Genomic DNA, 60,948 nt, shown 5'->3' with positions numbered 1-60,948 from the left:
TCCATCATCTTGATCACATAATTCCTCAAAACATATTTTTTTTTAGAGTCATATGTTGATCTTACAGTAATAACAGTAATAACACCTAACTGCAGGAGCATTACGTATTCGTCTTGTGTTGATCTTTACCCTTCTTCTCAAACTTACCATCCTTCTTCGAGAATTTTCCTTTTACACACAATCCTTTACCAATAGATGATTATTTCTGCTCCTTTCTTTTGTTCAAGTTTTCGAGTACAAGGATGATTGAACTTCTTCAAAGGCCAAAGACTCTCTTGCATACAAGAGATTTTCTTTGAAGTGAGCATGAGATATGGGTAAAACACACAATAACAACAATAACAACAACACTTAATCTTCATCACTGATGGTAACATCAATATTCTCCAGATCAAGAATCAGTTTATTGAACATATTCAGCTGCTCTGTCAAGACTTTGTCTTCACTCATCTTGAATGAATACATAACTTGCTTCAGGTAGATACGATTTACCAAGGATTTGGTCATGTATAATCATAATCTTTCAAGTTTGAGCCACACACCTGCGACAGTTTTCTCCTACGAGACCTGCCGGAGAACCTTATCACCGAGGCTCAAAACGATGGCACCGTGGGCTTTATCGATCATCGTCACCTTCTCCTTCTCCCTTAGGGCATCATCCATCTTCTCCGATCCTTTCAACGCTTCTAACAAATCCTGCTGAATCAGAAGAACTTGCATCTTCAAGCGCCATAAACTGAAATCATTCACTCCGGTGAATTTCTCAATCTCACACTTTGTTGACGACATCTTGATCCATGCTCACTGCACCAGTTTGTTGTAACAAAAGAGAGTTTTTCTTGATTGACCAAGAAACAATTCCATTAACAAAGGGGAGAGAAGAGGGAAAAAGAAGAAGAAAATATGATTGGTTAAAACCGTTATTCTTTACTTTCTAGAGTTTATGATTACAAGTATTACATAATAACAACCAACCTCAACCTCTCTCAACAACATAAGAGATTAGCTTATTTATAGACTACTAGATATGTATGTTGTGTATGATGATAATACACACATACATGACATATATGGTTAACTTAGACACTAAGTTAACTTAAACAACAAACTAATTTATACAACTGCATACTAGAATAAACTTCGACTACGACACATATATCTTCAACTACTGCATGCTAAAATAGATTTCGACTACAACATACACTACTTTGTCCAACTATAAAACTAACCTTAATGTAATTAGAGTTCGATCCAAATACTAACACAATAATAATTATACAAATTTTTTATTGCAATAATCAACTTTTCATTGATTATTCCAAAATCAAACTAAAAATAATAATATACAAAGCAATAAGAAATTAATGGAGAGTTCCGAAAAAGCAATGAAATAGAGTGGTTTATAGTGAGTCCGATGTAGTAGCAGTAGGTCTTTTCTATAATTTAATATTAACTGAGTTCAAAATATTATTAATAGTATTTCAAAATATTATCAGAGTGGAGTGGTGGCATGGCATCAGTCATGAAACAGTAATAACGAGTGAGACTTTGATGTAATGGGAGGTTCATGCATCTGTCACGGAACAGTAGGAATGCTAAGAACGCATCAGCTATTCTATAATCTATGGTATAACAATAGAGTGGTGTGTTTTGTTCTATTTATTTCATGGGCTAGGATTAGTTTGATGGGTCTTTATTGATAGAGGAGGTTCTGTTTCCATTTGATTTAATTTTAGTAAATTACCCCTGATTTGGTTAAGTTAATCTATAATATTATTGTGAATTAATGAATTAATTATAAATATTGGTTAACCAAGAAAAACCCATACAATAGGAAAAATTAATATTAAGCCTAAGCAGAACTCTCTTTAGCATGCATAAGAAGAAAAGAAAAAGTATGGCCTCCTCGTTATTTTACTTTTTCTAATCTATCTATCTCTCTTCAAACAAACATACCTGTAAAAAAATGGTGAATACAAAAAGGAAAAATCATGTCGTAGAGACTAGTGAAAGTAATGATAACGATAGCATCAACAATCAATCTTGGATGCCAAGTCCTGATATTCAAACTTCTCAACATCATCCTCTTGGATGGGTTGCAAGAGCTGAGAAATGCTTCAAGGTTGGTTCATTAACTTAATCTCTTCTCTTGTAGTTGTTAAAGTTGTTTTCTATGTTTGTTAGAATGTAATTTCCCTTTGCATTTGTTATTTTTATTATAGAAACAAATGCATGCAAAAACTATTGAACTTGAAAAGCACAAGGGTATACAAAAAAATTTGGAAGTTGAGCTTCAACAACTAAAAACATCACTAAACGTGTTGAAGAACTTTGAAGAAGATGATGATGATGAGGAGGAGGAGGTTGACTCAGAGATTTTCAACAAGGTTAACACTTTGGAGAGTGAACTAAGGGAAAAAGAAGCGTTGATTGAAGAACTTGAAGCATTCAATCAAGTTCTAATAACTAAAGAGCGTGATCTAAATGATGAGTTGCAGAATGCACGAAAAACTTTAATCAATGTAAGTTTTTTTTTTCTATATAGTTTATGTAAAAAAGAACTTAATCTCACTGTGAGTTATGTTTACTCTATGTAGTTATGTTTTGTGGTTCAGAAAGTGGTTTGTGTAAAATAAGTGGAATTTCACTTTCACTTTTTTAGCGGTGAATACAACATATGCTTATTTGGATTCAGCCGACTCACTCTCAATCAAAATATGCACTTTCGCTATGTCAATATTCTCTGCATTTTTGTTGCATTTTCGTTATCGTCTAATGATTGAAGGACTGTTGTACATTTTTGTGGCAAATATTGCTTATGACAGGTTTGATTTAGTGTTTTTATGTTATTCTAGCATCCAGTATGATATCACTGTGATTTTCCGAAGCTGAAATTCCTAACTTTTTTGGATAAGCTCGTTTTTTATATGTACACAGCAAATACAAACTTATGCTTAGAAGATCTAATAACATAATATTTTTTTCCTGCCTTGCAGGGTATTGAGGAATTATCTGTTCCAAATAATATTGCTGTGAAGAGAATGGGCGAACTTGACAGCAAGCCATTCCTCGAAGCAATGAAGAAGAAATATAAAGAGGAGGAAGCTGAAGTGAGGGCTGCGAACTTGTGTTCATTGTGGGAATTCCATATGAAAGATGCAGATTGGCATCCATTCAAATTAGTCACTGTTGATGGCAAAGAAAGGGTACATTTTAGTTTAATTTAACACGCTGTTCTCTTGCTTCATTTGGGTTGGAACAGTTTATTTCTAATGTAATAATGTTTGTACAATAGTTTCAAATTCATTTTACAACATCCAGTGTTCCACTTAGATATCTGGTTTCCTGCATTTTTCATTTCAGGTAATTATTGATGATGCGGATAAAAAGCTAAATGGGCTCAAGAGAAGCGTTGGTAAAGCGGCATATAATGCGGTGGTGGCAGCTCTAACAGAGTTAAATGAATGCAATCCTAGTGGGCAATATGTAACCTCAGAATTATGGAACTATGCTGAGGACAGAAGAGCAACTCTGCAAGAAGGAATACAATGTCTGTTAGACAACTCATCAAACAAACGCGAGAAGGGAAAAGAAACAATGGGAAGGTTTGTATATAAGTTTTAATAATCTATACAATGCATTTATGTGGATCCTGCATTTCCTATCAAGAAGTTACATGTGATTTCTACTTCCAATATATATTTAGAGTCTCTCAAATTTCCTTCAATATGATTACTGCTTCTGTTTTAATTACCAGCCATGCTAATAAAGTTTGAATTAGAGGAAGGGTGATTGATGATTAAGGAAAAGAAGAAACTCAAGAAAGTGTTTAGTTAAGGAAGACCTTTTGTTGCTGGTTAGACCTTTTGTTTATATAGATAGCTTAAGGAATTTGGGAATACGTTGAACTAGTTAATGTCACTGGACCGTTGGGAGAATCCAACTGCAAAACTATTATCAGCTTTTGTAAACATCTATCTGTGTGGGACAATCAAACTGATGTTAACAGCTTTTGTATTAACAACTTTTGTATTAACAGCTTTTGTATTATCTATCTCTAGCTTGGGTAACTACAATTATTAGTAATGAGCATTTTGTTACAAGTGTACTTTTTTTATCTCCATCCATAGCTTCATGCCAAGACTTTGATTCTTGTCAAAGTAGATGTTGAAATATTTTATATCAAATTATATTGCAACTCCAAAGTTGCCTCTGTTGCTGGCGTATTTTCCCATTGAATTGGCACGTGAAGGACCTGAATTGAGCCCTAAAATATGTTCCTCGCATGTAGTAGTAACTTCTCAGGTTGGATTATAGGACCACTGACAGATATGGTTGCATATACCAACATTAGTGTCCTTGAGAGAGTAGGTCTTCCTTGAGAGAGTAATGATGATAAGCAGCTGGTGAAAAGGTGCACTTGTGTCTGAGCTCTTGTAATATTTAGTCCCTTTGAAAGCTTGTCTCAGGTCCAGTAAATGTCCGAAGCAATGTTTTCCATCTCTGGCTTGTATTCAATAGTAAAATCTTAACCTAAGAATATATGCAACCATTCTTGCTGCTCTGGAGTTTGCAGTGACTGGTACAACAAGCTTCCAAGACTCATATAGCTCATCCAATACCTATTGGAAAACCTATAGGTATCAGTTCTGATGCTATGTCTACAGGTAATTCAGCCCACGCATATCAGATATTTCAGGTTGAATTACTTGGATAGTAAAGACTAAAGAGTTAATTAATTGCAGTATTATGTTGCTTTCTCTTTAATGGGTGGAATTGTGCTATTTCCAGTTTACTGTTGTGTTCAGCCTACCCTGGGAGGTGATGAACTTCCGTTGTTATTAATTATTATAGTCATTGCAAGTTTGCAACATAGTTTGCCACATGTGGGCCCAAGGTAACGAGTCAAGACACACCTAAAGCAAGGAATGTGGCCTTCCCTTGCAACTGGTAGCAACTAGCAAATACACGAGTACCTTCAATTCATGACATTGTATCAAAACTGGTAGTTGGTGAGTTACTCCTTCTGCACTCATTTGTTGACAATTTCCAACTAGTACTTTGAAAAGTGGTGCTGGCTCGATTGGAAGTTTCAAAACATGCGTAATGCTAGTTTGTAGGAAATTATCAGAGATTTCATATTTTTATAAAAAAATTATAGGTTTAAATGTTTGTTGATTATGAGTAACAATTCTTTCTATGTTTCTAATGAATTTGTGATTCTTTATAAACTTGATGATTCATTCTATTTTTTTTTTTTCAAGAAGTTTGTTTCATGTTTATTTTTTAAAATTCTATGTTTAAATGTTTGTTGCTAGTAGAAATAAGTCAGGCCGATATCAGAAGCTTACAAGCTAGCATACACAGGTTTAGGTCAGGCCACACATTTTTTTTTAAATAGAAAAGATCTAGGTTTTTTTATAAGCCTATTTAGTTAAAAAGGTCAGACCTCAAACCCCAAAGAAAGCCTTTTAAGCCTTTCAGGCCGACCTATTTAAATAAATATGAATAATTTTTTTATTATTATTATTATGTTATGTTTTGTACTTTAAATTAAAATACATACATAAAACTTGGTTATCTTGAAGAACTTGTGAAAATAAGATGAAAACACCTGATGAACATTGTTTTCATAAGTTCTCTTTAAACAAATAGTCTCACAGAACCTATGTTAATAGGAACAAATTTTTGGTTTTATGGTCTTTTATTTAGTTAGGCTATTTAAACATTATTTTAAATGCTTATTTACATATGTCTAAAATAAACAGACTTTTATGTAGGCTAATAGGCTAACCAGACCTTTGAAAAGACTAGGCTCAGGCCTAAAAATAAGTTTACGACAAACTATAGGTCAGGCTTAGGCTTTGATATTTGTGACAGATCATGCTTAGGTTTTTCCAAGCCTAATTCGACCCACCCTATTTCCATCCCTACTTAGAAATATAATTATTTATAAGTTTCTAATGCATCGTGATTCTTTCTAAACTTGATATTTTATGTTTATTTTTTTAATTTCCCGTTGTTTATGAATATCAGGATCAATGTTTTGCCTAGGGGTGAAAAAATGGGTCGTGGCCCGCGCACCCACTATAAAATGGCGGGTTAGATTGGAATTTTGGGTCTGCCGTCCACTAAAATTCGTCTCGCCAAAACCCGCCGCCTGATCAAAGCCTGTCTCACTTATTCATTCAACTTGTCTCGCCTTAAGCCCGTCTCTTTTTAGTTAATTCTATTAATTTCAATTAGGGGTGTTCAAAACCAAATGAACCCAATAGAAAACCGCAAACCAAATCAAACCGAAATTGCAAAAAAAACGCATTTGTTTTGGATTTGTTTGGGTCATCTTTTAACAAAACTGCACGGTTCGGTTCAGTTTGTGGTTTGTATTTTGTAAACCGAACCAAGCCGAATCAAACCGCATTATGTTACAACCTAACTTTTACTTAACTCACGTCCAACCCAAACTTAAACCTATTATATCTTAGCCTTATGATTACGAACAATTTTCATATCCTTACACATGATTTCAGTCTCGATCTTCTCAAATCTCTAACAGCATTATCGCGCCTTCTTTGCCATATACATCTTTCCTTTTCTTTTCTAATCTTTATTCTCTTATATACTTTCTTTTTCACCTTCTCATTTTTATGCAAATGTTCCATATTTTAGTTTCGTTTTTATCACACATATTCTTCTTCAATCTCTCAACTCTTTTGTTTTTTCTTTTTCATCTTCACTATTCTCTCGTCTCTTCTATTTTTTGTTTCATTATAATAATTTTTATATTGTTTTATGCTATTATTTTATGTTTATTATTCCACTTTGTCTAATTTAATTCTTACATATTAAATGGAAAGTTGCTGTCAAAATATTACGAGTTTTGTTATTAATTGATAGTGTATAAATGTCTAAATACAAAGTTATGTTGCCATCTATATGTGTGTTTATGAATCAAATCAAACTGCATGATTTTTTCTCTTGCGGTTCGGATAATTTTTTCGTCAAACCGCCCAAACCGCACCGCGAACACCCTTAATTCCAATTCTTGATGGATTTATTTTATACATTTATTTATAAATATATGCAACACTTTGTTAAGTAAAATTTGTTTAAAAGATGCTTTATAAAAAATTGTTCTAAAAAATAATTGAAAAAGGTAAATTTTTTTTAATCTATTTAAAAAATGAAAATAAATAAATAAATAGGCGAGCAAGTCCGTCATCTGTCAACCCGTCATTTTGGTGGACGGACTTGATTTTTATGCTCATTTATACTTGGCCGGGCTTGTCCGCCCTGTTCTTTTTTTTATGAACTTAAGGCAGGCGAAGCAGGACGAGATGGGCGGTCCGTTTTGCCACCCCTAATATTTTGCATGAAATTTATTCCAAAACTGTATTTACAATTTCATGGTGTATTTTCATAATTTTTTTGGTGTGAACCAATTAGTAATTTACAAAGTGTTATTCATTACTTGTAGTTTAAGAGCATGATTACTACCGTTTTTATTTGCAGTGAATGTATTTCATTTGCTGATTTTTAGGGCACATTTAGTATATCATTTTTATTTTACTTTTGTAATCATGGCTCGGGCAACATTTTTTTAGATGAGTTTTGCTTTGTTTCTCTCCAAACCAAACCGTTGTTTCACCAGGACTTTGTTTTATCTATATGTCAACTAACATCCTAAAGGAAGAAATATTGAACTAAGACCATTATCACACCATCAATGTTTCAATTGGCGTTGTATTTTTCAATTTTCTCCTAGTCAGCTCTGTCCTTCCTCACATATTATAATGTTATAGATCAAAATGAAAGATTATATGTTTAGTAAGTATTTGTAAAATAAACATTTCACATAATTTATAATAAATTTAGTATATATACCACAACGTTTGGTTAGAAAAGTCATTGTTAAAAGTTTTTTATTAAATAATATCACAATGGTTATTTGGAATAACCGTTGTGATAGGTAGCGAGCTACTTGAAATATAATCACGGTAGAAAACATCATACATACAATCACCCCTTACCTCACAACGGTTGGTCATCCGTTGTGGTATCCTTTTTCCAATCATCATGATATTCCTTTTTTGTAGTAGTGAGATCTTCTTCTCAGATCGAAGTTTAGAAATGTGTTTGGCATCGATTGTGCTATGATCACGACTTAAAACTTCTTGGTCTATAGAGGATCCAGTCATCTTCATCACCATTTCTACAGAACCTAAGGATGAAGATTCTAAATCAGTTTCGCTAAAAGATGAAAAAATATCGCCATAAACTTTCTTAATAATCTGATCAAATTCAGCTTGCCCCAAATGGTCTTTGCATTCTTTCATGCATAAATCCCAAAGCTCTTTCCTCTCTTGGCATTCTAAAAAATTAAGTAAAAAGTAAGGTGAAAGAATGATAATACCTTAAGTGATTTGCAAATCAACTGGTAAAGGCGTATGACTTTAAGAGAAACTTCAAGGAAATGATGATAAAAACTCAGGAATGAAGAAAAAGGAAGGAAGAGTTGAGGTTTTATCTAATTAGGGTTTGGTACTACTAGGTGAAGTTGAAACGATTCATGGTCATAATAACATTAGTTTCCCCATAAAAACTCATCATCGCAAAGAGAGAGAAGAAATATTGTGAGATATTCACAACCATTATTAATCAAACACGCCATCACGCGTCATCAAGTCGGAGCCTATGGGCGGTGTTTGGATGGATCAAGGTCGGGTTAAGACCGCAAACAATTTGTATTATGAGATTCTTTGTCCGAACACTTCATCCTTTTAGGCTTTATGCTCGAGGGGCTTATGTACATCCCAGAATTTCCATCTTCACCGAGATAGTGAAACCGGAAGTGCGGGAATGATCTTAACCAAAAACTGGGTTGACGCCTGTCTGTCATGGTCGTGTAGAAACCAAGATATATTCATTTAGTATAGGTCAGGCGTCAAGATCTCGGAGCCACGCTTATGTAGCTTGTTCCTTGGAAGACGTCGGATATTCGAGTTCGTAGCCCAACATAAATGTTTAGGGGCAGTTCCATGGTTGCATGAAGATTACGAGATTTATGGAGGAGTCATTATATAACATGATTGACAACAGTTATGGTGACAACAAACATTATCTCAAGCATTTAAGCATGAGAAACGAAGAGGCGGCTCATTATGGTCCTAAGGTTACAAACACAGACTTTATAAAGGACACCTTAGCAAATGAGAAGGTAGCCAAAAAATAGAGCACAAAGTACACTGATAACAAACATACTTCCTAACATATGCTACCTCACCTGACTAGCATCGAGGATGTTATTAAAAAGGTGTTTTATATATATATATATATATATATATATATATATATATATATATATATATATATATATATATATATATATATATATATATATATATATATAAAGTACTCTTCGGTATAAGTAAAAATATTTTAGGTAATATTTTTAAAGAAAATCTATTTTAATTTTTAAAAATAATGTATAAGTAAAAAGTGACATGACATTAAATGAATGAATCATAAGTAAGTATTCGATCAAATTTTGAGAATTTTAGAAATGTTTTTTTTTTATTGTGTTGTATTTGTCATAACTTAAATAAACATAAATAAAAAATCAAAACAAAAATTGGAAGAGTGTGATAATTGAAATGATAAATGTTACTCCCTGTGTTTCATTTGAGCTCGGCGTGGTTCTTAAAAAAAAATTAAATGTATTAATTAGTTTTAATAATAATATTAGTTTCATTTATTAAAATATATTTATTATAGGTTGTGGAGTAGTTGAAAAACGTAAAAATTAATAAATAAGAATATAAAAAATAAAATAAATGTAGTATTGATATTTTAAAGAAATATTTATTTTGAAAAATAAAAAAAGTGAAAATGAAACAATTATTATAATAATAATGGAGTAGTAATTAAATTAAATATGTATAAATTAGTAATTACTAATTTATAATTCAATCGCTATAGGTAAAATTTAGTAATATATGTATGAATATATAAATTACAAGTTTTTCTTTAAAAGAATAAATATTTTTGCTGATAATAAATGTTCATCTTTTATTTATTTGGGAGGTACAAAATACAATAGGAACTTAATATTATTTTAAAATTATTTGTAGAAAAAGTTGAACGCAAGTTTTATAAATTTGATGAAAAAGTTGAAAATTTTTATATAATGTTAAAAATAAATAAAAAAAATGGTCATGCTAACTAGAACACATGTTGAGGATACTATAATCAGAAAAAACTAAATATAATTAAATAAAATAAAATCATATTTAAAATTTCGATACGTTAAATACACGCGTATCAAGAAAATATTTCTATAAATATTTTTTTATCTTGTCCTCTTGAGGCAATCTTAGCTTTTCCCAATAAAAAATTAAATGAGAATTAAATGAGAGATACTTTAGAAATTAGAATTATTAGCATTGTACTAAGGCCATCTCCAGCGGCTGGTATTTTCCGTTTCGTACGCCAGGTGGAAGGAAATGGAAAAAATAAAGTTCTGCCACGCATGCATAGGTACAAATGCAGTGCAACGGTTATTTTAATTAAAATATTAATATATATTGAAAAATGTGCTATTCAGGTTCAACGGCTCTCTTGCTTTTTTTTTTTTAATAATGTGCTATCAACGGCTCTTTTGCTGTTTTTATTTTTTTTTATTTTAATAATTTATTTGGTTATAAATAGAAGCAAATGTTAGTCAAATTTTATCACACAAATTTATTCCTTACTCCTAGTATTTTAAATTTTTCTCTCACAATTTCATCTTATTAGCCTTCAATTGATCATATATTTTACCAAATTTTTCATCTTCTTTGTTCAAATTATTATTGTTAAGGTCAAATGGACCCTAATCAATATAATTTTCAACAATGTATGTTCCATCTCATGCAAAATCAGCAAAATTTTAATCCTCAAAATTCTCAATTTCCCTCGCCGTCAACAAACTCTACCGTATTTTTTCCGCCACCAAACAACCCAAATATTTATTTTAGACCACCGATAAATACTCATGGGATGAATTTTTCTCATCATGAACCCGAAACACCAAATGGGTTTATGTCTGAACGCCAAGTTCCACAATTTTCAACTCAAGTTGGTATTGAAAATATTACAGTTGAAAAAGAACAAAGGCGTTCTGTTAAAAAAAACCTCGAGAGGTATTCACAAGGGAAGAGGATACACTTCTTATGCAATCATGGCTCAATATTTCAAAGGATCCAATTGTGGGAGTTGATCAAAAAGTCGATAGCTTTTGGTTAAGAATCACCGATAATTATAACCAATATCGTGGGCAGTCACGAGAAAAGCTACAAGGCCAATTAAAATCTCGATGGCATCGAATAAATGGCCTTGTTCAAAAATTTGTTGGGTGTTACAAACAAGCTGTTCGTGAAAAAAAAAGTGGGGCATCAGAGAAAGATATCTTAGTCAATGCACATGCTTTTTTTGAACAAGATGAAGGTGCACCATTCAATCTTGAGTATGCATGGCGACTTTTAAAAGATGAACCTAAATGGATGGGAGCATCCATTGAAAATTCTTCAAAGAGAACAAAGAATTTTGTTAGCGGTGCATACACGACATCGCCAAACTCAGAGACACCTTCAAGTTATGAGTTTAACTCATCATCTCCAATGGAGCGTCCAATGGGACAAAAGGCGGCAAAACGAAAAGGTAAGGCAAAGAAAAATGCAAATGCAACTGAACCTCCTTCTAGTGTTATTTCTGATACAATGAATAAAAGAATGGAAGTAATGGAAAACCTTGCACGACTTAAGGAGGAAGAAAACAAATTAGTTAAGGAAAAGATGGAGTTTGAAGCAATGCAATTCATAATGTCAGACACTTCTAAGATGAACGATAGTCAACGTGAATTTCATGAAAAACGTTGTAATAACCTAAAAGAAAAATATGGATGGTAATAATATGCAATGTTCTAGTATTTATTATATTTAAATATTATGTAGTATCAACACCTATTGTAATAAGATGAAATGTTCTAGTATTTATTATATTTAAAAATTATGTAGTACTTTGTTATGTATCAACAATTATTGTAATAATATGCAATGTTCTAGTATTTATTATATTTAAATATTATTCAAAACTAGTCGTTATTCAAACTAGCCGTTATTATTCAAACTAGCCGTTATTCAAACTAGCCGTTATAATTAAAACTAGCCGTTATTCAAACTAGCCGTTATTCAAACTAGCCGTTATTCAAACTAGCCGTTATTATTCAAACTAGCCGTTATTATTCAAACTAGCCGTTATTATTCAAACTAGTCGTTATTCAAACTATCCTTATATATACTTGTAGCAACCTGCCTAAAAATTAAGCTTTTAGAGTCGCCACCTATTCTGAAGGGCGAATAGGAAACCTTTAACAATTAAGAGATTTAGGGTAAGACACTATATTCGGGTTAAGGGAAGGTGTTAGGCACCCAAAACCCTTTCCTAAAGGTTAACATGCAAAGATAAGGGTTATGGCAGAAAAGGGTAACAGACAATTATTAGGGTTAAAAGTTTAATTATTGAAAATAATTAAGATTTGGAGGAGGGGGACTCGCCTTGTTGCCAAGTGCCTACGTATCTCCTTAGGGAGAATCAGAGTCAACGTAGTTCGGGAAAGGGTTGTACGCCTTAGGATTAGAATTGAAGGTGTTTGAAATTGTTTGTGCTTTGAAAAGCGTTTTTGAATTGTCTAATTGATAAGGATGAAAATCCATGGTCTAATGTTGTGGTTTTGAAAGGTTTGAAAAGTGTTTTGAGGTTTGGGCGTACAACCCTGATTTGATTTAGCACTATTAATCGCGACGATCAATAGATTCAATCGCCATAGTTAACAGATTTGAAGTTGTATCGTTACCAATTTTAATCAATTGATTTGATTATTACTGATACCGAATTATGGTATTTTTTAATAATTATGAATTGATTAGTTTGTATCGTTACTCCTCGTAATCGCTTGATTCGATTAAAAAGAATAATGAATTGAATAGAAAAAATAGGCTAATCATCGCAACCAATAAGATGGTTGAAACCCTTTAGCCAAATAGAATTATTTATCTTACTTTATATTTCTTTATATTTAATTGTTTAAAGGATTGATTATTACCCATCGCGACCAATAGATTTAGTCAAAACGAATAACAAATTACGTCCTATTATTTTGGCTAAAAAAGACTAATGAGATTGGACAAATCCTAATGCCTTTTCTAGGGTTTTTGTGATTTTATAATTAAAGTTAAATAAATAATTAAAACGAATGATCGAAATAATCGGGGATTAATCCTAAAACCTAATCATAGTCCTAATCCTAATTTAATATTATAACCCTAATTTAAATAATTAATTAAATTAAACAAATGTTAATTAATATTTAATCTAAGTAATTTAAATAAAATAAACTAAAAAAAACATAAAGGAAACCTGATTTTGATTCTGTGTGGTTGCCCTCTGGAGTCCCATGGTACACCATCTTCCTTGCTGCCGTTAGATCTGATAATCCGTTCATCCGGTGGTGGAGCGCCGAGGATGTATGATAACCTCGTATGGAGACGCTGCGCTGAATCTGAATCTGCAAAGAGAATCAAGTAGAAGAAAAACAAAGAAAATATATGGCACAGGTGGGGGTCGAACTGATGACTCTGCACATCAAACCTCAGGACTGACCACTTCGCCACTAGACCAACTTCGCTTGGTGATAATGGATGAACACGGACTATACTTAAACATTCAAATGACGCGAACAATTTTAAAAAAAACAGCGCCCTCACGTTCGTCTTCCTCACGTGGCTGTTTCCTTTTTCTGCAAATACGTGAAAATCCATAGCCCCTGCCATTATCAATCTCAACATACAAGCCAAATAAATTCCATATAAAAACGCAAATTGATTATAAATCGTCCGATAAATCCAATGGGCTCCTTGTTTTTGGCCAATTTATCCTATTTCAAAAAGCCCCAATTCCAAGCTTCAATAACCTAACAATGGTGTTTCTTCATATCTGCAACCAAACTTCGATAAATCTACATGGAAAGCTTCTAAATAACATCCAGAACATAAATATGCAAACAAATTATATTGATCATGCACGAATCATTAAAATCGACTTTGAGAAAAAAAAGAAGAATAAACCGTGACTATGGGGTGCGGTTCTGGGTGTGGTAAGCTTCGATCTTGATCGGGAAACGACCAGCAAACTCCCAGGAACGTGTCTGAATGTCTAGAAGCCTTGGAATCTCCTTCAAATCTCCAAACCGAATTCAAGACTCTCTTTTTTTTTGTTTGTTTGGTATTATCGCTTCTGGGCTGCAAAACCTCCTTTTTCTTTTCATCTGCAATTCTTGTACATATATATGACAGCATCCTAGGTTAACCCAATTAATTCTTGATTGAATCTGATTCAAATCTGATTGAGATTTGTTGTATTTTTAGAATGATTGGATTTGAAGAAGTTGAAGATGCAGGTTTGGATTTTGGCATGTTTGGATCCTTTTCACGTTACTATTTGCCTCTCTTTCATTTTTATTAATAAAAAAACTCTTAATATAATTATAATGGACAAATAAAAAACCATAGTATAATAATGATAATATGAATCTAAAAATAATAACAATAAGGTAAATCTATTCTAAATAAAAGTAGAAATAATAACTATAAAAATAAAAAATAAAAATATTATCAAACTAATAATTACTAAACTTAAAAATAATTTAAAACAAACAATTATATAAATGAATTTGGATTAGTAAAGATAAACTTATTTTAAACTAAACAAATGTCTTAAACAAGCTATTTTAAAAGGCTAATGTTAGTAAAATTAAACCAAACTCTCATAAAATCAAAGTTAAAAAATAAAAAGTTAAATGTTAGGATGGGCAAATTTTGGGGTATGACAATACTTTCATTCTTTTCTCACTTTTCTACCACCATCTATCATTCTTCTATCACCCTTCTCTCATTCTTCTATCATTTTTCTATCACTTTTATCTCACTTCAATGGATTCAAACAATTCAAACAACCTCAACAAACTTTTTTGGGAGGTGATTGAAGAAGAACTTATGGACAACACAGACGAAGAACTATTGTTGTCAATGCTCGAGAAGGAACGTCAATCTGGAAGTTCATCAAAGCGAAAAAAGAAGATCAGTGATAGATCGGAATCGTGAAGAAGGGAATATACGATTATTCAACGACTACTTCTCAGAAAATCCAGTATACACTGATGCCCAATTCCGTAGAAGGTTTAGAATGCATAGGCATTCGTTTCTTCGAATTGTAGAAACCCTTGGAAATCATGATGAATATTTTCAAATGAGGGTCGATGCAACTGGTAAAATGGGTCTTTCACCATTGCAGAAGTGCACTTCTGCTATTCGTATGTTGGCATATGGATCTTCCGCTGACATTGTAGACGAATATGTTCGAATTGGTGAAAGCACTGCAATTGAGTGCTTAGAGAGATTTGTAAGGGGCGTGAATGAGGTATTTGGGGCTGAGTATTTGAGAAGGCCTAATAACAATGATGTTGATCATCTTTTACAAATGGGGGAGTCACGTGGATTTCCAGGCATGCTAGGTTCCATTGATTGTATGCATTGGGAATGGAAGAATTGTCCTGTTGCATGGAAAGGACAATTTTGTCGAGGTGATCATGGTAAAGCCACGATCATGCTTGAAGCAGTGGCATCACAAGACTTATGGATTTGGCATGCATTTTTTGGTATTGCAGGTTCAAACAATGACATTAATGTGCTAAACCAATCTAATGTGTTTAACGATATTTTGGAAGGACGTGCTGCTACTGTGCAATATACAATCAATGGGAATCCATATAATATGGGGTATTATTTAGCGGATGGTATATATCCCGAGTGGGCTACATTTGTCAAGACCATTTCAATGCCGCAAGGAGAAAAGAGAAAACTATTTGCACAACACCAAGAATCAGCTAGAAAGGATGTGGAACGTGCATTTGGAGTGCTTCAATCTCGATTTGCAATAGTACGTGGTCCAGCTCGTGCTTGGCACATGGAAACCCTCAAGCATACCATATATGCTTGCATCATATTGCACAACATGATTGTCGAAGACGAACGACACACATATGGAGGTGATTTTGATTACTGTTACGATAATGCACTACAAAAAAACGCGTAAATTAGGGCGGTTAAGTTATGGCGGTTATACCAAAACGCCATAATTTACGGTTGATTACGACGGTTTTACTAAGAGTCGTAGAGTTAATACTTAAACGGCGGTTAAAACCGCCACTATTTACTGAAATTTCATAGCGCTACAACGTACGTTTATCTCTCTCTTCCTTTTATTTCATTCACTTATCTATATAAAATTAATAATAAAACAAATTTCTATTAATGTTAAATAATAGTTAATTTATTTTAAAAAAACTATAATAATAATAATAATAATAATAATAATAATAATAGTAATAATAATAATAATAATAATTATAATAATAATAATAATAATAATAATATTCTTACTCACTATACCATGAATTAAAAAAAATACCAAATCGTATTCATCTCCTCTCCTTTGTATTCAGCCTTTTCGCTTCAATATACGATTTCAATCTGATTCCTTCTTTTCGTCTCCTCTCCACAAACCCTTTCGATTTCAATTTGTTCATTCAAATTCAAACCCTAAAAATGATTTGAAATTGGAATTAAACATCTTCACTCAATATGGAACCCTAATAATCAACCCTACCAATCATTTGAACGGTCATATTCGCTTCGTTCAATTGCAAATTCACAACCCGTATTTCTGTAAACAGGTTTTCTGGTGTTCTATTCTGCTACTCCGCAATCTAAAGTTCTTCAATCGGTCGTTCTACTGCTCGATTCTGTTACTCGACAATCAACAATTCTACAGTCAATCAATTTCCAGGTAATAATGTGCTTTCCTTCTTGGATTCATAACTCTATTTTCTAGCTGGTGAGTCTTTCCTTGTCTTTGTAGTTGCTTGATGCATAAGTATATAACCTCATTTCACGATGCACATCAACTGTTTGACGAAATTCCATATTAGATTGCGTTTGACTTATATTCTCTTCTTTTCAGAAAAATCTTGATTGAGTCACTAGTATCTCACTAACTTCACCAGCTAGAACCTTTGGGTACTTCCATTTTGAAGTAAGTTCTCTAATCATGTTCATATTGGGTTGTTAATTTCTTTACAAATAGTTACCTTCTATATGCGTATTTGAGTATAGGTTTAGATCAATGTATTCCTATCTATCTCCTTCATTACAAATCTGATATAGGTATGGATTTGTGCATAGGGTTAGTAATTGAATATGGTTAAATTGAATTCAATATGGTTAACGTATTCCTCTCGTCCTGTTGTGTTCAATGAGGACATATTCCTTCTGTCCAGTTTTGTTCAATGAGGACTTGTGTATTCAATGAGGACTTGTGTGTTCAATGAGGACGACGTTAACATTTGTCATTAGAGTACATTCCTGTAATAATGTGCATGAACGATGGTCCTTGGATTCAAGTAATTTTATTAGAAACATAAGAACATGAAAGAAATAAACCCTCCAAACATAAAGATAATAGTTTTTCATTAACACTAATTTCACTAAAAAAATTGTTATGAAACTGAAACTTAGGCGGTATTACAAATCTCCTTAATGTAGGATGGTCCAAGGATCAATTTGGTTGTTGCATATCAGGTTTTTATGATGCCAAGAGTTTATGGTCCAAGAGTTTAATAATAACTTGATAACCAAATGTTAATATACTCATCATAGTTCTTATGTAAAAAAAATGCTATTCTAAGCTCTAAAGGAAAGTTTTTACAAGCACACCATAACAATTGTAAATTGCACATGTAAATCTTAGTAAGATGCTCAAATTATACCTAATGTTCAAATAATTCTGCACGGGAGATGGTTCTGCTACAGATTTATGAATCTTTCATTTATATCTAAAACCATCAACATACACATAACACATGTTATACACAAAGATTCAATAAAATGGGAAATTATATATTACTATAAAAATAGAAACATTATTTCGAAGTATTTGTGTGGCATTTATACAAATTAATAACTTAATTAAAATAAAAAGAGAAGAATGAAATTTGGCAACACGGCGTTGATTAAGAGTTGATTAAGAGTGTATGGATGTTGGGGGTTGATAGATTCTTAATGTAATAGGATGACTATTGTTTTTTAGTTGTATAAAAAATGCCTTATGTGTTGTTTTGCAGCCACTGCTTCATTCTTATATGCAGTGTATTAATAAAGATGTCTTTTAAAAACTAAAAAGAAGATGGAACTGACACTGAAATAAGTTTTGCTGAAGTAAGACATTAACACTAAACTGAACTAGATCTATAATTTTTACAAGATGATACAATCATAAGCAAAATGCAGCAGTTGTTCAAGTGGTAATTTTGATTTAACACAATCAATAACCTATGAATTTCTCTTCCTCAAGTGACACTAACCACAGGCGAGATCCTTGCATAAACTAATTGACATGTTATTGCCGACGATTGCCCAAAAAGTGTGGTAACCGGCTATTTGCTCAGCGAAAGAACTAGAGACGAAAGAGTGGAAGGATTGTGTGCGGAAAAATATAGTCGTTATCAATTTTTTCCTTAACTCATCTAAACCTTTAAATAAATCGGGTGGTTTATAAAACTTGTCCACCCATGAACCACTTAATTAATGACTCACCCTAGCTAGATGTCACCTATATTTCCATATTATCTAAATAATATTTAAATTATTTAGGTTTGTGTCTAGCCAAATATTTCTCTTGTGTTTAGCATAAATGCCTCTCCATTCATGATTTCATGATTGCATGTATTATGTGTATTTTATGGACATAGTTTAAAAGAGGGGACAAGCACAAACACACACGGTCCTCTTAATATCACATATAAAATTTTAATGATTAACCTTTTTTTTCAATATCACATTCAATAATATTAAATTTTAATTATGAGTTTTTCTTTATATTATTTTTTTTCTTCTTTCTTTTTCATATTTATTTTTTGATGGTTAAAATCAAGTAGGGTCAATATGGTTGAGAGTATATATGAGCAACAAAGAATCTAATGTGGAAGTGAAAACTATTTATGAGGATTATGTATTCATCTTGTCCTGTTTAAACATTTAAATTGCTTTACACATTTATATTGTTTTTTCTATATATAGTTCTTGTCATGTTTTATTCTTTCTTTAGGACTGCTCATGATTTGATAGTCTTTAATTTAAGATACAATGTTTTGGTTTCTTTTGTAGTCATGCCAATTGATAAATCATGGATTGACAAATCACAAGACACGCTTGAATATGAAAATGGATTAATTAATTTTTTGAATTTCGCATTTCACCATAAATCTATTGATGGTCTTAAGATAAAGTGCCCATGTTCAAAATGTGGTTTCAAGAAGTGGGGAACATGGGATGAGGTTTATGTACACCTCAAAAATAGACCTTTTCCAAAAAATTACAAAGTTTGGAACTGGCATGGTGAAAGGTCAAGTATAAAAGAGCCTCAAGTAGTTGAAAGGGCACATGTCACGGAAGATACCTTTCAACCACAAAATACAATGGAAAACATGGTCCATGATGCATTTGGATTTACCCAAAGTAGTCCGAATAATCTTGATCCATCTTCTGAGCACAATCGCGAAGGGCGTAATTCAACGTGCGGTGAAGATAAGGTCGAGTTTTTTGAGTTGTTAAAAGATGTTAATCAACCATTATATGAAGGGTGTACAAACTACTCAAAGTTATCATTTCTAATTAAATTGTATCATATAAAATGCTTGTGTGGAGTAAGTGACAAAGCAATGACTATGATTATAGAGTTATTAAAAGACGTGTTTGTAGATGCCAAGATTCCTGTTTCATTCTATGAGGCTAAGAAAATAATCAACAAACTTCGTCTTGATTATACTAAGATAGATGCTTGCCCAAATGATTGTATGTTATATTGGGGTGAAGAAAATCAAGACTTCGAAGAATGCAAACGATGCAAAACATCTAGGTGGAAGGATGACAAGAAGAAGAAATCTGCAAAGATACTACGCTACTTTCCACTAAAGCCAAGATTACAACGACTTTTTATGTGTTCTAAAACCGCAGAGTCTATGAGATGGCATGCATTGGAGGCTAATCAAGATGGGATGATGAGACATCCTAGAGATTCTGAGGCATGGAAAACATTTGACTTACTGCATCCAGAATTTGCTACGGATTCTCGAAATGTACGACTTGGCCTAGCCACTGATGGCTTTAACCCTTTTGGTGTGATGAGTACTAACTATAGCATTTGGCCCGTAGTTCTTATCCCATATAATCGCCCTCCTTGGGAGTGCATGAAGCATACATCAACAATCCTTTCTATGATCATTCCTGGAAAACAAGCGCCAGGAAATAATATAGATGTGTACTTACAACCTCTTATCAAAGAGTTGAAAGAATTGTGGTATGATGGAGTTCAAACATTAGATTTGTCAAAAAATGAAATATTTATGATGAAGGCAGCTTTGATGTGGACTATTAGTGACTTTCCAGGGCTTGGAACTTTATCAGGATGGAACACACACACTAAGCTTGCTTGCCCCACATGTAATAATGATACTGAAAATTATAGATTAAAGAAAGGTGGGAAATGGTGTTTTATGGGTCATCGTCGATTTTTAGAAAAAGGTCATAAATTTCGATTGAGTCGGTCTCGTTTTAATGGAAAAGTTGAGCTAAGAGATGCGCCCGCTACTTTGTCAGGGCTAGATATCTTGAACCAGTTAAAGGGAGTAAATGTTGCCTTTGGAAAAGTGTTAGAATCTAAAGACAAAGATGGAGGAAAAAGAAAACGGAAAAAGAAAACTATTGATGAAGGACCAAGGCAGTGGAGGAAGAAAAGTATATTTTTTGATCTTCCTTATTGGGATTCCAATTTGTTGCGCCATAATTTAGATGTTATGCACATTGAAAAAAATGTTTGTGATAATGTTGTATACACTTTGCTCAATGAAACTGGGAAATCAAAAGATAACCTTAAAGCTCGTGAGGATCTTAAATTAATGGGAATAAGGAAGGATCTTTGGCCAGATAGTAATAAAAGATTCCGCCCATCTTTATTTACAATGTCAAATTCAAATAAAGATATATTCCTACAAACTTTGAAGAATACTATTTTTCCTGATGGATACTCAAGTAACATTTCTAGGTGTGTTGACATAAACAATCGAAAACTTTTTGGGATGAAAAGCCACGATTGTCATGTTCTTATGGAGCAAATACTACCTATTGCTATACGAAATGTCCTACCAGACAATGTGACTGCAGTGTTAGTAGAGTTATGTTCATTCTTTCGTCAATTATGTGCCAAGAGTTTAAGTCACTTGGATCTCGATAGACTCCAGTCTCGAATCATTCTCACTCTTTGTCACTTAGAAATGTTATTTCCTCCTTCATTTTTTACAATCATGGTTCATTTGACTTGTCATCTTGTTGGTGAAGCAAAACTTGGAGGTCCAGTACACTATCGTTGGATGTATCCTATTGAAAGGTGGTCAACTCACTTCCTTTTAAGGTTATTCTTGTATCTCCCCTTTAAGTGATTAACAATTGCTACTTTTAAACCCCCTTTTTTAGGTACTTGGGACACTTGAAATCCTATGTTAGGAATAAGGCACAACCCGAAGGTTCTATTGCTGAAGGATATCTTGCAGAAGAGGTTCTCACATTTTGCTCTCAATATATAGATGACATTGAGACTCGAATCAATAGACCTTCGCGTGTTGATGATTATCCTGATGAAAGAGATTCATCCCACAGATCTACAATTTTTCCACCTATAGGCAGGGCAGTAGGAGCATTCTCGACCTTTGATTTATCAACCATGGAGAAAACTCAAGCACATCGATATGTGTTGTTAAATTGTCCCCAAGTCAAACCTTATATAGAGTGAGTACCTCAAAGATTTTCAAATGATGTCAAGTTTGGTAAGATATATGATATTAATCATCCTAAATTAATATAAATTATATATGTAGTGAATTTAAAGAGTACTTACGGATACGATCTAAGAGGCGAAGGCAGTCAACAACAGAGATAGAGAAAATGATCAGTAAAGATTTCATTATTTGGTTTCCTCAAAGGGTTGGTTAAATTTCCCATAATTTTTGCTTACCTTTTTTTATGGATGTTTATAGAATTATGTAATTTATTAAATCATTTTTCGGTTTAAATTTAGATTATGAACCCAGACATATCAAATATAGTGTCAGATGATCTCAAGTATCTTGCAAAAGGTCCAACAACACAAGCTAGAAGATATTCCGCATTTAATATCAATGGATTCAAATTTCGAACCTTAGCACGAGAGCATGGGTTGAAAACCCAAAATAGTGGTGTTTATTTAACATCTTCAACATCGTGTGTTTCTAGTAGTGTCGATACAAACTTCAGAGAAGCAGATTTGTTATATTATGGGAAATTAGAAGATATCATTGAGCTTAACTACTATGGCCGATTTAAAGTTACTCTATTCAAATGTAAATGGGCTGACACAACTAGGGATAGGGGGTACAAAAAAGATGCATGGGGTTTTAGTTCCGTTAATTTTTCAAGAAGTATTCACACTGGTGATCGTGAAGAACACGATCCGTACATTGAGGCCTCACAAGCTCAAATGGTCTATTATGTGAATGATGAGATAGATAAAGACTGGAGTGTTGTTGTCAATTTGAAGCCAAGAGACTTATATGATATGGGAGATCAAATAGAAATTGAACTTTGTCCTGAGCAAAACTTGGATCAATTTTTTGGAGACTTTGATGATCTGTCTTTAATAAGGGAGGATGTAGATGATGAACTAATAAGTGAGGGGCATGTTAATGATGAGATTGATGGAGATGAACTTATGTCAGAATAAGAGCAATGACTATATATAGGTGATGATCTAATTATTTGTATCATTGTTAAATACTTGTATTTGAAAAATGTTTTGTTGACTAGAACTCTTCCATTGATAAAATAGAACCCTATTTATTTTATGTAGAACAAGTGTTGCACATATAGTTTCCAGAACTTTTGTTAGGTATATAGTTTCTACATGTTTCCAAAAAAATTAACTCGTTTGCTTTGTTAGGTTATATGACAAAACTGGATTGATCTTTTGGAGTTATAAAAGAAAATTGTGGATATAACATAAGCTTTGTCACTTAAATGAGTAGTTGTACTAAGATAACTTTGAAGCCACATATGCGAAATAATGTACATATTAGTGTATCTTAGTGATCCCACCAACCTTTCTTATGATGCACTAAAATATGTGCAGTGTTGTGCATAACTGTGAGTGTGACTCCCTACTGGTACAACAACAACTTGACTCCATTTTCTTACCCTCACCTTTTCTAAAACACATTATTACTTTATCAAGTGCTTTATGGTTTTGTTAATTTGTTGCATTTGAACCTAAATCCATGTCATGTACATTAAATATAACTGAATGATGTTGCCTTCTGATGTTTATTACAACTGTTGGTGTTGTTATGTGAAGTATGTGGGACTTTGATGTGATGATTTACATTTCATATTATGACTTTGATGTTCCTATAAATATATACTTCATATTACTTGCAAATTCTTCATGTTATGTTTTTTTAATTGACTATTTTATTTTATATGCAGCAATGCCAAAGCCAAGGAGGATTACAAATTTTCTTAAATTAGCTAATCAGAGCTCCACACATGTTGCATCTGTACCTAATGATTCAGTTCATAATCTAGTAGCTCCTCTTGCACCAAATCTTGTGTCTACTACTGCACCAATTGATGATCATGTATCAACTCATTTACCTCATCAAGCATCCTCTCAACCTTCTCAACAAAGTGTTGAAAGTTCTCATCTTAGAGAAAATGTATCATCTCAATTACCTAACCAAACATCCTTACAAACTACACAACAAAGAGCTGAAAGTTCACATCGTAGAGCTAATGTAACATCTCAATTACCTAACCAAACATCCTCACAACCTTCGGAACAAAGGGCCGAAAGTTCTCATCTTAAAGATAATGTATCATCTCAATTACCTAGTCAAACATCCTCACAATCTTCACAACAAAGTGCTGAAAGTTCTCATCTTAGAGCTAATGTATCATCTCAATTAAATAAGCAAGCATCCTCACAACCATCACAACAAAGAGGTGAAAGTTCTCAACACAGAGGTGGTCGAGCATCTACCCATTATTGGCTTGTAGATGCACAAGGTATAATATATTGAAAATTTTTAATCTAGTTATGTGTTGTATTTTTTATTATATATTTTTTTGGTTTTACTCATATAACTTTATATCTTACAGATAAAAAGCACGGTGCAATTCAAAAATTGCGTTTGACTTATAAGGATGTCAACGACATGCCAAATAATTTGCGTATTATTGTGGAGTTTGATGAATTTCATTCACCTATTGGAGAGGCTGCCGGTTTGCTTGCTGGAGTATGTGGACTACTAGCAACGAATAGTCTATTTTTTCCTATAGGTTTTGATAAGTGGTCAGACATGCCTGAGGAATATTTTGATGAACAATGGAAAAATCTTTTTGAGGTAAATTAATTTTGATTTTACACATTTATTGAGAGTTTGCATATGTAATATTATATGAGACTAACACTCTTTATTTGAAAGCCTCGATTTTGTTTTAAGGTACATGAAGATTTAGCTAAAAGGTATATTGAGGGTTCGATTGGAAAAAAATGGAAGGAATATAGGGGTAATCTTTGGAAAGCTAAAAATAACCCGCTTTTGAGCAAAAGTGAAATCATCAAAAATAGACCTGGCGACGTTCCTCTGGACCATTGGGCATTATTTGTTGAGTATCGCTCAAAACCAGAAACGATGGTACACTATTTTTATCTGTCATTGTATATTGAATAGTTATATATATATATATATATATATATATATATATATATATATATATATATATATATATATATATATATATAATATTTTTGTTGTGTTAAGTAATAAGTTTTCACTTTTAGGATCTTTGTAAGAGAAACCAACAGATAAGGAAGAAACAACTCTTTTCTCATACGTGTGGTGCTAAGTCTTTGGCAAGGAGGAGACATGAGCTAGTATGTTTAACACTATCTTTATCTAAATAATTTTTCATGTTAAGTATTACTTTTTAGACTATTGAGATATTATGTTTAACAATATACTTATCTAAACAAATTTTTTAGACATTAGTTTGATTCACAGTGAATTTGCATTTTAATTTTTTAGACTATTGAGAGTGGTAAGACTATTGGTCGAGGTATAATGTGGAATATGACCCACAAAAAGAAAGATGGAAGCTATGTGAATGAAAAAGCTAAGGAGATTGGGGTAAATTAGTAATCTATATTTCCAAATATGTGTTAAGTTTATGTTTATTGTTTTATAATATATTAAAACGAGTGATAGTCATTGGTTATTTGTATTTTATGTAGGAAAAAATTGACCAGCATTTAAATCAAAACCCTGAGGCTTCTGCTGAAATTTCTTCAAATGATGTTGTTGGAAAGGTATTAGGAAGAGAGCATCCTGGCCGTGTTCGAGCAATGGGCATGGGAGTGGTTCCTACCACTGCTTTTAAACATACCACTACAAGACTTAGTGGTATGGATTTTGGTTCTTCAAGTGGTAGTACTTCAAGTGGTAGTTCTTCATTGGTGGAACAAAGACTTGCATCTGTGACAGCTCTATTGGAGGCAGTTGTTGGATACATTAGTAAGAAAGAAGGTGGTACACTTCCTGTAGAGTTGGCTGCCGTACTTGCAAATCAAACACAACAGGTATATTAATTAGTTAATAATTTTTGTTGAATTTTTAGTTTTAGATTTCAAGTTTAAAATCAATGTAGTTAATTTTGTAGCTTCTATGTGCTGTATTTATGTGATTTCGTCGAGAATTAGAAGCATAATCATCATGCCTTAGAGTTTTAGTGTGGCCTAATGTATTAGAGAAGATAGTGATTAATTAGTTGGCGTTTGGAGTCTTTGGAAATCGAGGAACGAGAAAGTACTCCGAAATGAGGAAATTCCAATGATATTGGCACGTGGTGCAAATCCTAGTGCGTGCCTTGGAATCAATTTCAATTAATCATATCGTTTATGGTATTCTGTTATTGGGGGGCAGTGGTAGTAGATGCGCCGTTTGCGGTTCTGTGCTATATATGTCCTGAAGTTTTCTGGCTGCTAGTTAGGTATTGGGTAGTTGATTGCGCAGTAACGTGAGTTTGTGTGCTGGTTTTGCCGGTGTTTGGTGTGGCAGTGCTTTGTTGTTTTTCTTTATATATTGTTGGGTGTGTAGAGATGTGTATTTTCAGGCTGTGTTCTAAGTTACAGAGGTGTCATTGGGTGTAGGTTTGTTTTTATCTTTTGAGGATGAGGTAAATTTATATTCTGAATTGGTAATTAGGGTGGCTTTGTAGGCGAATTTGTAGTTTTTTCTTTTTTTGCTCTGTAACCGTTATATACTGAGGATCTCTGTTGTAATGTTGCACTTGTGCTTTTCTTATGTTATTATATTGTTTTTGGCATTTGTTGAAAAAAAGCCCAAAGCTGCATATGGCTGGTGTTTATTGTACAATTCATAATATAGTGAATAGTTGTAATATAATAATTGTTTTGTTTTTCGTAGGCTTCCGAAGTAGAAAGTGAACCTCCATCACCTTGTGACATAAGAAGATCATCAGATGCAAGCAATACACATGAAGAAAATCATCAGAGTCCTTCATAGGACATATGATTTTCTATGGCACTTTTATGTTCTAAAACTTGTTTTTTTGAGAATAGTTTAAGATAATGGATACAAAAGTTGTTGGTCATTTTTATGTTTTAATATTTTTGGAATAGATTGCAATACTTATATAAAAAATTTAAAGTTACCATGTAATTTTGATTTTCTCTATGATTTGAGTTTAGCTTTGTTGGTTTCTATATTCTTCTATAGTCCAATATTGTTAGGTTAAGGTTGACTATTTGTTTTTAATTCCTATCAGTGTGTTCATATTGGTGATCATGCAATTTTTTTATTTAGGATAGTCATTGTTCCATATAGCAGCCATAGGTCTGACTGCTATTATAGTGCAATTCAGTACCAATTTTTGCTAAATTGTGGCACCAGTCCTCATAAGGCAACTAGTTATTGACAAACTAACATGATATTTACAAGGGTTTGTAATTGTTCATATATGTTATTATAACAATAAATCTATGTTCATATGTGTTATTACAAGGGTCAGTACCAATTGTTTTTACGAGAAAGAAAAAATCTAAAGTTATTATAGCTATTTTAATTTACTTAAGTGTTGGTGTTAAATTGTGACAAAAAGTTAAATTTATTTTAGCAAAATTCAAAGAGATCGTTTTTAAATTAATTTGAAAATTGTGGCGGTTATACAATTTAATTTTACTTAATAAAATATGTAAATTACGACGGTTTTAAATGACGTAAGCTTTGGTATATTACGACGGTTTTAACTGACGTAAATGTTGAAGCTATTTGTTTATTACGTGAACTATATGACGTTTGTAACAGCCACTAATTTCAAATAGGAACCACCACTCTAAATTATGTAAAATACGTCGGTTTGCACGGCGTTTAATTTTAAACCGCCATAATTTACCTTGCGGCAGCAAAAATAACGGCCTTTTTTAAAACGTCGTATTTGTAAATTGTGGCGGTTCAAACCGCCATAATTTTATTAAATTAACCGCCGCAATTTACGCGCTTTTTTGTAGTGATGCAGGTAGCAACAACTCAACGACTGAAACATTTAGCGGTCCTCATCCGAATCTTGCAACAAGACTACAAAGAAGAGCAACTCTTCGTGAAAAACAAGTTCATCGCCAACTTCAAGGAGATCTAGTCGAACATATTTGGGAACGTTTTGGACATGAGGACGATGAAAATTAAATTTGAGTAATTATGTTATATAATTTATTTTTATTGTTTTTAATTATATGTCATGCATTTGAGATTAATTTAAATTATAATTTTAAATTTTATGTTTAATTTTATTTATTTTATATTAATTTAAATTTAAATAATTTAAATTATTATTTTAGATCAAATAAAATTTAGTATGAATAAAATATTATTATACAAAGTAAAATTGTGGGACCCAATATGAGTTCTTTAGAATTATACCATTGGAGTGAAAATTGGAGTGAGTTGCTTCAAGATGATGTGGACTAATGGGTCCCACAAAGAACCAAACAATGGGTTGCACCATTGGAGATGCTCTAAGGAGTACTACTAGTATTATTGTAACAGTGAGTTTTACTTTTTGACAAAAATTTGGGTTTGTTTTCTTTTTTGCGGTGTCCATAACGTAAACCGTAAACACAATCAGAAACTCAAAGGTTTTTTTTCTTCTGGTTTCTTGTGCCTTTGATATGTTTGGGGCTTTGGGCATAGCGAAATAAAAGATTGATGTATCCCTCCGTCAGGCATGCGCAGCAATCATGATTACATAAATATAAATACGCAGTCGACATGCAGTTAACCATCATAATTACAAAAGGAAACAAAACGCCACATTCATCATTATAAATTGAGTTTAATGTAGTAGTCTTTTCACAAACGGAAACCACACTCTTGTTACTATCAATGGCAACGAAAATGATTTCGAAAATTGGATCACTAAGAAAATCTGTTGAACTCTTGAGTTCTGAATTTGGTGAAATGAAGAGCATCGTTGTGGATATGAAACAGTTCCTTGCAAAGTGGATGGAGCAGCAACATATTGATCAATGTGAGAATCATCAAACCAATGAAAAATGGATTCCTTCACATAATAAGAAGCAACGTGGGGAAGAGTCTGAAAAAGAACCACAACGACATCCTCTTGGATGGATTGCCAAAGCTGAAAAATGTTTTGAAGAGAAACTGAAAGCAAAAACCCTAGAGCTTAAAAAGCAAGTAAACATGAAATCAAAGCTTGAACTGGAGATACAGCAACTTCAAGTGTCACTAAATCTCTTGAAAGGCTTCGAAGATGACGACGGAGATGGAGAGATTTTGAAGAAGTTAGAAGCTTTGCAGAAGGATTTAAAGGACAGGGAAGAGTTACTTCGAGACTTAGAAGAACTGAACCAAACACTAATCGTTTTGGAACGCACGCGTAATGATGAGTTACAGAATGCTCGAAAAGAATTACTTAATGTAAAAGTTTACTTATTTGGTGAATACCTAGCTTGTAAAGTTTTGTTCTTTTTTATTTAATGATCTTCGTTATTTCTTGGTTATTGTTGTTTTTGCATGTAACAGGTGTTTACAGAAATATCAACTAGTGGCTCCGGTGTTGAGGTAAAGAGAATGGGGGAACTCGATACCACACCATTCCTTGATGTTATGAAGAAAAGATACAACTCAGATGAAGCTGAAAACAGAGCTGCAAGACTATGCTCTCAGTGGGAAAATAATATAATGGACCCTATTTGGCATCCATTCAAAGTTGTTTCGATCGATGGCCAAACAGTGGTATATTTTGTATAAATTCAGTTCATTTATTATTATTATTTCTATTACATTTTTATGAGTATAGCACACTATTGGTTCACTTTATTGGGTTGAAACTCTTAATGCTTACACTTATACTATACATTTGTTATTTTAGCAAGTTATTAACCAAGAAGATAATAAGCTAAAGGGACTGAAAAAAAGATTTGGTAGAGCTACATATGATGTTGTGGTGGTAGCCTTGAAAGAGATAAATGAATATAATCCTAGTGGGGGATACCCAGTATCAGAATTGTGGAACTATGAAGAGGAAAGGGTAGCAACATTGCAAGAAGGAATAAAGTTCCTGTCAAACAAGATGTCAAAAAAGCGTGAGAGAGGAATAGAAACGGAAAGGAGCTTTTCGAAGAAATAAAAAGCATGGTGAGATGGGAACTTTTTGCATTGGAGCTTGGTTGCTTGCTTCCATGTGTGTAGAGTTGCGACTCCTACATTTTGGTCTTTTGCGTAAGTTGCCAGTTTTACGGGACAATTGGAATTGGTCTTTCTGAATATCAGATTGCATTTATAGTGTGACAACTTTTGTACTATTTCAATTGCATGGGACTGGGAGAATACATGTTGAACTTATTGTTGTCATTTATCGATGTTTCTTTAGCAGTATATTAATATGACATTGTTATCTATCTTTTATTTTGTTCTTTTCTGACTAATTTACAGCAGTACCTCAAATAATCTGACTAATTTGCAAAAGGAAACCTTAACCTATCCACGGAAAATACATACATAGACACAATCCCAACATCTGTACTTACACACAACCAATCACATTTTTTTTATTAATTAAAAATTAAAAATAAAATTGTCTCTCTCCTCTTTTATCTCAACCACCCTCATGATGCCAATTAAAAACGAAATTAAAATATAAATAAATTTATATTCTCTCTTTTTTCATTGGTTGTTCCTAAAAATATGGATTTAGGTTCGTGTCCTATTTCTCCCCATTCACATCCACTCCTTTTTTTTTTAATTTTAAATATATTAAATTAATTATTGATTATTATAGTTGTAAAATATTCTTGAATAATAAAATAATTTTAAAATTTATATTTTAACAAAATAATTATTTTAATCAATTTTTTGAATGTACTATTTAAAAGAAATAATATAATATTATTTTAAAAATAATCTAAATTTAATTAAAAAATATTATCATCTTGTTTGCTAGGAAATTTAGTAAACAAATACAAGTTTGATTTTACTCAAGGAATTAAACTCGAAAAGATCTCAACACAAATTATACAAAAATTGTAAGTTGGAAACACTATTGACATAAAAATCGAAATGTAGAGAACTATGAGAAGAACTTTAATATAGTAAATGACAATAAAAAGTAAAAGAAATTTAACTCATAAATGGAATGCAATTGCATACTTTACTGCAATTGGTTGGGAACTTTACTGCTAATTGCTCTAAGAGTAACATCAATAGCTTCTCCTTCCTTAAGAGCTTTGATGTCAATATACTACCCAACAATCCATTGTTTTTTCTGGAGGTTTTGTGGAATCCTCCCCCTCTTGGTTGGGTCAAAGTTAATGTTGATGGATTAGCTAGAGGGTCTCCTTCTTTGATTGCCTGCGGAGGCATCTTTCGCAATCATCTTGCTTTGCATTTGGGTAGCTTCTGTGACTTCATGGGGGAAGGAGATGCGTTCATGGCTAAGTTATGGGCGGTTATGGTGGCTCTTGAAAAAGCTAAAGACTTGGGTTATGGTAAACTCTGGATGGAGACCGACTGCAGGATGGTGGTGCAAGCATTCTCGGATTTTTCTTTGGTTCCTTGGAAGTTTAGATCTCGTTGGCTTTGCTGTTTAGATTACACTCGCTCGATCGAGTTTATGATTTCTCACGCTTTCAGAGAAGCCAATTTTTGTGCTGACTTCCTTGCGAATTTAGGATTGTCTTTAGGTTATTTTTTTGTTCCCTTTTGTTCATTCCGCCCTTGTTAAGGATTACTTGTTAGACAAGGATGGTACCCCTCGCCTTAGAATTCGTTCTTAAGGGGTTTTGGCTTGGTCCCCCCTTGTGTTTCTGGTTTTTCTTTTTATCTTTATATAATATTTTTTAGCTTATAAAAAAAGAATGCAATTGCATACATTTTCAGATCATTTTTCTCTCTCTAACAATTGGATACTTGAGTATGTAGAATTTATGTGAAATTGTGGATCCTTAATTCTACATACATGAAGTGTTTATATACTAGTCCTAACATAACTGTCGCTAACGGTTGACTAAGCAATGTCCGACATATCTTCATTTCCATGTAACTCTCGTTTCTATTAAGCTTCCACGCGTCCCATTATAGTCAGAACGTACATATGCAATAATAAGTGTTGGATCATTTAAAGGACCAGCCATCGCTCAAATGGCCTCAACATCCCTCTTCATTTGTCGAATTACTTTCTCACACCATATTGATTCTACATATGAAAAGTGACAATTTGCCAGGGAACACTATAGACAAATATGACAAACGAAGAAATATATAAATACTGGAAGCTTACCATAAGTGACCTTCCCATCCTCCTAGGTGTTAGCGCTTATCAGCAGGAGAGTTTTGATAAGTCGCTTCAAACATTTCCTTGAGGCATCATTTCGTGAAACAATGCCCCTGACTCTTTGAAGATATTGACTAACAGTTTCTTCAACTATAGCTCCTCCTATGACAAATCCTCCTCCTTATATACATATGACTAGTTCCCCGTTAAAAAGTTACCTTGGCTCTAGACTTACTAAATAAATACGTGCATTGGTATTCATATTCACTCTATATGGCATAAATCTTTACACGAACCTCTTCATTCAGAGGAGTACCAAAAAAGAACTGATCTTTGAAATGTTTCACGCTATCAGAATACACTTCGAAGCAGCATGTAACCTACGTCAATGTAATTAAGCTCCAACCTTGCGCACGACTCAGTATGCTACGTTGCACCTTGAAAGGGTGAAAAAATAATGACAAAGATGGATTTCCTCTCTAATAATCACACCAATATTATATGACTTTGATGAGAACCTATCTCACTATATTCAACTACGAGCGAGTATTCATCAGATGGTTCAAAACCTCAACTTTGAAATTATTGAGAGACAATTGGAGGCACAAAATCAAGAATGTGCACTCATAAAAAAGGATGATGTACCTGCCATATTCACTGCATATCTTTTTCGTCTTTGTCTAGGATCAATACACTCAAATCAAATGAGGGACCCACTTCAAGGAAAGCCCTTTCGAGGATACCTTCACAAGCAAAAATAGAAATAGTCACTAAATTTAAGGATCTACCCAGTCATCTAAAGTATCTTCCTGATGGGTACCACCTCTATTAGTAAAAAAAGATAATGTGCTGCAAAAATGCATATGACGAAAGAACAAAAGTTAATGATCAATAAAAGCCTTATATCCATTCCCAATGATCGTGCAACATCTTACGAAATGGAAGGAAGCAAGCACTATCGAGGATCCAAATTTCCTTAGAAAGATACTCAAGTACTTCAGTCTCCAAAGGCCATTAAGATGAAGTAGGTGCAAAGACATCTAGAGTATGTGGCACATTTAAGGTGCAAGTTCCTCATGGCGATGATGTCACATCACGACTTTTCACTTTAACCGAGCAATGAGTGATAAAAGAAAAATGCAATAAAGGCCTCACCCTACGGAGCAAGAGCAAGAGCTCGAAGGGCAAACATTTTGGGTTACTAAGAGGATCCAATAACTACGTCACAACGATTGAAACAGCTCACTAGACCGCGTGCGGTACAAGTGCACTATCCTAAACGAGAGAACTGATAATCTCAATCCAAGATCAATCGGACGGACATCCGCATCTCGCGCCGATAAATTAAAAAGCCGTTATAATCACACAACTATATAAAAGGGAGAACACGTCATTTCTCAAATAATTTGAATTCAAATCTCATTCACTTTATCTTACATATTGACTTAATCGTTGAAGTGCTAACTTGCAGTTCAATCTCTCCTCCATCGTACTGAAAACTTGAATTCATCGTTACAATCTACATCCATTGTTCATTGATCAATTATACTTTTGCACGGAACGATAAAATATACATTTTATTTATAATTTAATATTGTTCTTACTAAGTTTATAATTTTGAAGAGAATTAATTTTGTTATTTAAGTAATGAAATATTGTTCTCAGATATAGTTTTGCAAATAATTGAGTAAGATATATTTAGTTGATAATAAAACATCCTAAGAACAATTAATTTAGTTTGATTAAAAAAATTATTAGAAATGAGCATTGAGCAGGCTATATAAACTCTTTTTTATTTTATTTTATGAAATAGGTAAATGAGAAAATGGATATTTTAAAGTGAAACCCTAATTGAAATGGGCGATGCTTTATAAACCCGAGTTGTATTCCTCTATCGTCACTTTCAGGTTCTCAGAGCCGAAAGAACTGGGCAGTGATTAGAAAGAGAGAGGCCTCGAGTGGGAATACCCAATTCCATAGATAGATAGATAGATACATTATTATTCTCTTTACTCCAAACAAAATCAAACAAAAACAAACAAGGAGCTTAGAACTTGATGGTGCCGCCGACTCACCCTTTTCACCAAATTGGTTTGTTCGGCTTTGGTATCTCAGATTCTTTCTTCGACATCCTTCCTTTTCTCTTTTTCTTTCTGTCCCTTCGAATTGAATTGGGTTTTTTTCTCACAGTGACAGATCTATCTTAATTTACACTTGATATGAGCCCCAAAACTTTTCATTCTCTTTAGGATTATTTATTTTATGTAATTTGTTTTTTCTTTTAGATCTGTAGTTGTTATTATTTTTTTGCACTGATTTGATTTTGAATGGGGAAACATATGCTTGTTGTTTTCTCGTTGAAGAATCAGTGCGTACATAAAAAGCTTGATTATATCTGCTTGTTTCTGATTTTTTCAGAAATTTGGTGGATTCGTTGTAATTGAGCAGCGGCCAGACAACCGTAGAGATGTAATCCACGGATGATGAGTTTTTCTCTCTCATCATTCTACTAATTCCATCTCACATTATAAATTTTTACTGTTTAGGAAAAGCGAAACCCTAGGAATTGCCATTCGGAGCGATGATTATAAAGAGAAGCCTTTAGTGGAAAATGTCCAGTTTAATTTCATCTGGAAATCTAATATCAATATCAAAAATAAAATAAAAACAAAATTATAGGTTAAAATTTGAAGGTGCTGCCACACCCTTTTTTCCCAAGGGGTTTGGCTTTGGTATCTCAGATTCTGCCGTCTTCTTCTTTCTATTATTCATCTTTCTTTTCCGTTGTTCTACTGTCCCTTAATTGAATTGGTTTTTTCTACCGTGACAGATTTTTTTATAATCTACACTTGATATGAGCTCCTGAACCTTTTCATCATTTTGTACCGAGTATTGATTTTTCTAAAGTTGTTTTTTTTATTTGTGTTACTATATCTTTTTGCACTGATTTTTATTTTTGATGGGAAACACATGCATATTGTTTTCTTGTTGAAGAATCAGTGCGTACAGAAAAAGCTTGATTATAACGACTGCTTGTTTCTGATTAACATTTTCAGAAATTGGGTGGATTAGTTGTGATTGTGCAGCGGCCAGACAACCGTAGTGATGGAATCCACAGATGCTGAGTTTTTTTTCATTATTCTACTAATTCCATCTCACATTTTTGTCTTTTACCGAATGTATTTGTCTCCTTATTTTTCATAAAAATGATAAACTGCTAAATTAAATTTTATTCTTTCATTGATGTTTATTTTACTATAATGTTTTTGGTTTTATCTTAAAAAAGAAATCAACATTAGGACATTGAGCAGGATGCTCATAGCAGTACTTGAATCGATCTGGATGCTCTTTTTGATATAGCCTTAACTTGTCAAAGCAAATGTAGAGGGAAATGTATAAATTCAAACTGTCAGTTTGAGTTACTATAACTTGCAGTATATTTGCATTTGTGGATTCTCTTAAATTATTTATCCAACAATCATTTGTGGATTTCCTTAAATTTATTATCAACATTGAGTTGAGGCTCAAGAGATCAATGAAGCTCAGTATCAGTTCAGTACCTTAGGATTCATTTCAGTCATTTCTCAATATGTTTGTAGCAAACATATTGCAACATATTTCAGATCACTGATTTCTCAATACGTTTGTGGCAAGTGTTGTTTAATAGACTGTTTGGTTTGATATTTCAGCCTCAAAACTCACATCAAAATGTCAAGCTCCCCAAGGTAGCTATGTGTTAACGGTGCAATCCAGTGTCATTGTACCGTGATTTTAAAGAAGCTACTAGCAGCAAGGATATCAGTTTCAGCATACTAGTAAACAGCACATTTTTTTTAGTACTAGTAATAACTACTAATTATTTATCATTCAAAAAAACATAATGATTTCAAGTTAAATTATTACTACTAATTTTTGCTTTATAACAAATCACATCTTAAGGACAAAATTCAAAATGTGGGATTAAATATATTTACAACTATGCCAGGCAATGTAACTGCACAATCATATCTTCAATTGGGCCATTGGGTCATGTTTATGGATATCACCATTTTTGCTCAATTGTAACTTTATTCACCCAATCTATTCTTTAACACCTACTTTAATTTTCAATGAATATACTAAATCCTAAAACAAAAAATTGTATCAAAATATACATATTAGTAATTATCTGTCAAAATGAAGCATTTGGTTGATCTATATTCCAACAAATATGTTCCCTGAGGAATCAACTTAGGGATGGCAACGGACATCTATTTTAATTTTCAATGAATATACTAAATCCTAAAATAAAAAATTGTATCAAAATATACATATGGGTCATGCTAACATGTGCCCTAAGGGCACATGTTAAGGATACTATAATTAGAAAAAGTTAAATATAATTAAATGCAATAAAGTCATGCACAAGTTCAAAAAAAAAGTTTCTATAAATATTTTATTAACTTGTATCCTTGGGACACATGTTAGCTTTTCCGTATACATATTACTCCCTCCGTCTCATAATATATGTTTTATTTGAGCAATGCGCGGTTTTTAAGAAAATGGCTGGATGTGTTGATTTTAGTAAAAAAGTTAATGTCATTTACTGCAATACCCCTATTAATAGTAGTTGAATAACGTGAAAGTTAATAAATAGGGATATAATAGTGGAAAAATAATAATGATTGATGCATTGGAATTGTAAATGGACAATTAATTTAAGACAAGAAAAAAATGCAAATGAGACACTTATTATGAGACAGAGGGAGTAGTAATTATCTGTCAGAATGAAGCATTTGGTTGATCTATGTTCCAACAAATGGGTTTCATACTACCCAAATTCGTACCCGAAATCGGCACCCGAATCCAAACCCAAATGTAGTTTGGGTGGCAAAATAACACCCACGCCCACATCCGTTGGGTTTGGATTTTTTCACCCAAACTCAAACCCGCAGCAAAATACATAAAATACATTTTTTTACAACTTATATATATATATATATATATATATATATATATATATATATATATATATATATATATATATATATATATATATATATATATATATATATTAAAAATATTCAATAACTTGAATGAGTCTAGAAGGGACCAAAAAATATCTCTCACAACATCTGAGTTACCACTTCTAGCCCAATAAACATAATCATCATCCTCTATCTGCTTAAACAAATATTATATATTAGATCTAAGAACCTTGACTTCTTTTTTATGCATACTCTTCTATTTATATATTTGCGTGATTTGAGTGCCATTCTCAAAATATGTGTCAAAGTGGAACATGATGTTTTGTCAAATCTACAATATGTTTTTGCTCATATGAACTTAGATTCACCACAAACGCATGACTTTCCACTTAAGAGTGAGAATAAGTTGGACCGAGGTATACTTTTCCAATCTTGGATCTGGTGTGCTAAAAAATTTAAAGCCTAAGTCTAATTTAACATTGACTAATTTTCAGGCATGAGCTTGACCTTTTCGAAGGTTCGATTGGCCTATTATCCTATTTAAAAATCTATTTTATTTTAACATTTGTAAATAAACAATTTAATTAATATTTAAACAGATTAACAAATTAAAAGATCAATAAGGCCGAATCTTTATTCGTAATGACTTATTCGAGTTTATCTAACAACACAATTTTAGAAATACTATTTATTTGAAGAAACTTATGAAAATAACTTATGACATTGTTTATAAGGTTTTTTCATCTTATTTTTATAAGTTCTTCGAAGTATAAAAAAGTTATATTTGTATTTTAATTCAAATTACAAAATATAATAATAATAATAATAATAATAATAATAATAATAATAATAATAATAATAATAATAATAATATTTTTTTGGTAGACCAAAGTTAAAAGTTAACATACATACATGATTAAAAAGGATATAATTAAGCCTCAAATATATTTTAAATACATACTGTTAAATAACTTTAATGCAAATTTTTTGATGAACAATTCAAAAAACTTAAAAAGAAGTTATTTGGTGAAATTAATATAACACTTGGAACCGAGTTACTCACCAATTTTAAAAAGGTTAAATGAGAGAATAAATAATTATATGGTGAATAGTGATGTTATAGAAAGATTAAAATTAGTATTTTCAAATTTTGTGTGTTAATGTAAAAGCATAAGGGTGTGTGGCAATTTTTTTTTTATTCATATTTAATTCACGAGATGAATGAAATTTACTTCTTCAAACAAACGACAATCTCTCTTTTAATTATGTTCAGATTTATGGTACTTAGATAGTTTTTTATTAAAAATGCAGGTAATCAGATATGATATGAATATAGGTATCTATACGTATACGGGTTCAACCATTGATGACTGTGCAGATATAGATTCAGGTACAATTTTTTTTTTCTAACGACAGATATAGAGACATGTACTATGTTTAAATTATGTCTATTATCATCTCTAGTTACAAACATTTTATTACTAAAAAGATCAGGTTGAAATTAAAAAAACAAGACCAAAACAAATACTACTGTTAAGGTGCAAAACAGAGAAAAGAGAAAGGTAAAGAATCATTGTATTGATATGAATCTGTACTTACAAAGAGGAAAGAGCAGAAGCAAATATATACAACTTGCTCTTAACTGAAAGGCCTAAAAATAACAGTAGTAGTTACCAACAGTAAAAACTACTCACTAAGAAAGGTAAATGGGCCTAAAGAGATACAAGAATGGGCCAAAAGACAGAAAAGAGCCCAAATATATTTAACATCCCCCCTCAAGGTGGACTGTGTAGGTTACAAAGGCCAAGCTTGGTAAGATTGTTGAGTAAAGCAGGAGCATGCAGTGGCTTAGTGAACAAGTCAGCCAATTGATTATTACTTGAAACAGGGAGGAGATGGATGGGTTTAGAATTTATTTTTTCTCGAATCACATGACAATCAAGTTCAATGTGTTTGGTCCTTTCGTGAAATGAAGGATTGTGAGCTAAGTAAATGGCTGATTGATTGTCACAGTATATAGAAGCAGGTGCATAAAAGTTAATACGGAAATCGTGAAACAAATTGCATAACCATTGTAATTCACATGTGAGGGAAGCCAGTGATCTGTATTCTGCCTCTGTAGAAGATCGTGATACAATATGTTGTTTCTTTGATTTCCATGTGATTAAGGAGGAGCCAAGGAGAACACAAAATCCTGAAACTGACCTGCGAGTATCAGGGCATCTTGCCCAGTCTGAATCAGCAAAGGCACTAAGCTTAAGCTTACTAGATGCTGAAAAGAGAATGCCACGGGAGGGAGAGGATTTGAGGTATCTAATAAGGCGTATGGACACATCATAATGAGGTTGGAGAGGTTTTGATAGAAACTGGCTAAGATGTTGCACAATAAAACAAATATCAGGTCTGCTATTTGTTAGGTAAATCAAGCGGCCAATAAGCCTTCTGTAAATAGTTGGGTCAACAATGGGAGTGCCATCAGAGGCAGGCAGTTTTAAAGAGGGATCAAAGGGGGTGGAGGAGGGTTTGGAAGCAAGGTGGCCCGTGTCTTGCAAGAGTTCAAGGGTATACTGTCTTTGATTGAAAAAAATACCCGAGGCATTTCTGTCAACTTCAAAACCCAAGAAGTATCTTAGGATACCTAAATCTTTGATTTTGAATTTTGTATCCAAGGCATGTTTGACAGAAGAAATTTCTTCCATAGAGTCACCAGCCAAAATAAGGTCATTGACATAAACAAGAAGGATTGTAAAAGTATGAGGTGTGGATTTTGTGTAAAGTGAATGGTCAGGTTCAGAATACCTGAAACCAAGGGAAATAAGGAAGGAAGATAGTTTGGAGTACCACTGCCGGCTGGCTTGCTTCAGACCATAGATTGATTTATGGAGCTTGCAGACCTGAGAATGAAAAGAAGCAGAATAGCCAGGTGGGATGGTCATGTAGACTTCTTCCTTGAGGTCTCCATGTAAGAAAGCATTGTTGACATCAAGCTAGGCTAAGTGCCAACCTTTAATAGCTGCAATAGAAAGAAGAACACAAATAGTAGTGATCTTGGCTACAGGTGAGTAAGTATCAAAATAATCAACACCTTCAAGTTGAGTATAACCCTTTGCAACCAAACGGGCTTTGTACCTGTCATTACAGCCATCAGAGTTATATTTAATTTTATAAACCCACCTACAACCAATGGGAACTTTTCCATGGGGAAGATTCACAATAGACCAAGTGTGATTGTCAGCAAGAGCTTGTAGCTCAGCACTCATAGCTTGCTTCCAACAGTCAAGTTTAATGGCTTGGGAAAAGGTTTTGGGTTCTTGTTGGGAGGATAGAGAGAAACAAATTTTTTTGTAGGATGAGGAGCAATGGTCATATGAAAGAACAGAGGATAAAGGATAAGGGATTTTAGAAGGAGGATGAGTGGTAGAATGGAGCCAGTGATAGTCTGCAAGATAAGAAGGAGGATTAGAGATTCTTGTGGAATGTCTAGTGGGTAAAAGTGTGTTTGGAGCTAGAGCTGTCAAATAAGCCCTATATTTGAAAGCCCCACTTATTTAGCCCCATCAAAGCCCTAATATATTAAGCCCCTATTATTGGAGATTTATTTTAGGCCCTAAAATGTTAGGCCCTTTCCATAATATAATTTTTTTGGCCCCATGGAAAGGGCCCTATTTTATTTTAAAAACTTGCACAAGATTCTATTTGCACCAAAATTATATTTCTATGTCAATAAAATCATTATACACATAAAACTATATATAGTCTGAATTGATAAAATAATTATAAGATACAGTTCTCTTGATTCGTTGTTTTCTGTTATAGCTTAATGAAGTGCTTATTGTTTAAGCTATTTCAATAAATGTATGTTTGGATCATATGTTTATATGTTGTTTTCAACTTTATTTCAATAAGCTCTCTATGATTGATAGCTTTTAAAAACAGATTATGGAGATGTGTGTTTTCTTTGGCTCTTTCAACAAGTGTTTGAAGTAGTAAATAAGCTAATATAAGTTAATATAAAATGCTGTTATTAATCAGTTTCTTATTTCATAACTCATGGTGTTTTGTGTTTTTTTGCTTTTTCTTATTATAGAGTTGGATTTGTTGTAACAAGAATTGCTGACACCATACTGTAGAGAAAAACAAGTTCCAAATAGTGACAGTTCAATAATAATACTATTTAGTTGCAAACTTTTTTCAAAATCTGTGAAAAAATATTTAAATAACCAATTGAAATAGAATAACGACAATGACATTCATAAAACAAATGTTCCAAAACTTATGAACAGCTATATAGTACCTTTCCGATAATTGAAGATCAATATAAGAACTTGAAAATTGATGATGAAGCTTTTGTGGGAAGTAGAGCTTTGCCTAGTTTTATTAATGTTGTTACTAATGTTGTAGAGGTAAGGAGTGATTGAAAATTATACTACTTCATAAAAATTATTCTGAAATTTTTAACAGATTTTTTATTTAAAAAAATTATTAAAAATTATTTTTAATTTTTCAATTTTTTTTTAATTTTTAATTTTCAAAATTATGTTTTTTTAATTTTATTTGGGCCTTATGACCCCCTTTTGATTTTTAGGGCCTTCTATCTTTAGGCCCTATGTATTTGAGGGCTTACTATTATTAAATTTTTTTAGGCCCTCTTAATATTGGGGTTGGGGCCCAAGTTAATTGGCCCCTTAAATTGACACCTCTATTTGGAGCAGAGGTAGTTGGCTGGTTGGGAAGGACAGATTCTGCAGACTGTGTAGGCTGTGACAGTTCAGCAGTAGGAGATAGTATAGGTTCAGAAGTACTAGGCCGTGAAAGTTCAGCAGAGGGAGATGTTGACAAGTTAGGTACAGGGGTGTTGTCATGGCTAGAGGTAGGAGAATTGGATGAGTTACCATCCTGTGGATATATGTGTGCAGTGGAGGAGGGAGAAAAGAAGGGATGGGTGTGTCATCTAAAGTTTGAGTAGGATTAGGGGAGGGTGATGGAGAGGGAGGAATGACCTTAAAGGGAAAATATGACTCATAAAAGAGAACATTTCTGGAAAGAAAGATGACATGACTTGATAAATCATAAAGAATGAAGCCTTTAACACCCTCTTTATAGCCAAGAAACATAGATTTTCTGGCTTTAGAATCAAATTTAGTCCTATGTGCTTGGGTAGAAGTGGCATAACATAAGCAACCAAACACTTTTAAATGCATATAAGATGGAGGCTGTTTGTATAAGAGCTCATAAGGACTATGTGATTTTAGAAGAGGTGATGGCAACCTATTTATGATATGGATGGCATGTTGCACACAATAGTTCCACATAGAGAGAGGGACTTTAGAGTGAAAATGGAGAGACCTATCCACATTGAGAATGTGTTGGTGTTTTCTTTCTACCACACCATTCTGTTGTGGAGTCTCAGGACATGACTTATCGTGAAGGATGCCCTTGGAAGAAAGGAAGGGTGTTAATGGTAAGAATTCAGTTCCATGATCAGATCTTAGACACTTAAGGGAGGTACTAAATTGATTTTCAACATATGCAATAAAGTTGATTAGGCTAGTTGTGGTTTGGTCTTTGGTTTTAAGGAAAATTACCCAAGTGAATCTACTGAAATCATCTACTAAAGTTAAAAATTATTTTTGTCCTGAAATAGAAATTGTAGAGTAGGGACCCCATAAATCAGCATGCAACAATTGAAAAGGGGCAGTAGTATGGATATGACTATGAGGAAAAGAAAGTCGCTTTTGTTTAGCATAATGACACGAGTCACAGGGTGCCAAAATTGGCTTACAAGGAATAAAGGGAAAAATCCTAGATACATTTTGTAAACCTATAGCAGATATGTGGCCTAACCTGTAATGCCAAAGTTCAGAAGAGTTATTTTCAACATTATTACAAACAAAATTTTACGTATATGAATTAAGGATGTAGAGACCTTTGTGCAGATTAGCTATACCAATCAATTTCTTGGATATGTTCTGCATAATATGGCAGGTATTAGAAAAGAAAGATAAGTGACAATCATGGTCAGATATAAGTTTAGCTACAGAAATTAGATTAGCATGGAACGAAGGTATGTATAGAACATTGTGGATAGTGAGGGAGGGAGTGAGGGATATGCTGCCAGAAATGGAAGCAGTGATGTTAGTTCCATTAGGCAGAGTGACAGGAATGGGTGTGATGTGGTGGTGTGTGACAAAGGAAGCAAGGTGAAAGGTGATATGGTCTGTCACACCGGTATCAAGAATCCAAGGGATAAAGTGCTTACCAGTGTCAAGGGAGGAATTTGTGTGGAGAGCCAAAGGTGTGCTGATAAAGGAATTGGTGGTAGAAGGAGTTTTTGACTGTTGTTGAAGCTCTAAGATGCTGTGGTACTGCTCTTGCGTAAAACCAAACCCAGAATTTGTGGAATCTGCCGCAGGGGTTTCAGCAACATTTTTTGCAGAAGAGGGAACTCAGGGCTTAGTCTTGAAGCCTGGTGGATATCCATGCTTAACAAAGCATGTGTCAATTGTGTGGTTAGTGCGCCCACAATGAGTGCAGACACAGTTGGGGCGAGAGGAGGAAGGTTTATCCTTGGAATTGGGATTCCATGTCTTGTTTCCACCATGAGATTGAGTTGAGTTGATCTGTGATGTAGCCGTCGGAGCATTAGCATTATCAGTCACCAAATCAAGAGTGGCCGGCGGAGTCAGTTCACGTTCTTGTTGAATCACAATAGAGAACGCGCGATCAATGGTTGGGAGAGGCGTCATCATCATTATCTGTGACTTGGAGGACGGAATTTTTTTCATTCAAGCCCTTCAAGAAACGAATCACATAGTCTTCCTCTCGATGTTTCTTAAGAGAAGAGATAGCTCCACAGGTACATGGGATGGCACAAGAACAGGATAAAATTGGACGATAGGATTCTAACTCATCCCAAAAAACTTTCAATTGAGTGAAGTAATCAGAGATAGATAAAGTACCTTGCCGGAATTTGTACACGTCTTCTTGAATATCGGAGATACGGAAAACATCGCTTTGAGCAAATCTGGTGTGAAGGTTCATCCAAACACCAGAAGCAGTTTGAATCCAAAGAACAGATTTGGCTATGGATTCAGAAATAGAGCGAAAGATCCACGCAAGAACCATGGTATTGCATCTGATCCAAGGTGCGTGAAGGGGATCAGTAGGCAAAGGTTTGGGCAAAGATCCATCAACAAATTGGTGTTTGTTCTTGGAGATGAGAGCAATCTCCATAGAACGAGACCAAGAGTGATAATTGCTGGCGGTGAGAAGGGGAGAAACAAGAGAAGGCGCCGAATTCTCATTAGGGTGAAGATAATAGGGGTTTGTTGAATTCGTCGCAAAATCGGAGTAATTCGCAGCAACCATTGTTGAAAGAGAAGGTGAGAGATCAAAGTAGAAGAGGGGTAATCAATGGCTAGCGAAGCGTTTAGCTCTGGATACCATGTTAAGGTGCAAAACAGAGAAAAGAGAAAGGTAAAGAATCATTGTATTGATATGAATCTGTACTTACAAAGAGGAAAGAGCAGAAGCAAATATATACAACTTGTTCTTAACTGAAAGGCCTAAAAATAACAGTAGTAGTTACCAACAGTAAAAACTACTCACTAAGAAAGATAAATAGACCTAAAGAGATACAAGAATGAGCCAAAAGACAGAAAAGAGCCAAATATATTTAACAACTACTAAAATGAAATCTCTATTTTAATAAAATATTCACCTTATAATGAGACATTAATAGTTTTCTTTTATTTTTTTCCTTCATAAAATTAGATAAATACAAGCATAATTCTTTACTTTAAACTCCGATAATTTACATTTTTAAATACTTTAATTTTCTTACGTTGGATTTTGATTTGAATCCAAATCCTTAAAAATTTCCCTCATTAATCACTGAACAAACCTCAAGCAAATGGAATAAAAGCATTCTAAACTAGAAAAGATATAAAATTTTAAATTGTACAGTGCTATTTTGCTATTAGAAATGTTTAATATAAACACACAATTGATCTAATATATAGTGCACCTATGAGTTTTTTCGTTTGTTTGTATTTTTGTCTATTTTTTATTTATCAATAAACAAGTTATGAAAAATAGAAATATAGTGTGACATAGAGTGCTTAAATGACATAGCTCGTTCTACTTAACATCGTTCATATTGTTAAATGGAATTATAAATAAGTATGGAGTCAACAATGGCATTTATTCACAGTTGAATAGGCTCAATTATGTGTTTTAATAATTGAATTCTACCTAATTTTGCATGACATCAATGAATGACACTGTTATCTTGATTAGAAATTTGGCTTGGTCATACATTGGGTCAGTTTGTTTCAGCTTTAAAAAAATGGATTTTTTTTTTTGTATTTTTGAAAATAGATTTTCTAAAACCGTTTTTTAAAATATTACAATTTTTTTTATATTCGTTTTTTCTAAAATGAAACACTTAATTTGACATCCTATAACGTAAACATGCATAATTGAAGACCAAAACTTAGTCAAAATCATAATTTTTTTAAAAAGTTGTATTTCAAAAATGATTTTTATAAAAATCTATTTGAAATAGCTTCAAAATTAAGTGATTTTTTGAAATTTTGATATCCTAATTTTTTCCCATAAATACCTAAAATCACATTTTAAGAATAATTATTCAAGCAAAATTTTCATTTGAAGCTTTTATAAAAAGTTTCTTTGTAAAATGTGATGAGGATTTTATCTACAAAGACAATAACTTACTTTTGTGTTAGCAGTGTATGCAAAAACGAGAGTCAAGACGTAAAATCGTACGATTCTACGTTCCAAATCCATGCCGTCGTGCTGAGACTCTGTTGGAATCGGAATCCCCAAACTCGGAGAACTCGTACGAGTTGTGCAACAAAATCGTTCAGCGCTAAAAAGATTTGGCCGCCCCTTTTTTGTTTTTTTTTTAAAAACCCTAATTTTTTAAATGAATATGGATCCGGGTCGGGTTTAGTAGATATTTTAATTAAGAATATGAAGAGATTCGCTAAACAATGTATTAATTCTTTCTGTTCTCAACAAACTGTTCCAATTCCACCCATTAAAACTCTTTTATTCCACGTAAAATCTATGTCATTATTGCTATTATTTTTTGTCTGTTCGTTTTTTGACTAATCCATTCTTTCCTATAAATAAATATTATTTCTTATAATCAGGAGTTTTATTACAAAGAATCATTAATCCACTATAATAATAATTATTATTATTCACTATTGTATTACTATTAAAATGAATAATAATTATTTATTATTTATTATTCACTATAATTATTTATAATTTTTTATAAAGATTGTTTTCAATATGAATTAAGTTTTTTTTAATTTTTGTTATGAATTTATGGATATGATGGTGAATTTAAGATTTTTCTGGAACGTGTTTTCTTTATATATATGATTATTTTTAGACACGTGTATAAAATTATGCATATATAAATATATTTTTAATCAATAGTAGAATCTTACGTTCCGTGTTACGATTCTCGAGATACGATTTTTCAATCCTCTATCGTTTCCGTGTAAACTCTCGAGTTTTTAAACACTGGTTAGATGTGATGAGGAATATAGTTGTGGTGAGACCGGATCGATACTGAGTAAGTAGATCTTGATTCTTCATGTTAGTTATGTTATACTTAATCTTACCGCTCTTTTCATGCTGAATCTTACCGCTCTTTTCCTTGATCAGGATGATTTCTTACCACGGATAGCCACCCCATTCGAAGATATAGGGTATGTTATAACATCAAATTTACTACAAATTTTGTTATTATTGTATATAAGGCTAGAGTATATTGTCATTGTAATTTTAATATTGTTTTTTTGGATTGTTGAGAGAAAGCCTTTTAGGTATGGCTAAAGATTCCACAAAGAGCTTATGCAGAAATGTTAGTGTAAAATCAAAGTTTAAACGCAACGTATCCGTTTGGTTTTCCAGCATTTGTTTATACGGTTACTTTTAAAAATAAGCTTATATAACCTTTTTCGTTTGGCTTTTCATTTCTTAACACCGTTTCTACGCAGATTCGAAAGGTTTCCTCCAATTGTGAAAACAGAAGTGCCTGTAGATGGAAGGTTTGAGCATATAGTTCTTTCTTACAATGCTACACCAAATCATGCCATTATTTGGATAGAGAAAGAGGCTCAAAGGGCTTTAAATGTACAAAATCAATCAAATTCCACTAATTTGGAACTCTATTTAATATTTTGATGACATCTTTGCCAATTGCAGTTGATGCTGGAGAAAGATAATACCATGGAAGTACCAGGGAAGAAAATCATGGAGTGTTAGGAAACAATCGCCAGACACAACCAAGAGTACATAGCAGCATTACAAAGGGCGAAAATGTTACATGTTCCTCACGCTTTTAATCCACCGTCGCAATACGGACATTTTGATGATGATGATGATGGAGAGGAACAATTGTCTCTCATGTGTTTGATTTTGTTGGTCCAGTGAGTATTAATTAAATGTTGTGTATTTTTAATAATTTGTGATTCAGAATTGATTAGAATAACCTGTTATGTTTAAGTAAACTGGAGTTGTGTATGCAGTAGAATAACCAGTGAGTATTAATTAAAAGTTGTGTATTTTAACAAATCATAATACAGTTTTTTCCTTCAAGACAAATTGTTTCTTGTGTTTTTACAGTTGTTGTAACTTATAGCCCGAATCAAATTTGGAAAATGGAAGAATCAGTGCAAATTGGCATGGAATATAAACCAGTGGAGTTAATTAAATCGATAAGAACAAAGATTAAGTACTAAATCACTTGAACTAAACAGGTTAATTAATGTTTGAGCTTCCAGCTTTATAAGGTGAATGCTTTAGAAGGGGAATTTTCAATACAGAATTTGGTGGTTGAGTTGCCGCAGTATATGAAGTAGAAAATAGTTGATGAGTTTGTGCATAGACTAAGGAGTTTAAATTCTAATAGCACTGATAATGCTAAGCAACGAGATTAGTGTGCATAGAAACTAATCCTATGCTTATTTGGTTATGTAGAAAAATACTTATTTGGAGCAGCTGGAACTAGATATGCATAATAGACAATCTAGATTAATGGATGCCAGTGGGAACTCTCATTGTTGGTGATGGTAAGATGTTGTATCTATGGTCATTATACTTTTTAGTTGTTTTTCACATGCATTTGATTTTAATAATGGAAACTGGAATTTGATTTTCTAAATACAAAAGCAACATTTACATTCAACAACTGTAACAACAATTTTGTATAACATGTTTCAAGATATTTTGGGAAGTTTCAGATAATCCAGTGGACAAGAATAAGAGTTGGTGTGCGCTTTTGACCAGGCCAATTGGTGGAGATTGTTGTGGCAAAGGTGACTGTTCCTAAGAGGATTTGGCACCTTCAGCATGAAGTTGTTGTCGTCCCGTAATCTTGGTCGTTCTTATAGTTGTATGCAGCATAGAAAACTGATTTCGCATCCTTGCCGCTAAAGAATCTGAAATCTTAGGTAAGCCACTGGGAGCTGAGACAAATATTTATGAGTGATCTAAGTTTGTATTCAATTTGGCATTTGGAAGCTGCTTCAGCAATCCCCATGATAATGATATATGTTTGCAGGTTGGTTGTGTAGGTAGTGCCATGTAGGATCTTCATGGATGTCCATTATTTTGAATGAGCAAGCACTAAAATCTCTATGGAATGGTGTTGGATTATCCTCTGTCATGAAAAAACTAGCAGGCACTTCTCTTTAAAGTAATTTCAATGTAGCTTGTGGATTTTTGTGAGAATTGTGAGAAATGAATGCACAAATGCTAGCGGCCATGCAGCAAGTTTGCAAGAGCAAATTTCACATAATTATCCCTTGACAAATTATCGTGCACAACTTGAATTTCTGATTTGTGATACTCTTGTCATTGACAGTCATTTACCTGAATCGAAATAAACGGTGATACCTTGTATATACTTATTATGTTGTTTACTTTAGCAAACTGATTTGAAAACGTTTTACACTGAAGTAATTTGGTATTATATTATATTAGCCTTCAATGAGAAAATTGTGAAAATAAAAGGTTTTAAAAAAACAGTATCTGGTCTATGTTTCTAAAATATTGGAAATATTTTTATACTGAAAAATGTTGAAACATTATATCTGAATGAAGCCTTGCAAAATGTTGAAATATTTTTTTTAATAAGCCAAAATGTTGAAATATTAAGTCTGGTGAGCTTTTGCAAAGAAGAACGTGCTCTGATACAGAAAGGGCATTGGAACATGCTGATTAGTATGTACTCTAAAAACTTGCTTGAAATGAAAGCAGAGGCTCTTTTAATGGTTTGTACCTCATTCTTATAGTGTGCTCCAATATCACTAGAGCTTATATTATGTTTAATAGTATACATACCACACATAATATACATGTCATTTAGAATTTGTTCTATTTTACTATCATCCAAAAAAAAGTTGTAGCTTCTTGTTTTAAGCATAGTAAGTATTTTAGTAAAACTAAATTTTGATTATTTTTATTTTATATTTTAAAAATAAAAACTTGCGTTCAACACCAATACTCGTGCGAACACACGGGTTTAATAAATGAAAAGTTAAAATATATATTATTGATGTAAAACAAAATTGATAGAACAAGTTTTAAAAAAAATTGGTAAAACAATTTTGTTTTTCTAATATACACTTTTATTACATTTTAAAATAATTATATATATATATATATATATATATATATATATATATATATATATATATATATATATATATATATAAGAAAATATTGAAACCAATTTATTATATCTTTTAAAAATAATAAATTATTTTCGTTAGACAGTTTTGTCTTTTTTTCATTTTATTTTTTTGATTATTTTATTACATTTTGAAAACAAAAGCGTGTGTTCCACACCTGTATCGTGTGAACGCATGGGTAATCACATCAGTACCTTGTGAACGCACAGTACCGTGTGAGCGCACGGATAACTATACCAAAATTCGTGAAAACGCATGGATTATTATATTTTTTTATACAAATAAAGAAAATAAACATAAAAATAATGTCTTAATCCAAACACGATATAAATGTTTTGTTTTTACCACAACTCTATTAAGAATAACATTTCATTTTTAGCTATTTTGCACAATTGTTTTTTCTCTAAGTGGATGTTTAATATTTTTCTATACATTCAATTATTATTTTTTCATAGGTACCAGACATTTTTCTATACATTCGTTTATTATTTTTTCACGGGTACCAGACATTTTTATATACATTCAATTATTATTTTTTCACGGGTACCAGACATTATTCTATACATTCAATTATCAATTTTTCACGGGTACCAGACATTTTTCTATACATATAATTATTATTTTTCACGGATACCAGATATTTTTTCTATTAAAAATATAGATCTGAAACAAATGGGCGTCCCGTACCAGAACCCGTGCGAACGCACGGGTTTGTTACTAGTAAATAAGTATGGAGTCAACAATGGCATTTATTCACAGTTGAATAGGCTCAATTATGTGTTTTAATAATTGAATTCTACCTAATTTTGCATGACATTAATGAATGACACTGTTATCTTGATTAGAAATTTGGCTTGGTCATACATTGGGTCAGTTTGTTTCAGCTTTAAAAAAATGGATTTTTTTTTTTGTATTTTTGAAAATAGATTTTCTAAAACCGTTTTTTAAAATATTACAATTTTTTTTATATTCGTTTTTTCTAAAATGAAACACTTAATTTGACATCCTATAACGTAAACATGCATAATTGAAAACCAAAACTTAGTCAAAATCATAATTTTTTTAAAAAGTTGTATTTCAAAAATGATTTTTATAAAAAACTACTTGAAATAGCTTCAATATTAAGTGATTTTTTGAAATTTTGATATCCTAATTTTTTCCCATAAATACCTAAAATCACATTTTAAGAATAATTATTCAAGCAAAATTTTCATTTGAAGCTTTTATAAAAAGTTTCTTTGTAAAAAAATTTTTCACAAAATTTGGTAACACTATAAAAGTCATTTTAAAAAAAAGCCAAAACAAACGGGCCCATAGTCAAACTCTTTTTAACAACTTATGTGTATATAATATATTTTTCATTCGTTAAAATAAAAAACATGTTTTAGTATGTACTAGTATATAGTATTAGTATAACTGCTTATTGTTGAAATTAATTAAATGATTAATCTAACACACTTAGATTAGTATAACCCTTAATATTAATTATTACATTAAATCCAACACACTACATTGTATTATACAAACCAATAGTAAGTTGTAGGTGTAGCATTCTGAAGTATTCAACACCACACCAAAATATTTTTATATTTTTTCCATTTCTATCATTTTGGCAAGATCTGTTGAACTCAAACATTACAAGAGGGTTTTTTTTTCTTTTACTTATAATGTTAATTGAACACTAAAATGTATCATTATAAATACTTAAATAATACAAAGAGAATGAAGATGAGAATATTATTATCTCACTAACTTGCATAAAATTAGTGGTTGTTATCTCACTAATTATGTTCACAGTTGTTATCATAAAATTAGTGGTTGTTATCACTAATTGGCATCTAGCTTTCTTTAAGCCATATATGTATCTGTTTAATCTATAAAGTAAATTTATATTTGAAAATTTTAGACTATGATGAATTTTTATGTAAACCTCTTCATCCAAGTTCCAGTGTAAAACGGTTATGTTTACATCTAACTATAGTCATTTTGACTATCAAAATGAAAGTTTCTAAATAATATATGCCTTTGGTTTGGTTGAAGTCCTTGGAAAATAAGCATGCTTTATACCTTTTAATAGTCCTATCGGCGAGAACTTTAATTTTGAAAATCCATTTAGTGCTAATGGGTCTTTTGTTAAGGAAAAGAGATGCTAAATCTCATGTGTTATTCTCTGTTAGGGATTTAAGCTCTTTCCCAACCGTAGGTTACCAATTAGGGTCACAACAATAACTATGGACTAAGAAATGGGTTTAGTTACAGAAGAAAGTTTAAGGTTGAAGCATATATGATTGAAAAAAAAGGTTATTGTAAGGGAGAACATTTTGAAGAAGGTAGAGGATGTTATCTGAACTGGAAGATGGGAAGATAGTTTGAGTAACTTGTAGAATAGTGTAGTGACGATCCTTGAATAGTTGTTGATCGTACCTGATCAGAAGAATCGTCAAGGCAGCGGAATCTGGCTTGGAGAGCAAGATGGGGGGGGGGGTACCTGCAAGGTTCTCCGATGCTTAAGTTAGTAGCTATCAGCGAATGAGGGTTGAGAGTGAAGAATGGAATACCTGACCCTCTAGTGAAAGAGGGTATTTATAGCCCCCAGCGCTGGGCCAAGGTTCCCTAATTGGGTCGAATCCAACTGGAGGCCCACGTGCTAGGGAACTGCCAGAACGTCCCGTGCTAGGGCTGAGTCAGCAGGAGACTCACGTTCTGGATGAGCATAGCGTAGGGTTCGGAGATGGTTGACCGAATCCTCGCTGCGTGACGCGTGGTCTTCGCGCGTGGATAACTCTTGACGGTTATCCAGTGAATGGGCCCAAATGACTTGGGCCTGCTCGGCTAGTGAGAAGAGCCGGGCCTGCTCGGCCCAGTCCAGAAGAGGAGCCCCCCAAGTCATTAGTCTTGTAAGGGTGATGACTTCAACCAGGAGGTTAGCCGAGCAATGGTTTTCGACGGTGGACTCCTCGCACGCTTAGGTTGACGGGGAGTGGAGTTTCTGCCAGTCATAAGACCGAATGGTGGTCGGACAGTGCCCATGGGAACCGGGGAGGCGGCTGTCCCTTGGTTTCCACTTGACACGTTTCGGTTACCGTTTGTCAGCGTGATTGACAGGTGGCAGCTGTGGAGACTGCCATTATTGCTGCGCCGTTTTTAGGCATGAAAGCTGGCTGCGCCCTTTGGGTTTCCCAAGTTGTTTCAGGACACGTGGCCTCTTTTTGTGGGTGGAGCCGCCTTGGGGTGTAGGCAATGATGGCGCCTCCTAGGCTGCCTAGGCCATCATGACACCCTTTGGCCTTCTTCTCCTATATAAGGAGTGAGGAGATCACTCATTTGTCACTTAACATTTTTCAAACCTTCAAGATTCGTTCACTGCTCTCCTCTTCGTCTCGTACATCTCTTCTCCGCTCCTTCAAGTAAGTTCCTCGCCTTCTTCTTGCTTTTATTTAAGTTTTATGTTTTAGCTTTGAGTGCGGCGGGCAGGATTGATGAGTGTGTCGAGCAAGGTTCATGAGTTTGCCGAGTAGTCCTAGGAGATCGTTATTTTTCCCATGCGTTTGCCGAGTGAGATTTGAGTGAGCGGGGCAAGAATAGTTGAATGAGACGAGCGAAGGAGATTGCATGCCTCAGTTAGGGTATGAGTTTGCCAGAGAGCTAGATGCACCTACCGTCCATCGCTGTACGTGGTGACTTTATTTTGCGGGTGCTTCTAATTTAGTTCGTCGGTATTCGATGGGAGGCGGAATTCTTTCCTCGTCTCTTTTCCTCGCCCTTTCACTTGACTTGCGGTGGAAGGGTGGATTTGACCAGTCGAATTCACTGTTTCCTCTGCTTTTCAGGTAAATGGCCGACGAGAACAAAGACGATGTCGTCTTCGACATATCAGACGGGGATGAAGCTGTTGGTTGCCCGCAGGACGAGGGCATTCCCGTCGTCGAGACTTTCCCGAGGAAACTTGAGGAATGGGTGGCCGTTGCTCCGAGGACGATTGCGTCGCGTTTCTCGACGCGTCCTAAGGAAGCCTTTAATGTCATCGAGGACCTTGACCAGGACGAGGAGCCTTCTTGGGGCGCTTTTGTGCCTAAATCTCATCAGAGGATCTGCTCGCAATTTCCTGGTCCTCGTTTCGCAATGTATGAGTTCGTCTTTAAGGAGGCTGGTCTCCGGCTTCCCTTCACTCATTTGCAACGGAGTATCTTCAGTTGGTTGCGCTTGTGCCCGTCTCAGCTTCATCCTAACGCCTTCGCGTTCCTAAGAGCCTTCGAAGTTGTATGTGGGTTCTTGGAGGTCAAAGCGACTCTGCCTCTTTTCTTTAGAGTGTTTCATTTGCAGAGGTTGCGCGATCCGGACGGCAAGTGGAGTTGGGTGTCCTTTAAGCAGCCGAAGAAGCTGTTCGCCATTTATCAGGACTCTATCAAGCATTTCAAGAGTCAGTATTTTATGGTCAAGCCGCTCACTCCTGAGGCCGAGAACCATTTGTTCGAGGAACGCGAGTATATTGAGGACGGGGTGAGGAGAGTGGGCCCATCTGCTCGGTTCCCGTTGGAGTGGCAGCCTGACCACCTCGAGCATGGGACCGACTATTACATCTTCCGGGATGAGGATCTCAATGAGCGCGATACGGGGGGGGGGGGGGGGGGGTATCAGCGGCTCGCTTCTTTCGTGGACGGGTTAAGACCGGCAGTATGTACATATCCCAACGGGGATCCCTTATTCGAGGAAGATGGAGGTCCTATGCTGGAGCCTCGGTATATCAACACAAAAGCTATCCTCGAGTGTGGGAGTTACGGGGATGCGATAATTTTGTTAGGTGAGATAACTATTTCTTGTTCGAACAATATCCTTTCGGTTATAACTCTTTATTTTGCAGGAAAAATGGCCGACCTGCATGACAAGATTGTGAAGATGAGGGCAAAGAACAAGGCGGCCGTCAAGCTGACCGTGAAGCGAACGCGGGTCGAGGAGGTCAAGGCGGCTGCTGGGTGCGCGCCTGATGGTGGCTCCCCTTCGTTAGTTGGGACGACTTCGGGAGGTTCTCCGGCCGGGAAAAAACAAAAGAACGAGGGGACACCCGAACTTCGCCCCCTTATCAACGACAACCCTTCCGAGGATGATATAGTGCTGCCCTCATGTACTCTGCACAGGGGGGTCTTCTCGAAGAGAAATGTGCTGCTGGAGCGCGAGGAGGTGAGGCATATAGTCAGGCGGGATCGGGTGGCCCGGGATAAGGACTTGTCCGAGGATCTTGAAGGGATGATGAGGGTGGCCGCCCTGGCCTTGGCCCTCAATGCCCAAAGGGTCTACCCTCAGAAGGATTATGATGCTCTGCAGACCAAATATGATGAGCTAGAGCACGAGTTTGAACAGTACAAGGATAAGTATGAGGTTCAGAGCGGCATTGTTGAAGACCTCTGTAAAGAGCAGAACAAGGTCAGGGCTTTGGAGGCCGAGGGAAAAAGGCTCCGTGAGCGAATTGCTGAGTTAGAGAGGTCTCATCTCCCTGCTGCCGAGGAAGATGAAGACGAGAAAGCCTTGGTGACCCGCTCCCAGCTTCTGGGTAAGGTGAGGGAGCTCGAGGTCGACTGTGTTGCCACCCTGGGGGTTGGATTTAAAGCCGCGGTGGATCAGCTGAAAGTCCTCAATCCGCGCTTGGTGACGAAAGGCATCGGTCCGTACAATAAGGTTGTGGACGGGCAGATTGAGTCAAATCCGGAGTTCGAAGACTGGGAAGATGAGCAGGAGCCCCAGGGTGAGGACAACGGTGCCGAGGAGGAGGATGGTGACGTCTGACCAGTTTCTTTTTGATAGTGGCCTGCGTGCCAATGTTTTGTGGCCTGCGTGCCAAAGTAAAGTTAGTTGGGCGATGCCCGGATAATTTTTTGTAATATTTGGATATCTCCGGTCAGTTTGGTCGGTTTTTAATACTATTCTGCGTTTATTTGTGCTTATCTGATTTTTATTGTCGAATATTTATGTTTGTGCTCGGCCGAGGTTTATAGCCCGGGCGTGTAGGGAACGGTCCGGGTGCGTAGAGCGGGTGTGCGCTATAAGCGAGCTCGAGGCCGCGGTCGGGGCCAGGTGCTCGCGGCGTGAACGATCCCATCGCGAGCTGGGGTTCTGTCGTGCAGGTACTTCCGTGGAGGGTCTGTGTGTAAGGCCCGCCGCGTAGTCGGCTTTGCCTCCTGATAGGGGTTATCCGACCGAAGCTGTCGTGGAGCATACGCGCTTGTACCATGGCGCGAGTCCTTGCCCAGCCTTTCCTCGTGTTCGCTACGAGCGGCCGGGTAGCGTTAGGTTGTTTCTAACTGTAATAGCGTCTGAGTTTTTCAGCGTTCCAAGGTCGAGCAAGTTTTTCGCCGAGAAGGTTCTCGAGGTAATACACACTGTTTTCGGTTTTATCGTAAACTCGGTACGGGCCTTCCCAGTTCGGGGCTAGTTTTCCCTCGCGCGAATCTTTCATGTTTTTGCGGAGAACCAAGTCTCCGATTTCGAATCCGCGTTTGATGACTTTAGTGCTATGGCGTAAGGCTATCTGTTGTTTCAATTTCGCTTCTCGGAGGGAAGATCCTGTTCGGATTTCCTCGACCATGTCGAGCTCTTCTCTCATAGCTTCGTCATTGAGTTCCTCCTCGAGAGGTGACTCAGTCCGACGAGAGGGTTCTCGGATCTCCACGGGGATCACGGCTTCGGTGCCATAGGTTAACTTGAACGGTGTTTCACTTGTGCTCGAATGTGGGGTCGTCCTGTATGCCTAAAGGACGCTGTGTAGCTCTTCGACCCAAGCCTTTTTCGCCTCGCCCAACCTTCTCTTTAGTCCACGGAGAATGACCCGGTTGGCGGCTTCAGCTTGTCCGTTCGTTTGAGGGTGTTCGACCGAAGTGAAGTGCTGTTTCGTCCCGAGTTTGGTTACAAACTCCTGGAATTTTCTGCCTGTGAACTGGGTGCCGTTATCGGTTATGATCGCCTATGGCACCCCGAACCGAGCGAGTATGTTCCGCTTATAAAAGCGGAGTACGTTTTGGGACGTGATTTTAGCGAGCGCTTCAGCTTCTATCCATTTTGTGAAGTAATCCACAACGATCACTAGGTATTTATTCTGGTAAGACCCGACCGGGAAAGGTCCGAGGAGGTCCATTCCCCAGGTGGAGAAAGGCCAAGGCGAGGAGAGAGATTTGAGCTCGTTCGGGGGAGCTAGGTGCATGTCGGCATGACGCTGACATTTGTCGCATTTCTGGACGTATTCTTTGGCATCTTGCTGCATGGTCGGCCAATAGTAGCCGGCTCTGAGGGCTTTCCTCGCCAGTGATCGTCCGCCGAGGGGTTGGCCGTTGATTCCTTCGTGAAGCTCTTGGAGTACCTCAAGTGCTTGCGAGGCGTCGATGCATTTAAGGAGAGGGATGGAGAAGCCTCGTCGGTATAGTTTGTTTTCGATGATGGTATACGAACATGCTCGTCTTTTAATCGCTGAAGCTTCCTTCGCGTCAGCGGGAAGTTCGTCTTTCGTGAGGAAGTTATATACTGGGGTCATCCAGCAATGGTCGTCCCCGATAGCGAATATTTGTAGAGCTCGCGCGTTTTCGCCTATGCTTGGTCTGGGTAGGATTTCCTGGATGACCGACTTGTTTCCCCCTTTCTTTCTTGTGCTCGCAAGTTTGGATAATATGTCGGCACGCGAGTTGTGTTCTCGGGGGATATGCTCGACTTCTGCTTTGACGAATTTTTTCATCTTATCCTTGACGAGCGTGAGGTACTCGGCGAGTACGTCGTTTTTGGCTTGGTAATCGCCGCTGATGTGGGACGCGACGAGTTTGGAGTCTGTGTAGATCTTGACCTCCCGTGCGCCCACGTCCTCGGCAAGTCTCAGGCCTGCAAGGAGGGCTTCGTACTCGGCTTGGTTGTTCGACGTGTTGAAAGATAGGACTAACGATACTTCGATGATGAGTCCTTCGTCGTTTTCTAAGATAATGCCTGCCCCGCTTCCCGAACTGCTTGAGGCGCCATCTATGTAGATGGTCCATTTGTTCTTGGTCGGGTCCGGGGAGTCGGTGATCGAGGTCATCTCTGCTACAAAGTCTGCTAACGCCTGAGCTTTCAATGCCCTCCTGCTTTCGTACTGTACGTCGAACTCCGAAAGCTCGAGGGACCATCTCAGCATTCTGTCGGCCATGTCTGGTCGGCTGAGGAGTTGCTTGATGGGTTAATCTGTTCGAACGAAGATGGTGTGGGCGAGGAAATAGTATCGCAACCTTCTGGCCGCTATCACTAGGGCCATGGCGACTTTCTCGATCTGTTGGTATCGCACCTCGGGTCTTTGTAGGGCTTTGCTGGTGAAATATACGGGTTTTTGCCCGTCTTCGGTTTCTCGGATTAACGCCGCGCTGACTGCCTCGTTTGAAACGGCTAAGTAAAGATACAGAGGCTCGTTGTCATCGGGTCGAGAAAGGACGGGCGGTTTGGAGAGCACTTGCTTGAGGTGTGAAAGTGCTTGCTCGCATTCTTCGGACCATTTAAAGGCCGCTTCTTTGCGTAGCAGTTTAAAGAAAGGGAGTGCGTGTTGGGCGGATTTCGCGACGAAACGTGATAGTGTGGTGAGCATCCCGTTTAAGACTTGGATGGATTTTTTATTGTTAGGAGTGGGGAGTTCAGAGAATGCTCGACACTTATCCGGGTTGGCCTCTATTCCCTGTTCGGTCAAATAAAAACCGAGGAATTTGCCTGCTCGGACGCCGAAGGTGCACTTCTCCGGGTTGAAGCGCATCTTGCAGGACCTGGCCCGCTCGAACACCCGCTCGAGATGGGAGGTGTGATCGGTGTCTTCTCGAGATTTGACGATCATATCGTCCATATATACCTCGAGGGTGTCGTAGATCTCTCCTCGGAACACTTTGTTCATCATCCGTTGATACGTGGACCCAGCGTTTTTGAGGCCGAAGGGCATTACGTTGTAGTAATAGTTGCCCGACTCTGTCATAAACGCTGTGCACTGCTTGTCGCTCCTCGCCATGGGGATCTGGTTGTAACCTGAGTAAGCATCCATAAAAGATAATAGTTTATAGTCGGCCGAGTTGTCGACCAGTCTATCAATGTTAGGTAAAGGATAGGCGTCTTTTGGACATGCCCGGTTAACATCAGTGTAATCAACACACATTCTCCATTTTCCATTAGATTTCTTAACAAGTACAACGTTTGAGAGCCAAGTTGAATACTTGGCCTCGGAAATAAAATTTGCCTCTAGGAGGTCTTTCACAGCTTTCTCGGCAGCCTCCGCTTTCTCGGGGGACTGCCGGCGCCTACGTTGAACTACGGCCTTCGCGGCTGGATCGATGGAGAGGTGGTGGCAGGCGACCTCGGGGTCGAGTCCGGGCATTTCTGCGGCGCTCCAAGCGAACAAGTCTGCATTGGCTCGAAGGCAGGCCACGAGCTGCTTCCTTGGTAGATCTGGGATGCCCTTGCCGATCTTTACCGCTTTGTCGGGGTTGTCGCCCAAGGGGACCAGCTCGAAATCTCCGTCCGGGACAGGTCGGACGGGATGAGGTGCCTTTGATCGCGTCTCTTCCCCAATCTTCAGTTCTTCTTCTGTGAACCGTGCATCAAGGACGACTGAACGGACGTTGGTTGTCTGAGGCTGGTCTTCTCGAGGATGTTTGTCTTCGGCCCTTGGCTTTTTGTTGGAGCTGGTTGGAGGGGCGATTAGTTCTAGTCCCTTGACGGAGGCGTCGAAGATTCTCCTGGCAGCTTCAATATCGGCGTTGATGGTGGCCACTCGTCCTGTCCTCGTGTAAAACTTCATCTTTAGGTGGACAGTGGAGGGTACGGCGGTTAGCTCGGCTAGAGTGGGGCTTCCGATAATGCAATTTTACAGGGTTTTGCAGTCGATCACCAAGAATCTGGTTTTGACTTGCGTGGAGGCTTCCCCTTCTCCGAAGGTGACAATCAGCTCGACGTAACCCCAGGGTTTGGTGGTAGCTCCGTTGAAACCTTGGAGGTCCGAACCCACATAGGGAGTGAGGTGTGAGTCGTCCAGCTGGAGTGTCTGGAAGAGATGGGAATACATGATGTCGACCGAGCTGCCTTCGTCGACCAGGACCCGTCGGACGTCGAAATTCGCCATTCTAGCTCGGACGAGCAGGGGAATTGAGGCGTTTGGAGCTCCGCCAGGCAGTTCTTCCAGGTAGAAGGTGATTGGTTCTGACTTTCCCCGGAACTTTCGCAGTGTAGGGCCGAGGTCCGCGCTGGCGCTGAGCAATTCATCGAACTTTCTCTTCACTGAACTGATGGTGAGGGAGCCTGGATCTCCGCCGTTGGAGACGACCATGGTGAATGGGAATCTTTCCCATTTGCTGAGTGCGGTAGGGATCCCGACCGATGGCATGAAATCCTCTGGTCGGGTGACGGACAGTGCTACTTGCAGGGGCCTGTTATCCGACGAGTTCCCTTCGTCAGAGTTTCTTTGGTCGTCCCTTCGAGAAGGTTCCCCTTTCTTTGTGTATCTCGAAAGGCGACCCTCCTTGATCAGTGTTTCAATGGCATCCTTGAGATGGATGCATTCCTCGGTCAGATGGTCGTGACTTTTATGGTATTTGCAGTACTTTGACTTGTCGGTTCCTGGCCTTGCGGGGTTCGACTTCGGGGGTCTGATGTTCGATTTCTTGAAGTCGGTGTTTTGGCATTCGGCCAGGATCCTCTCCCGCGAGGTGTTCAGAGGGGTGTAGTCGTTGAAGCGACCAGATGGTCCTCGACACTCTTTGATGTCGAGAGACCTATCGTCTTTCCTTTTTTCATGCCCTCGCTTCGAGCCTGAGTGCTCATAGTTTGAACTGCGAGCGGCGTCATTACCTTGCGAGGCTTTGATGGCAGCAGCCTCTCCTTCCTCGAATGCGATGAAAGCTTGAGCTTTGCGAAGGAGGGCGTTCATGGAGTGGACCTCCTCAATCTTGATGGCCTTCTTAAAGTCACTGCCGGGGAGAAGTCCTCGTTCTAAGAGGTATCTCTTCATGTAGTCGGCCGTCTGTACTTGGACGACCTCCTTGTTGAACCTGTCGAGGTAATCCCGAAAAGGTTCGTTGGGTCCTTGTATCACGGCCTCGAGATTGGCCTCCGATTTCGGTTGTCGTCGGGAGGCTGTGAAGTGGCTCAAGAAGAGTTCCTTGAGGT

At 35.5% G+C, this 60,948-nt stretch overlaps 5 protein-coding genes, 1 long non-coding RNA gene, 1 other non-coding gene and 1 pseudogene across 10 annotated transcripts; all 8 read left to right on the top strand.

The window, feature by feature from the left end:
- The first annotated feature begins 1,966 nt into the window (after positions 1-1,966).
- LOC131658293 (protein INVOLVED IN DE NOVO 2-like) lies at positions 1,967-4,061 on the top strand. Its single transcript, XM_058927603.1, has 5 exons — positions 1,967-2,122; positions 2,223-2,522; positions 2,997-3,206; positions 3,364-3,605; positions 3,758-4,061. Exons 1-5 carry the CDS (start codon positions 1,967-1,969, stop codon positions 3,774-3,776), a joined length of 927 nt encoding a protein of 308 aa, XP_058783586.1. The 3' UTR covers positions 3,777-4,061.
- Positions 4,062-10,863: 6,802 nt separating this feature from the next.
- On the top strand, positions 10,864-11,945 carry LOC131661820 (glutathione S-transferase T2-like). Its single transcript, XM_058931461.1, has 2 exons — positions 10,864-11,155; positions 11,239-11,945. The coding sequence occupies exons 1-2, from the start codon at positions 10,864-10,866 to the stop codon at positions 11,943-11,945; spliced, it is 999 nt and encodes a 332-aa protein (XP_058787444.1).
- A 2,676-nt stretch (positions 11,946-14,621) lies between these two features.
- Positions 14,622-16,188, top strand: LOC131658292 (uncharacterized). Its single transcript, XM_058927602.1, has 2 exons — positions 14,622-14,647; positions 15,135-16,188. Exons 1-2 carry the CDS (start codon positions 14,622-14,624, stop codon positions 16,186-16,188), a joined length of 1,080 nt encoding a protein of 359 aa, XP_058783585.1.
- Positions 16,189-16,563: 375 nt separating this feature from the next.
- Positions 16,564-27,406, top strand: LOC131661819 (uncharacterized). Of its 4 annotated transcripts, none has more exons than XM_058931460.1 (9): positions 16,564-16,941; positions 17,116-17,187; positions 23,721-24,299; positions 24,393-24,637; positions 24,737-24,931; positions 25,078-25,170; positions 25,322-25,423; positions 25,528-25,872; positions 26,720-27,406. In XM_058931460.1, the coding sequence occupies exons 3-9, from the start codon at positions 23,723-23,725 to the stop codon at positions 26,816-26,818; spliced, it is 1,656 nt and encodes a 551-aa protein (XP_058787443.1). In that variant the 5' UTR covers positions 16,564-16,941; positions 17,116-17,187; positions 23,721-23,722; the 3' UTR covers positions 26,819-27,406. The 4 variants fall into 4 exon arrangements, with proteins under 4 accessions (XP_058787443.1, XP_058787441.1, XP_058787440.1 ...); XM_058931458.1 differs by having other exon boundaries at positions 24,719-24,931; positions 26,720-27,382; XM_058931459.1 differs by lacking the exons at positions 16,564-16,941; positions 17,116-17,187 and adding an exon at positions 22,842-22,981 and having other exon boundaries at positions 24,719-24,931; positions 26,720-27,387.
- A 1,287-nt stretch (positions 27,407-28,693) lies between these two features.
- On the top strand, positions 28,694-29,960 carry LOC131658291 (protein INVOLVED IN DE NOVO 2-like). Its single transcript, XM_058927601.1, has 3 exons — positions 28,694-29,248; positions 29,354-29,566; positions 29,703-29,960. Exons 1-3 carry the CDS (start codon positions 28,694-28,696, stop codon positions 29,958-29,960), a joined length of 1,026 nt encoding a protein of 341 aa, XP_058783584.1.
- Positions 29,961-34,459: 4,499 nt separating this feature from the next.
- On the top strand, positions 34,460-34,630 carry LOC131593887 (small nucleolar RNA snoR143). Its single transcript, XR_009281261.1, has one exon. It is a non-coding gene; the product is annotated as a small nucleolar RNA snoR143 (small nucleolar RNA).
- A 460-nt stretch (positions 34,631-35,090) lies between these two features.
- On the top strand, positions 35,091-35,265 carry LOC131593888 (small nucleolar RNA snoR143; annotated as a pseudogene).
- Positions 35,266-46,887: 11,622 nt separating this feature from the next.
- LOC131656063 (uncharacterized) lies at positions 46,888-49,013 on the top strand. The gene is made up of 6 exons (XR_009299961.1): positions 46,888-47,242; positions 47,315-47,538; positions 47,735-47,901; positions 48,089-48,180; positions 48,352-48,561; positions 48,672-49,013. It is a non-coding gene; the product is annotated as an uncharacterized LOC131656063 (long non-coding RNA).
- Positions 49,014-60,948: the final 11,935 nt, after the last annotated feature.

The sequence above is a fragment of the Vicia villosa genome, linkage group LG3 (genome assembly GCF_029867415.1).
Source record: "Vicia villosa cultivar HV-30 ecotype Madison, WI linkage group LG3, Vvil1.0, whole genome shotgun sequence".
Taxonomy (NCBI): Eukaryota; Viridiplantae; Streptophyta; class Magnoliopsida; order Fabales; family Fabaceae; genus Vicia; species Vicia villosa.
Note: the sequence above shows the minus strand (reverse complement) of the source record. Positions and strands in the feature narration are given on the sequence as shown.

Excerpts from the sequence above, each read along its gene's own strand:
- LOC131658291 (XM_058927601.1), top strand. The coding sequence starts at position 28,694 with ATGGCAACGAAAATGATTTCGAAAATTGGATCACTAAGAAAATCTGTT. Across the intron at positions 29,249-29,353 it reads CTCGAAAAGAATTACTTAAT|GTGTTTACAGAAATATCAAC; the intron begins GTAAAAGTTTAC and ends TGCATGTAACAG. Across the intron at positions 29,567-29,702 it reads CGATCGATGGCCAAACAGTG|CAAGTTATTAACCAAGAAGA; the intron begins GTATATTTTGTA and ends TTGTTATTTTAG.
- LOC131658293 (XM_058927603.1), top strand. The coding sequence starts at position 1,967 with ATGGTGAATACAAAAAGGAAAAATCATGTCGTAGAGACTAGTGAAAGT. Across the intron at positions 2,123-2,222 it reads GAGCTGAGAAATGCTTCAAG|AAACAAATGCATGCAAAAAC; the intron begins GTTGGTTCATTA and ends TTTTTATTATAG. Across the intron at positions 2,523-2,996 it reads CACGAAAAACTTTAATCAAT|GGTATTGAGGAATTATCTGT; the intron begins GTAAGTTTTTTT and ends CCTGCCTTGCAG.
- LOC131661820 (XM_058931461.1), top strand. The coding sequence starts at position 10,864 with ATGGACCCTAATCAATATAATTTTCAACAATGTATGTTCCATCTCATG. Across the intron at positions 11,156-11,238 it reads AGTTGAAAAAGAACAAAGGC|ATCCAATTGTGGGAGTTGAT; the intron begins GTTCTGTTAAAA and ends ATATTTCAAAGG.
- LOC131661819 (XM_058931457.1), top strand. The coding sequence starts at position 19,319 with ATGCCAATTGATAAATCATGGATTGACAAATCACAAGACACGCTTGAA. Across the intron at positions 21,595-21,680 it reads TGGATGTATCCTATTGAAAG|GTACTTGGGACACTTGAAAT; the intron begins GTGGTCAACTCA and ends CCCCTTTTTTAG. Across the intron at positions 21,993-22,081 it reads CAAGTCAAACCTTATATAGA|TGAATTTAAAGAGTACTTAC; the intron begins GTGAGTACCTCA and ends TTATATATGTAG.
- LOC131658292 (XM_058927602.1), top strand. The coding sequence starts at position 14,622 with ATGAATCTAAAAATAATAACAATAAG. Across the intron at positions 14,648-15,134 it reads CTAAAAATAATAACAATAAG|GAACGTCAATCTGGAAGTTC; the intron begins GTAAATCTATTC and ends ATGCTCGAGAAG.